Source organism: Lynx canadensis, chromosome A2 (genome assembly GCF_007474595.2).
Source record: "Lynx canadensis isolate LIC74 chromosome A2, mLynCan4.pri.v2, whole genome shotgun sequence".
In the NCBI taxonomy this organism is placed as follows: Eukaryota; Metazoa; Chordata; class Mammalia; order Carnivora; family Felidae; genus Lynx; species Lynx canadensis.
The window spans coordinates 257,101-324,209 of NC_044304.2; the positions used below are offsets into that span (position 1 = coordinate 257,101).

Below are 67,109 nucleotides of genomic sequence, written 5' to 3' on the forward strand. Positions count from 1 at the left end.
CAAGGTTGTTTCTTTCTACACGCACACACCCACCCCTTCATTGAGCCCCTGCTGAGTGGAGGGAAGAACCGACTTCCCCCCACTCCAGACCCCAGTACGTGTTCAGGGTCAGGGGCTAGTGTTCTGTGACAGCCTGGTAAGTCGGGGCCATGGTCTGCAGGTTGGTAGGCACAGGTCCTGCCTCACTCCCAGTCTGTGGGGCCCACCTGGTGACACTGGCATCGTAAAGGGTCCTGGGGCCCACCCGGTGACGTCGCGAAGGGTCCGTGGGGCCCACCTGGCATCATGAAGGACTCAAGACAAACTACGGGGGACCAAGGAGACAGCGGGGCATCTAGCTGCTTCTTTGGGCCACCTGCACCTGCTCCCCACATCCTCCTGTCCAGGCCTCCCCACCACTAGCCCAGGCCGGGCCTCACACTGAACCCCACCCGATGTCACCCTTGTCATCTCTCCAACCCTGTCTGTGTCATCGTGTCCTTCCAGGGGGTCCCCAGAAGACAGGGGGGCCCCAGTACTTGTCATCCCACGTCCCATCTGGTGGCAATCTTGTTGGCTCTCCTTTCAGAATCCGTCCAGCCTCCAAACCCCCTCTCTTTGCTGTCCTTAATCCCCTCCTGGCAGCAGGAAAGGCCTTCACAAAAATAAGTAAAACAGGCTGAATCCTCTCCTGCTCTAAACTCTGCTATGGCTCCCCAGTGCCCCCAGGACAAAGCCGCATTCTGTGTGGTCTCTGAACGGCCCCTTCCTTCACTCTGGCCGCCTGGGCCTGCAGTGTGGCTAAGGAGGGGGGGGGGGGCGGTGCGGGGCTGATTAAACGTACCGACTGTCCTCCAGCCACAGGACCAGGCCCAGCGCTGGGGAAGCGCGCAGCTGTCACCCTCCCCGGCCCGGTCTGGCCGCCTTTGCGCCAGTACTCGCGCTCTCACGGGCCCTACACCTGGCGGCTCTTCTTTAAGACGTCCCACAACCGGCCTCTCGCGGCCCTTCGGGCTGCGGCAGAGACGTCAGCTCCTCGTAGCAGCCTCCAGGACACCCCCTCCCCGGGTCCCACTCCTCCTTCTCTCGGGTTGCGTGTCCCCATCCACGTCTCCGCCCTCCAGACCGGGCTCTGGGCAGGGGCGACCCTGTCTGTGCAGGCCCGGAGAGGCGGCCGCCCGGGGACACGGAATGCAGGGCGCGGGGTGGGGGCGGGGGGCGGCTGGGGGCCCAGGGCGCTGAGGAGGGGACGGAGACCGCGGCGGGGGGGACCGCCCCCCCCCCCCCCGTGCGCCAGGCTGGGGGCGGGGTGTGGGGGGCACGGCGGGGTCCCAGGGCGCCAGGCTGGGGGCGGGGACCGCGGCGGGGGTGGGGGGGCCGTGCGCCAGGCTGGGGGCGGGTGGGGGGTGGCACGGCGGGGTCCCAGGGCGCCAGGCTGGGGGGCGGGGACCGCGGCGGGGGGCCCAGTGCGCCGGGCTACGGGGGGCGCGGCGGCTGCGGGCGGCGGCCGGCAGGGGGCGCGGCGCCGGGAGCCGGGAGCCGGGAGGGAGCGCGCGGGGAGCGAGCGCAAGACGCGCGGCGGCGGCGGCGGCGGCGGCGACGCGCGCGCCCAGCCCACCCCCCGCGCCCGCCGCCGCCGCCGCCGCCGCCGCCGCCCGGACAATAAACAGCCGCGCGCGGGGCGATGCCCGAGCCGGTGCCGCCGCCCCCGCGCCGCGCAGCCCCGGCCGCCAGGCCTTAGCCCGCCAGGCCTCCCCCCACCGCTGCCCGGCCCGCCGCCGCCCCCCACCCCGAGCCCCCCGCCCCCGCGCCCGCCCGGCGCCCGCCCCCGCCCAGCATCGCGGACCCACCCGGACCTCGGCGTGGAGATGGAGTGAGTAGGCGCGCTCGGGCCGGGGGTGGAAGGCTCGGGGGCCCGGGGGAGGGGGGCGAGGGAGGGGCGAGGCCTCCCCCCCATCTCCCGTCCCTCCGTGGGGCGCGTCGCGGCCCCCGCGCGGAGAGGAAGGCGGCGGCGAGGGGCTCCCGGGCCTCCCGGGCCTCCCAACTCTGCCGGAGAAGCACTTGGGCCGCGTCCGCCCTGAGGCCTCCCCCATCCGCGACCCCCGGCGGCGACCCACGGGCTCATGTGGGGACTGGGGCGGCAGCGGCCGGTGGGGGCGCAGCCTGGGGCGCTGGGGAGGGGGAGGCCCGCGTCTCTTCCCGAGCCCCGCCCGCGTCCCCGGGCTAGCCTCGACCCTCGGCCACCTGTGGGCCCCAGAGCGGGAGCCGTGGGGTGATGGACGGACCCCTCCCCATTGCATCGCACTGGCCTTCAGCCTCCCACCGCACTCCCCCCCCCCCCCCCCCCCGCCTCCAACCGGAGCACTCGCTCCCTGTGCCCTGGACGCAGCAGTCCTCCCTCTGTCTGGCTGCCCTCCCCAAGGGCCACAGCACTGTCAGGAGCGCCTGCTGGGGCGGGGGTCCAGCCAGCAGATACTGTCCTGACTACCGCGGGAGGGAGGGAGGGGGCCTGTCTGCAGCCTTCCTGGTCTGGGACGTGTGTGAGCCTGGAGGTCCAGGTGCTTTCCAGCAGGCGAGCTTGGGTCTGATCCCTTCCCAGGGAAGGCGTCCCCAAGATGGGATCCCAAATGGTGTAGCCAAGGAAGAGCCTGGCCACTTCACCATAGGCTAAAGGTGCAAGCGGGACGGGCAGCCTGGGTCCCCCCCGGGGTGGGGGGGGCAGCCTCGGTCCCCGGGGCGGGGGGGGGGCAGCCTGGGTCCCCGGGGGCTGGGCGAGGAACTGCCCACAGCAGCAGAGGGTTCTCGCACAAGGTGCTGGATGAGCGTGCACAGTCGTTTCAGACAGAGTCCCCTCTCTCCTGGCGTCAGGGTAACCCCCAGGCCCCACTCCCACAGGTGGGCACTGAGGTTGTGGGGTGTGCTGACATGGTCGGGAGATGAGAAGTGGTGTCCGGGTCCTGGCAGCCCCCGCACTGTGTGCCAAGGCCAGCAGCTGTCTTGCTTGGGGCCAGGTCCCCCCCTCCCCACCCTCCGGGCGGAGGCCCGGACAGGGAGGCCCCCCCCATCGCCCAGCCGCCCCTGCCCTTCCCACTGGGTGTGTTTTCTGAGCCGACAACTCTCCTCCAGGGATTCACCCGTGACCTGCCACGCCCCCGGCTGGGTGGGGGCCGCTGCAGCCCGCCCTCCCCAGGAAGGGACACCCGATGTCCTCTGCTTTGGAAAACCCAGACAAAGGCCCGGCCTGCTCCCCGACCCGGCCCCCGGGAGCCCAGCCAGGGGCTCAGGGGAGCCAGGGCCCGGATGTGTCTGCCCGCATTAGGTTCCCCGACTTGCTTATCTGCTCTGCTCCCCAGGCCCGAGGGGAGCCTCTGGGCCTCCAGACCGCAGACCCTGAGCTGTGGGGAGGGGGTGCCTCGGGGGATGAGGGGTGAAAAGCAAGGAAAAGGCCCGCCCAGGATGGATATTCCGGTTGGACCCTGTTTCAGTTCCCCGCTGAGGTGCTACTGAGGCCCAGAGAGGGGCAGCCGCCGCCTCAGAGTCACACAGCAGGAGGAGGGCCCCTGAGCGCTTGCGGCCCTGCCCCAGTGCCTTTTGCCCACGTTGGCTAGATCGCTGGGTTTTCTGGGGGCAGACGTGGGACCGGCTTGGCGTTCACGGGCCTGAGTGGCCGTGAGAGAAAGCGCGTGTGCCCCCGGCTTGGGTGGCCGGGCGGGTGGGGAGCGGCCCCATCCTGCCCTGTCCTGCTGGAGCGCCCGGCCCTGGTGGCCCAGCTTGAGGTCCCATTCCAGGGGCCCGAGGCGGCTGCCCTTTCCCCGTCCACGGGCTTTGCCATCCGAGTCAGAGAGATGGTCGTGGCTCACGGCGCCGCTGGAGAGGTGAAATATGAATTGAAGGATTTATCACAATTTTGTTAATTTAAGGATTAAATTAAAGGTTAAGTTAGTTTGTGTCAACTTAACAACTTAAGGGTTTAACCAAAATCCTTGAGTGACTACCTCCAGGGAGGCCGGGAGCAGGATGGGGGCCCCGCTGACGGGTGGGGCACAGGAGGAGCGACGGAGCTGGGTGGGGTACCTGTCCTTGGGGGGGGGGGCGCTGGCCGCGTGGCCCCTGGCCCAGGGCACCCGGCTATGCAGCTCTGAGCAGCCTAAGTCCGGTGAATGGGCTCAGACGGGGCCGCAGCAGATTCCTTCCCCGGCCTCAGGCTCGGGCCTTTTTCCCAGGAGAAGGTCTCAACCGGGTGCAAAATGGGTCCTTAACGCCTCTCTCACACTTGCTAATCTCCCCGTTTAACGAGAGCCGAACCAGTTAAAAGGCAGCAGCGTCTAGTGATAATTGAACGTAATCACCGGCTTTTATTCTCATCCTATCTATTTTTTAGTGTTTTTACTCTGATGTTTGCGTGAGCGGTGTCTGGTTTTCGGTCTTGGCCACGGGGTGACATTTCCTTCTGAAAGCAGGGGGGTTCCTTGAAACAGTGAGTGTCCCCTTGAAGGGACGGTACCAGCGGTGGTGGCAGGAACTTGGGAAGGCGGGTAACGTTTAGTAAGTCCTTGCTGTGCACGGGGCTTTTTGTCCGTGTGAATGTGCTTGATGCTTACGAAGCCCTGCAAGGTGGGGAAACTGAGGCTCAGAGAGGTGACCTGATATATCTGAGGCCACATCGCCGGGATTTGCTCCTGGGTCCTTTCAGCTGCCAGGGTTGGGGGTGGTGGTGGTGGGGTCTTTGTACCTTCCTGTGTCCCATGGACTGGGCGGGGGGGGGGGGCTAGGTATCCTGACATTAGCTTCTCACCCCTGCGTCTAGGACCACCTGCCCTGTGCCTCCCCGCCCCCTCCCAGGAGGGGTGTGGCTAGAGGCGGGGGCGATGCTGTAAGTATTTCTGGGGGGAGTTCTGCCTCAGGTGCTGAGGTCCACCTTCAAGGGTCTCAGATTTTCATGCTGGGAAGTGGGTTGACGTTCTTTAAAAAAATCATGCCCCCTTTTTCCAAGTCTGGGAACCCGTTTCTTTCCATCCACCTATGATCTGTTGATTTAGGTAACACTCCCTGCCCACCCGCGGAGCCTTGTGTAGGGATAGGGCCCCGCTCCATCGCATCACGGACCTTCTCTAGGAGAGAGATTTAGAGGTGTACCTAGGTGGGCGGAGGGCGTGCCTGCTGGGGGGCTGGCCTGTGCAAAGGCCCGGGGGTGGGAAAAGAAAGCCTCAGCAGAAAGCAGTGCTGTTTGCTTTGTGCTCTCGGGGCTAGGTCCTGCCAGGCTTGGGGCACCCAGCAGGGGAGCCACGGGCAGCCACGGACCGACGGTGTCCAAGCAGGAGAGGAGTGAGGTTTTGACCTAGGCTAGAAAGAGGATCTGGAAGCTGAGGACCAGGTCAGGGCTCAGTGTGGACAGTCACCGTGGGGGGGGGGAGGGGGGGACCCCGGGACTGGGTGCCAGAGACCTGACTTCAGACCCCTGGATGGGCAGGGCGGGCGCCTCGGCCACACTGCACAGGGTCTCCGTGTGGCGCCGATGGCTGAGGGCGGGTCTCAGGGTCTACGGTGTGTGGAGTTGGCCTGGGGGTCTGTCTTGTTTTCAGACAACTTTTTTACACTTATTTATTTTGAGAGAGAGCGAGAGAGAGAGCGAGAGAGCGTGCGCACAAGCAGGGGAGGGGCGGAGAGAAGGAGAGACAGAATCCCAAGCAGGCTCCGCACTGTCAGCACAAGCCCGACGCGGGGCTCGTCCCGCAAACCATGAGATCATGACCTGAGCCGAGGTCAAGAGTCGGACGCTTAACCGACTGAGCCGCCCAGGCGCCCCTGGGGCGTCTGTCTGCTCTCAAGGGTGTAAAGCAGGAATTCAGGGACCTCCTGAGCCTATCACTGGGACAGTCCGGATCAGGCTGGGAATTTGGAGGGGAGCCCAGCCCAGGCCGAGTGGGAAAGACGGGTGAGAATCAGAGTAGGGGGAGTCGCTGCCAGGACAAAAGGGTGGGGGCGGGCTCGGGCCGGGCCTGGGAGCCCAGCCCGGTGAGCAGACCGTGGGTGTTGGGGGCAGCAGTGTTGGGCTCTGAAGGCCAAGTGACGGGCAGGGTCCCCTCTGGTAACTTCTGTCACGGTGAGAAGGCGCTGCCGGTCGGTCGGTTTGTAGTCAGACGCTCCTGACCCCGAGAGTCCCGGGCAGGGCCCGCGGGATCCGCCGCCGCCCATGGGGCGGGTGGGGGCGGGTGGGGCCCTCGGGTGGGGCCCTGGCACCAGCCCAGCTGTTTCCACTCCACACGTGTGTGTTTTCTACCGGCTTCCTTGAGATGCAACCCACACACCACAGAATCCACCTGTCAGGAGGATACAATTCAGTGGTTTTCAGTATGTCCACATAGTTGTTCGATCACCACCTCCTTCTAGTTCCAGAACATTCCATCAGCCCAAAAGCAACCCCTTCCCCATCCCCAGTCACACCCCAGCCCCCAGCCCCCACGAGCCCCCTTCCTGTCCCCAGATGAGCCCGTTCTGGACGTTTCACACACGCGGACTCACACCCCGCGTGGCCTCTCGTGTCGGGTTCCCTCCCCGAGCGTCGTGTGTCTGGGGTCCGTCCGCGGGGCGGCGGGGGTGGGCGCCTCGCTCCTGCTCGCGGCCGAGGGACCTTCCTGAGTGTGGTGGACGTGTTCTATCTGTTTATCCATCAATGGACACTGGGTTGTTTTCTAAATTTATTTTATTTTTTATTAAAATTTTTTGGGGGCGCCTGGGTGGCACAGTCGGTTAGGCGTCCGACTTCAGCCAGGTCACGATCTCGCGGTCCGGGAGTTCGAGCCCTGCGTCGGGCTCTGGGCTGATGGCTCGGAGCCTGGAGCCTGTTTCCGATTCTGTGTCTCCCTCTCTCTCTGCCCCTCCCCCGTTCATGCTCTGTCTCTCTCTGTCCCAAAAATAAATAAAAAAAACGCTGAAAAAAAAAAAAGAAAAAAAAATTTAAAAAAAAAATTTTTTGTCATGTTTGTTTATTATTTTTGAGAGAGAGAAAGAGACAGAGCGCGAGCCGTGGAGGGGCAGAGAGGGAGACACTGAGCTGTCAGCACAGAGCCTGACGCGGGGCTCAAACCCACAAACCATGAGATCACGACCTGAGCGGAAGTTGGATGCTCAACCGACTGAGCCCCCCGGGCGCCCGACACTGGGTTGTTTTACGCATTAATTTGTATAGTCACTTCTGAGGTGGTTGGGTGACCTTGGGCCTATTACTTGTCCTCTGTTGGAGGCGGGGAGCCTGTTTTAGATAAATGTCTGATGTGACACTGAGTTTCTTCCAAGAGAGATGGTCACAGGACAGTGGTCCTCAGGGTGGTGGGAATGTGACAGGGGAGGGACCCTTGGGTGGGGGCCACCTCTGAAAAGGTAAAGACTCTAACTGATTCGCTGGCCCGGTGAACGTTCATTGAACCCTGCCGTTCACTGGGGGCCGGGGACATGGTATGGACAGAAAGAGACCCTGTCCTTGTGGGGAAATAAACAAATGATGAGGGTGCTGCTTGGTGGCGAGCTGGTGAGGGGTTGGGGGTACAGGGGAGGCCTACGTGAGGAGGTGACGTCGAGGGAGCCAGTGAGTCCTGGGAGAGAGCTCGACAGATAGAGGACACGGCCAGTGCAAAGGTCCTGAGGTGGGAGCATGCCTGGAATGTTTGGGGGTTGTGGCTGGATCCGAGGCAGGGGTGGGGAGGGACCACAGCTCTTTGGGGCTGGTCTCTGCCTCTGGATTGAGGCCCAGCTTGCCCTAAGCTGGAGACGGCCTCTGGGTGCCATTCATGCCCCACTGCCCTTCCCCCGTGGGGGCCCAGGGCAGGGTCCACCCCCCTCCCCTCCCCCCAGGTTAATAGGCAACAACTGTGCCTCTGGATCTGTGGCCTGCTCTGATCCCAGTTTCCACTGTGGGGGTGATGCCTCTCTGCCTTGAGCTTTCCAGAAAACCCGGCCATGCCTCACGGGCTGTTCACCTCACCACAGACTGTAGTTGTCCCCTGTGCCGACGGTCTCAGAGGAAGAGAATTCCTTCCTGGCGAAGGGACAAGATCAGGAAGGCTTCCTGGAAGAGGCAGCTGCCTGTGCTCTGAGCTTGGAGCAAGGAAAGGGGGAGGCAGGGAGCTGGTGAAGGGTGGGGGCTTGAACACCAGCTAAGAGGCTGAGCCTTGTGACCAGGCTGTGCAGGGCCTCACGGGGAGGAAGGTTCTGGGGGCTGGAGGGGGACAAAGGCCCCACAAGGGAGCTGGGAACCAGCAGTGAGATTAGGACTCCCCCCATTCCAGCCACCCCAGTGGGGGGACGGGCCACAGGGCTCCCTTCCTTAGCCCCTTCCTCAGCCAGACTCTGCTCTCCTTCCCTGCACCCGTGGCCACGGCCACGACCACGGCTGTTTCCTTTTAGTTAGCACAGGAATGTTGCCGGTGTTGGGCTCCGTGCCTGCCTGGGCCAGGACCCCTCATTCCACTGGAGCTGCCTGGCGTGGGCCTGGAAGGACCGGTGTGTGACCCCCCCCACGCCCCCCTCTCCCGCCTCAGACCCAGCTCATCCTGCCCGCTGGGTGACCTTGGGCAGGTTGCGTAACCTCTCTGGTGCCTTTAAAATATAAACGCCTCCCAAAGCCGAGGCCTCTGCAGGGCCCGGCTCGTTTAGGTTTGGGCCTCATTAGCTCATCTCCTGAAGCCAGGATTATCTCATTCGCTCTCAGCCCACACCCTCTCGAGTCCTGAGCCGCCCACATCGGGGCTCGAGCCCAGAATTTGCTCCAAGCACTGTAAAAATAATCAGGCGAGGACAGGAGTCTGCCTGTGCTGAGGGTGGGCCTCCAGGAGGAGGGTCTGTCCCTCCACCAGCAGCTGCTGTGGCCCATTGCCCAGCAGAGCCAGTGGAGGCCCGGAGACGGGAGTGACCAGCCCTGGGCCACACGGCCGGCGGGGACAGCTCTCACCTGTCCAAACCCGACCGTGTGTTTTGGCCCAAGCTCGATTCTCTGCCCAGCATCTCCTGACATCTGGCCTCTGTGTCCCTCGCTGGGTCCTGAGGAGCGTCCCCGCCGTCCCATTGTCCCCCCACCCCCACCCCCACCTGTGCGGCCTGGCCAGGCCTCAGGGAGGCCCTGTGCTCGGGGAGCACTCAGGAGCCCGCCTGTCTGGATCGAGCGTCAGTTGGCCCACTGAGGAAACAGGCCGAATCGCTCCACCCGCCTCTCAGCGTCGTCAGGAGGGTGCTTCCCAAATGCCCTGTACATGCTCACCGGCTCCCGGGCCTCAGTTTCCCATCCTGGGAAATGGGGCTGAGCCCTGCGGGGGGAAGGTGGGGAGCGCTGGGGCCGGTGTCCCTACGTCGTGGCCGTTTGATCAGGATTCTGCGGTCAGACTTTGTCCTTCGGATTGCGATGCGTTGTCCGGCTTACCTCGGTCTCCCTGGCTCCAGGGGCAGGTCCAGAGCCTTCGGGGTACAATCCCCTTCCCTGGGCTGCGGCCCCTGACACCAGAGGGGGGGCACCCCCAGCAGCGGGGCAGGGCGGACCCCTCACCTCCCCGCATCGCACCCTCCCCGGCGGCCCCTGAGGCCCAGGGCGGGAAACCCCTTAGCCCCCCAGGCCCGGCTTGGGGGCGGGAGATGCTCCGCGCCGGCCCAGCCCCCCGCGTGCCGGCCTCCGCGTTGCCATGGGGACGGTGCGGTTGCCAGGGCGACCGCCTCCCGCGGGCCCCACGGGGGGGCGGCGCCCGGGGCGGGGCGGCTTTGGCGCCCTGAGGCGTGGGGAGGGGCGCCGAGGGGACACGCGAGGCTGTGCCCTCTAGGCTGCGACAGGGACGACAGGGACGTCGAAGGGAGGGATGGATATTGTCTCCCCGGGGCCTGTGTGCCTCTCCACAGTGGGCCCGCCTGACCTTCCCCTGACCTGGTTCAGCCGGCAGGGACATGCCGCCCAGCGAGGACACTGCCTGCCTTGTTGTCTCCAGCCTGGCAGGCTGGCCGCAGAGCGTCCCCGTGTCCCTGTGTCCGGCCTGAATGGCCGCCTGCCTGCTGGGGTGCGGACCCAGCATTAGGCCGCTGCTGCCTCTGCCCTGCGGGGCCCTGTGCGCGCTGGGGTCTCGGTGGCTATATGCCCCTCGCCCCGCTCCACCGTCTTCCTGGTGGGTCCCTGGAGGCCGCGTGGCAGCTGGGAAAGGGTAGGCCTGTGGGGTGGCCCGGAGCTCTGTGCTTCCCGGCTGCGTGACTGTGGACAAGTGACTTGCCCTCTCTGGGCTTCACTTGCCAGCGGTGGGAGGAGTGCACCAGGCGGAGTGAACAGCAGGCAGGATCAGGAGCTTGGGGCGCTTGAGGTGGACCCGAAGGGTCTGGGGCACGGAGTAAGCAGGAGGGAGAACCAGGGAGGTGAGGGCGGAGAGGTGGAGAGGGCTGGGCTACACTGGGACTTCCTTCACGGGGTGATGGGAGCCAGGGACATATAAGGGCAGGAGAATGAGTGGTTCTGACTTTTGTTCTGCCTCTGTTGTGGGTGGAGAGGGGACCTTCAGGGGGCAGGCAGGTGACAGGCTGTGGTCGAGGCCGGAGATGGGAAATGTGAGCTTTGCGAGAAGTGGAGGGCGGGCCTCCGTGGGGCACACAGAGCAGTGTGGCAGACCCAGAAACGTAGCTGATCAGGCCCTTCAGGGAGGGCCTCCAAGCTAGGTTGCTGGATCAAGCCTTTCCTGAACTTCACCCAGCTGAACCCAGCCTCCCTGAGGAAGGAGAGAGGGAAGCCACAGAGGGTGCGGCTGGTGTTGTCGGGTCCCTGGGAGGCACAAAGGGGCCAGGTGCCACCCGCCAGGAAGGGAAGAGCTGGGTGGGGTCACCTGGCCGGGGCGTGAGAACCAGATGACTTCACGGGTCTCAGCAAGGCCAGGAACCTGAGCCTGAGTGGGGTGTGTGGTGGGGCATTGCAGTTCAGGATGGATCTCCCCGGGAGCAGCCGCCTGGGTGTGGGTGAAGCCTCGGTCCCAGGGGTGGACCTCACCCAACACACCGTGTGACTGTGCCTCTGTCTCCTTTCTGAATGGCAGCGGGCGGGGCGGGGGGCACCCAACAGGAGCTCGGGCGTCTGTACCCACTGTTTGTGCAGGTGGGGAGCCAAGGCCCAGAGGGGTTGGAGGGTCTGTGGAGGGTCTTTGGAGGCCCCGGGGTGGCTCCTGGCCCACGGCTGAGGGCTGGTCGGGGCGAAAGCAGACCTGGAGGACGGTCTGTGACTTCGTCCCTGTGCAGATGAGGGTCTTGTAAGAGGATCCGGGTCCCACTGCCCAGAACCACCCCCCCCTCCCCGTGCCCGCCAGCCCTGCCCCCGTGAGACTGGTGAGGCCAGAGCGGCCCTGGGATCGCTGGGGATTTGGGCAGAGAACCGGGAGGCGGGGGGTCCACGCTGGAGCTCAAGACCCTGCCTCCTCTCCCTGCCTCGCCTTGTCACAGAGGCCCTGGAGGCCAGACTTTATCCTCAGGCCCCTCACGGACGACAGCTCAGGTGCAGACATTTCATTGAGCACCTGCCGTGTGCCACTACTGAGCACCTACTATGTGCGGCCATTTCACTGAGCACCTCCTGCGTGCAGGCATCTTACTGAGCACCTACTGTATACAACTACCGAGACCCTATTACGTGCAGCCATTTCACTGAGCACCTCCTGCGTGCAGGCATCTTACTGAGCACCTACTGTATACAACTACCGAGACCCTATTACGTGCAGCCATTTCACTGAGCACCTCCTGCGTGCAGGCATCTTACTGAGCACCTACTGTATACAACTACCGAGACCCTATTACGTGCAGCCATTTCACTGAGCACCTCCTGCGTGCAGGCATCTTACTGAGCACCTACTGTATACAACTACCGAGACCCTATTACGTGCAGCCATTTCACTGAGCACCTCCTGCGTGCAGGCATCTTACTGAGCACCTACTATATGCAACTACTGAGACCCTATTACGTGCAGCCATTTCACTGAGCACCTACTGCGTGCAGGCATCTTACTGAGCACCTACTGTATACAACTACCGAGACCCTATTACGTGCAGGCATCTTACTGAGCACCTACTGTATACAACTTCTGAGACCCTATTACGTGCAGACATTTCACTGAGCACCTACTGCGTGCAGGCATCTTACTGAGCACCTACTGTATACAACTACCGAGACCCTATTACGTGCAGACATTTCACTGAGCACCTCCTGCGTGCAGGCATCTTACTGAGCACCTACTGTATACAACTACTGAGACCCTATTACGTGCAGACATTTCACTGAGCACCTACTGCGTGCAGGCATCTTACTGAGCACCTACTGTATACAACTACCGAGACCCTATTACGTGCAGACATTTCACTGAGCACCTACTGCGTGCAGGCATCTTACTGAGCACCTACTGTATACAACTACCGAGACCCTACTACGTGCAGACATTTCACTGAGCACCTCCTGCGTGCAGGCATCTTACTGAGCACCTACTGTATACAACTACTGAGACCCTATTACGTGCAGACATTTCACTGAGCACCTACTGCGTGCAGCTTCCAGGGGCCCTGCGAGAGGCCATAGAAAGGAGAGGCCAGGTTCTGCTGTTTCCCACCGTGTGTGGAGGGTTTGGGGGAGCAGTGGGGAGGGAAGGGCAAGAACCAGGCCCCCATCTAGTCCTAGGCCTCTTGCCTCCCTCCACGGAAGCAGGAAGCCTGTCCCTTCAGCTGCACCTGGCCACACGGACGTTTATCCAGCGCCCGCTACGTGCCAGTTCTGGGTGGCTTCCCGAAAACATCCCGTGGATGAGAAAGGGCGTCTGGGGCTGAAATCTGGGTTTGCTGCTTCTTGGCTTCCTGTTCCCAGGGGGCTGAGAGCCCTTTCTGAGCACTGGGGCTCCCGGGAGACTCCGGGGGAAGCCCCAGGGTAGCAAGTCCAAGGGTTGGGAGGGGGGCCGGGGGTCCTTCACCCTCCGTGTGTCCCTCCCGGCGCTGGATGACAGGTGCTTGCTGGGTAGGAGGGCGAGGGGAGGGCTGTCCTGACCAGTCTCTGAGTCTGGGCGAGGGGCTGCACGCCTTTTCCTGCACATCCTTCACGACCCAGCTCCTCCCCAAACCCTTCCCCAGTCTCTAGGCAGAGCCCCGCCCTCCTGTCCCTGGGCCCTGCTCTGAGGGGGGCCGGAAGCTTTGCGGGATGAGGCTCAGGACAGGACAGAGCTGCCGCTGAGGGGGGCAGGGAAGGGTCCCATGAAGCTGGAAGGCACAGGGCTGGGTTCTGACCAGATCTGTTGAAAGCAGGCTGGGGTGGGCCCCACCTTGACCTTGTGCGTTCTCTTCCCCCAGGGTCCTGGCGGCAGAAACCACATCCCAGCAGGAGCGGCTCCAGGCCATTGCAGTGAGTCCCCTGCCCCTCAGACGGTGTGGATGGGGGTCCGGGTCTCCACACCCAGCCCGGGGCCCTTGGGACTCAGAACCAGGGCATCCCACGGGAACCCTGAGTGCCTCCCCGCGAAATGGACATGAAGGGGTCCCCTCAGTTCTCAGAACGTGGCCTCCTAGTGGAGCCTTCTGCTGGAGATGGGGGTACAGGTCGGGGGGGTCAGGCTGGGGGCTCAGACTGGGGGGGTCAGGTTGGGGGGTCAGACCGGGGCATAGGCTGGGGAGGACAGGCAGGGATCCGATCGGCCAAGTAGGTGCCATTCACAGTAAAGCAGGATCTGTGTGGGCAAAGCGTCCAGTGGGTTTGGTGGGGTCTGTGCGGCCCCCGCCTAGTCCTGACCCGTCGTGTGCATCCCCGTCAGGAGAAGCGGAGGTGGCAGGCGGAGATGGAGAGCAAGCGTCGGCAGCTGGAGGACGACCGTCGGCAGCTACAGCACCTGAAGGTCCTGAGCGGGCGGCCCGGCCAGGGACCTGGGCCTCGTCTGGGGGGAGGCAGAGCCTCTGGGACCTGGGACCCCTCGGCTGGTGGGGGGGCAGGGCCCCAGGACCCGGGCCTCGTCTGGTGGGGGGGGGCCAGGCCCCAGGACCTGGGCTTTGTCTGGTGGGGGTGGCTGGGCCCCAGGACCCGGGCCTCGGCTGGTGGGGGGGGGGGGGGGGCCCCAGGACCCGGGCCTCGGCTGGTGGAAGTGGCTGAGCCCCAGGACCCGGGCCTCGGCTGGTGGGGGGGGGGGGGGGGCCCCAGGACCTGGGCCTCGGCTGGTGGGGGTGGCTGGGCCCCAGGACCCAGGCCTCGGCTGGTGGGGGTGGCTGGGCCCAGGACCCGGGCCTCGGCTGGTGGGGGGGGGGCGGGCCCCAGGACCCAGGCCTCGGCTGGTGGGGGAGGGGCCAGGCCCCAGGACCCGGGCCTTGGCTGGTTGGGGGGGGGGGGGGCCGGGCCCCAGGACCTGGGCCTTGCCCCTGACAGGGGCTGGGGGAGTGGGAAGGCAGAGCTGACCGGACCCTGACTCTGACCCGGGTCCCTATCAACCCCAGTCCAAGGCATTGCGGGAGCGCTGGCTGCTGGGGGAGACGTCCTCAGCATCACAGGGGGACGAGGATATGCGGAGACAGATGCGGGAGGACGAGCAGAGGGCGCGGCTGCTGGAGGGGTCCATCTCCAGGTGGGTGGGGTGCGGTCCAGGCGCGGCTTTGATGGATGGCGTGCGGGCCTCTGAGCTGGGCCTGAGGGGGCAGGGGGCTGCCTGGCGCGACCCCCTGCTCCTTCCAGCGCCTGGCGGTGCAGGTGTGTGAGGGTGACCGTCGGGGCGGATCCTGGAGGATGGGAGTTGCCCGCAGCGGCCTCCCTGGGGGTTTCCTGGCGCCAGCCCCGCCGGTGAGCCTTCCCTGGCTTGGTGCTGCTGGCGGCCACAGACGCCCAGGCAGCTGGGCCCGCAGGAAGCCTGGGGAGGGGGGGGCGGGCCCAGGGAAAGTGACCCCCCCCCAGCCACCCCCCCGCCCCCCCCCTCCCGCCCCGGGCCGGGACAAAAGGCCTGGGGTTTCCGGGCAGGCAGAGGCTCAGCTCCAGGGCGGCAGGGTCACGGTGGAGGGAAGTGACGGCCAAAATTCCAAGCGTCCACTTGGCCAGAGAAGGTCCAAGAGGCGTGGGGCCTGCCCGGGCCCCACAGCTCGGCCCGCCCACCACGAAGACCTGGGATCCTGTCCTGCCGTCCGAGCCTCTTCCCCGGGGCCAGAGCAGGGGGCTCGAATGGAGGCGGGACTCAGGCGGGACAGGACTGACGGGCAGAGGGCAGAAACTTGCTGGGGATTGTTGGCCACTGGGGGCTGGACGAGGTCGGCTTCTACATCCCACCCTGCTGGGTGCAGCCCTGGGCGGGGCGGGGCACACGGGCCAGTTCAGGAGACTTCACGGGGGAGGGGGCCTCGCTTGAGCCCTGCCGTGTGTCCCGCACGAGTCAAGTGCTTTGGGGGCCCTTGGCTTTCTTCCCCCTGCTCAGGTGGCTCTGCCTGGACGCCTCCCTCAGGAAGCCCTCCAGGCTGACCCTAACTGTGGTCAGCCTGTCCACCTAGGGCTAGGCTCGCTTCATCAGGGGCCACGGCCCCAAGCCCCGGCCGGCGCTGTTTTGTTCTCACGGGGCCGTGTGCTCGTTACTCTGCAGTCTTTGGAAGGTGATGTGGGTTTCCCAGTTCCCCCAGAGAGAGAAAGCTTCCTGTAAACATAAATGGGTGTGAACGGAAAACAGGAGACTTGGTTACAAACCAACAGACAAGTACCCGGAGGCAACGAAGGTGCCAGGGACGGGCCAGCCCGGCCCGGCTGCCCGCCTCGGTTTCCCCGGTTGCGAGAGGGAAGGATGCAAATGGGTCCCAGCGGGTGGGGGGCATCGGGTCAGGGAGCCCACGGTGGCGCTGGCGCTCACCGCCCCCCCACCCGCCCTCCCCAGGCTCCAGAAGGAGATTGAGGTGCTGGAGAACGCGGGCCCGCTCACCACCGCTGCTGGAGAGGGCGCCGCAGCCCCGAGCCCGGCCAAGGACGAGAAGACGGAGGTGGCGCTCGATTCTCGGCAGGTGAGGAGGTGATGACGCGCCTGGGGCGCCCACCAGGGCCAGCCCCAGGGCGAGACACCGCCCCTTCTCAGACTTCAGAGCCACTTCCCGCTGTGCGCCTCAGTTTCCCCCACCCCCCTTAAGCGCCCCCACGTGCTGGGGTGTCAGGAGGGACCGCGGGCACTTTGCACGAGACCTGGCGCGTGGGCAGCTCTCGACGAAACCCCCACTTGTCACCCCTGCTTTTACCGAGTCTGCCACCGCCGTCGCCTGTCCGTGGGCCCACTCCGGTGGGAACAGCGCCCCCCTCGGGTGGAAGAGAAGCTCCGGGACCCGGACAGGTTGAGGCCACACTGCTAGGAGGTGGTCTTTACCGGACTTGGCCATGTTTCTGGGGTCTGACGAAACCAGACCCTGGAGCTCTGGACCCAGAGCTCATGGACGCCGTGTGTTAGCATAGATTCAAGATCTCCCAGGCACCTTTGCTGCTGTAGGATTCAGGAGCCCTGGGACACGTGTTCCCCCCTCGTGTCCTAGCTGTGACGGCACCTTGCCTTGGGGCAGGGGCCCTGGGGGCGTCTTGAAGGCCGGCATCCCTGCCGTGTGTCCGGGCCCTTCTCCACATGCTCCTCTGTCAGCTGTCCCCTGCTCTCACTGCTTTCCGGGGCCTGGCTTGGGGCAGACCAGGGGGATGTGGTCTGGGGCCTGGCCTCGCCGAATCACGCCAGGAGAGCGGGGGGGAGGGTGGTCAGGCCGCGATGGGTCAGCCCAGGGTCCTGCGGAGTCCCTGAGGAGGCATTTGATGCATGGGAGCCCTAGACAGACTTCCTGGAGGAGGTGGGTTTTGAAATGGAACGGGAGTTCTTCGGGCTTGGGCTTGAGACGAGAGGGACCTTGCACCGAGGTTGACTGTGTATAGACCTTGTCGTCGTGATGCCCGCATCCTGAAGGAGACCGAGACACTGGTTGGGTACGTGACACGGTACCTCGAGGGACAGTGACAAGATGTGGTCGGGGTGCAGAGTGAGAAACCAGCCAGGCAGAAATACAGAGTGCAGAGACGTCACATACAAAGGCCCTGGGACAGGAATGTGTTCAAGGAACAGGGAGGCTGGCCAGACATGGGGGGTGGGGGAGGAGAGGCCTGCGGGCAGGGAATCTGTGGACCCGGGACCCTGGGGGTCATCGAGAAGGGTTTCGTCTTCGTTTGGGGAGCAACAGAGAGCCACCGGTGGCTTCTGAGCAGGGCGGGACATTATCTGGCTGTCACAGGCTAGGGCAGGGGTGGGGGGGTCCCTTCCGGAGGAGACCGCACCTGTGATGGGGTCACCAGCTGCGAAGCCGAGCCCTCTGCGGGGTCCCCCCCCCCCCACTGCTCCCAGCGGGAAGGCGGGCCCCAGCCCTGACCTCTGTCCCTTCTTTCTTGCAGGCCCCGGTGGGCACGCCCAAAGGTAGGCTCCGGGGAGGGGCGGGGCCCGAGCGCCCTCTGGTGGCCGGAGGCGGGTGGTGGGCTTGGGGAGGGTGCCTGGAAAGTGACGGCTGGTGGCTGGTGTTGCCGACGGAGGCCGGAGGCCGGTTATTGTCGCTTCTGTGGAGCCCCGCCTCTGGCCACGTCCACTTGCTCCTGTGCCGGCGGGCGGGCGGGCCTCGGTTTTCACGTCTATACAATGGGATCTGTGGGGGCAAGAAATCAGCGTCTCAGCAAGTCCGGGGGACGGGGCGCTGTTTTAAAGGACGAGGTTCCCCGCCCACAGGTGAAAGTCTGCCATCCAGGAAACAAAGACAAAAAGCCAAAAGTTTGAAACGTGGGATCTCTCTTACTCCCTTCCTCAAAAAGGATCACAGATAAATAATATACATCTGCCAATATTTCACAAATATGTATGGCGCTTAAATGTAGATTTAGTTGCAAATATGATTGTTAAATATAATAAAGTATTAACCATATTAAAACTATTTGATATAAATTATATTTTTAAAGCACATATTGAACTAGTATCCGCATGTGGGAGCGTGGAAGGAGGGCCACCAGCCGGGACTGGAGGTGGTGGCCAGTGTCTTCGGCCTGATTTGTTGCATGTTAATTATTCAGGGGAGTGTCTTACTGTGGAATTGAAAATGAATAAGTAAAAAAAAAATCCACCCAGGGCTCTCAGCGATTTTGTGAAAATCATCTGAGCTGAGAGATGGAAGCACGCTGGGGGCTGGTGTGTGTTTAGGGGGTTCTGGACGTGCACACGTGTGGAGGGGAGTGTCTGGGTGTCTGGGCAGTGTCTACATGTCTCGGGGTTATCTGGCTGCCTGGGTGGGGTGCCCGGGCGTCTGGGGGTGTCCAGGGGGTGTCTGGGGGTGTCCAGATATGTCTGGGTATCTGGGGGGGTGGCCGAGTGTCTGGGGGCATCTGCGGGGGGTTGTCTGGGGGGTGTCTGGGTGTCTGAGGGTATGTGAGCATGTGGGGAGGTGTCGAGACAGCTGGAGGTGTCTGGGTGTATGTGGAGGGGGGTCCGGGGGTCTGTGCGACCGTCCCTCCTCTGACCCCCATCTCTGTCTCTACCCTTCACTCCCTGAACAGAGAAAGGAGTCTGCAACACGCCTGTGAGGACGGTCGAAGGCTCCACCATGATGAAAGCAGGTGGGTCGGCCCCCTGCCTCGCCCCCTGCACCCAGCTGTGTCCCTGGGCTGAGCGCCGGGCCCGGGGGGCCTGGAGAGGCAGGGGCCGGGGCAGACGCAGACGCGCCCTCAGCAGGAGCTGTGGTTATGGGGGTGGCAGCCGGACCGAGGCCCAGCCCTGAGCCTGGGGTGGGGCCCGGCCGCCCCCCTGCTTTGGCACCCTGGTCACGCGCTGGCCCAGCTTCCCTGAGAAGGTGGGGCCCCTCGCATGGCCGCTCTCTAACCCAGCGCTCCCCACGGCGTCCTCCCTAACCTTGCTGCCCCCTCCCTGCCTGTGGGGCGGCGCACAGCCCCCCCCCCCCCCCGCACACGCCCGCACGTGCTCACTGCAGAGCCTCCCTCCTCTGCTGTCCTCAGGCTGCCTCAGGATAGGGAGCGAGCGCACCGTTCCCGGAGGTGACCAAGCTGGGACTCGGGCATTTCTGCGCCTCTGGGAAGCCGAGAGAGACAGGGTTAGCGCTAAGCATCACACAGAGTTGGGGTTCAGGTTCTCGCTCTGCCACAAGGCGACTCCCCGTCTCCGCCTGTTGGGGCAGCGGGATTATACTGACCGCAGGCCCAGGGTCAGGGACCCAACCCGGGAGCAGTGACGGGTGGTCACAGCTGGCAAAGCCTTATTGCTGCTGCTGGTATTGGGGTGAGCTGTGGATGCAGGAAACCACAGAGGGAGGTGAAGACCGTATTGGGGGCAGGGTGGCCAGGACACCTTGGACGGTGACAGGGGAGGCCCGGGGTCTCGTGCAGGGTCAGGCAGTTTTGCCCCAGGAGGCAGGGGACGGAGGGTAGCATTTGCCAGGGAGGAGGTGTCTTCAGGACCTCTGTGCCAGTCAGACCAGCTCCACCCTGTCCCTCAACCAATGACCTTGTGTAGTGCACAACCCACGCAACTGTGTGTCTGGAGATGAGGGTGTTAGGTGGTGCAGGGGTGTGGATTAAATGGCATTCGTTCAGTCATTTGGCAAGTGCTTATTGAGCACCTGCTGTGTGCAAGGTGTGAGGGGCACAACCCGGGGCGGGGGGTGGGGCTGACATTCTCGTAAGGGCAATGTCTATGCAGTTAACTTATGGAGAAAATAAGGCAGCGGGTGGAGCTGGAGGGGGCACATTTAATCAGAGGGCTCAGGGGAGGCCAAACTTAGTAGGTGACATCTGAGCAAGGACCCAAAAGAAGTGAAGGAGCAAGGCACAGGGAGATAGGTGTCTCAGGTGGAGGTCACAGCACATGCAAAGGCCCGGGGGCTGGATTTGTACCTGTCCTGGGGAAGGAATAACCAGGAGGCCTGAGTTGATTGGAGCAGAATGAGCTAGGGGGGAGAGGGGAAGGAGGTGAGCGCAGGCCAAGTCATGCTGGGTCCCGTGGGTGTGGGAGGACTCAGGCCTTAACCCTGGGACAGCACAGGGGAGCCCTGGAGGGCTGTGGGGGGAGGAGGGACCTGTACCACCCAGTGCTCACTGGCGCCCTCTGGTGGCAGTGGGGAAAACAGACCGTGGGCGGCGCCTGGAGGCCAGCGAGGGGGCAGGAGAGGCCTTCAGTGGGTCCCAGAGCGGTGGGGGGAGATGGGGAGCTGACCTGGTCAGGGGACACGGAGAGGTTGAGATGTGGGTTGAGATTCTAACTGTTCCCAAGGCAGCACCCACTATATTTACAAATGGACAGAGGTGGGGGGTGAGAGAGGCAGAGGAGGAGGGAATTGCAGCTTATGGGGGCAGATTGGAGGGAGTCTTGGACATGGTGATTTGGGGGCTCCTCGGGGACCCTGAGGGGAAGGTGGGATACTGGGATTCAGGGCGAGGTCCTGGGGGCCGTGGTCAGCACCCGGGGGTCACTGCTAGGACCCAGGCTCCCCATGTGGTCTTTGTGGTGGTGATTTCTGTACAGTGGGGGCGGGATTTTGGCTGTTGAATTATGGCTCTAACGGGTAATGACGCTCATTTATTTCAAGAGGGAATTTCCCATTCTTCATAGTGAAAGAGCAGACGATCAGTTCAATAGCTGACCGAAGTACGGACGCACAGACATGCTGACCACCGAGGCGGGGGTGGGGGGTCCAGGACGGGGCGGAGATCCAGCTGGGAACGCAGGCCTGCCGACCCAAGTTCAGATCTCGGCTGTGACCATGGTCAAGGCATGGCCTCCCGCTGGCTCTGAGGAGACAGAAGCAGCGTAAGGCTTTCCACGTGGGGTGGGATGCGAGTGTGGGCTTCGAATGCCGAGCAGAGGACCTCAGGCTGGCGCCCGTGATGCTGTGGGCAGACGAGGAGCTGGGGGGCGCTGCGTGGAGGGCGTCCCCACTGCTTGGCTCTGCGCTGCCGGCTCCCCTCCCTGGCTTGGCTGCAGCCGGCGGGGGGCACGTGGGCAGGTGGCCTTGGGTAACCCGTGCCTCCCGTGCCAGCCATGTACTCGGTCGAGATCACGGTGGAGAAGGACAAGGTGACGGGGGAGACCCGGGTGCTGTCCAGCACCACCTTGCTCCCTCGGGAGCCGCTCCCTCAGGGCATCAAGGTGTACGAAGACGAGACCAAAGGTATGCGGCCCCCGTCCCCCACCCCAGGCCCCCACCCCACCCCCCTCCCGCAGCCCACCTGCGTCGACGTGGGTGCCGCTCGGGGAACGGTCTCACCCCCCACAGCCCACTGTTGACTTAGAGGCCGTTCAGTACTGGGCCTGCAGCCCTGTCTTTGTTCACTCCGGGAACCTGACCCGAAGCTTGGCTGAGGGCTGGGTCCTAGGCTGGGCTCTGGGAATCGAATCACAGAGGGACGCGGCTCTGTCGTAGCAGAGCCCCTCGGCCCGTGGGCGCAGCCCTTCAGTCTGGAGCTCACGAATAAATTTAGAGGATTATTGTTGAGATAAAGATGACAAGACCCCCAGAGGTGCGGCGTCTAGTGGGGGCGGGGAGGGGCCGGGGGAGGCTCCTCAGAGGAAGTGAGCAGGGCCTCACTGGACGCACAGCAGGTGCACAAGGAAACAGTGTGCCTCACGGAGGCCGCGGCATGTGCAAAGGCCCTGTGGCGGGATGGAATTTGCTGAGCTGGAGGAACTGAAAGGAGCCTGTGGGGCTGGTGCGGAGTGGGGGGAGGCGTCAGGTGAAGCCTTGGCGGGAGGGGCGAGCAGGGGCCAAGGTGCCGAGATCTGGTTTGGTTTGGGGAGTTCCCTCTGGCGGCCGGGAGGGAAACAGGGTGTGAGAGACTCCGGCAGGAAGGCTGATGAGCAGCAGCCTTGGTCAAGAGCCCCAACACGCCTGTCTGTCTCTCCCTCTCTCTCTCTGTAAGTCATAAGCCATAAAATTCACTCTTTTTGTTTTTAGGTAAAAAAAACCCACTTTATTTATTAAAATGTTTATGTTTCAGAGAGAGAGAGCGCGCGCGCGCGCACGCAGAGCGGGGCGGGGGTGGGGGTGGGGGGGGGGCAGAGAGAGAGACACAGAATCCAAAGCAGGCTCCAGGCACAGAGCCCGACGCGGGGCTCGAACTCACAAACTGTGAGATCATGACTTGAGCTGAGGTTGGCGCTCAACTGACGGAGCCGGCCAGGCGGCCCAAGAAAAAACTTTCTTTTAAACCGTGTTATCCGTCCGTGTTTAGGCAGCAATTTCATAAATATTTTGGCATTTAAACTTTTGCTCGTTTTTGGCATGGCCTGTGGGGGATAGTATATAAATAACCCCAGGGAGGGGAAATTTCGGGCAGTATTTACTACAATGGTAGGAAAAAGGAGACGGGTCACTTCAGTAAACAAAATACGCTTTGAGAAGACATTAAAAAGTGGTATTCAACATTAAGGCAAACCATTTGCTTTCCTCGTGCCGTGGAGTTCATGGAGCTGGCCGCCTGAGTCGGGGATAAAATTATACCGCCCGGCCCAGAGTCCGTCAGTAAGTCCACAGTGGGGTCTGTGCCCAGACGTGGCGTATGGAGTGGAAGGGTCCAGGACACCCACCCAATTCAGCGCACAGCTCAGTGGGTTTTGGTTCGTTCGCCATGTTATGGGCTCTAATTCCGGAACATTTTCGTTCTCCAAAGCAGAAGCCCCATCACCCCCCATGCCCACCGTGGCATCCACGTAACCCCCTTCCTGTCTGTGGGTGAGCCTGTTCTGGACGATTCACACACGTGGAATCACACACAAGTGGCCGTTTGTGTCTGGTTCCCTCCCTGAGCGCCGTGTGTTCGGGGTCCGTCCGCGTTCGTATTTTGTGGGCTGAGTAATATTCCATTGTTTGGAAGGACCACATTTTGTTTATCCAGTCATCGTTGATGGCTGTCTGGGATGTTTCCTTCTTTTGGGTTTTAGGACGCTATACAAGTTTTTGTAGGGGCACACGTTTTCATTTCTCTTGGGTGATACCAAGGCATGGAATTTCTGGGTCACATGGGGACTCTGTGTTTTACCTTTGGAGGAACTGCTGGGTGTTTTCTTTTTTTTATGTTTCTTTATTTTTGAGGGAGAGAGAGAGAGAGAGAGAGAGAGACAGAGCATGAACGGGGAAGGGTCAGAGAGAGGGAGACACAGAATCCGAAGCAGGTTCCGGGCTCTTTGAGCCGTCGGCACAGAGCCTGACGCGGGGCTCAAACCCACGAACCGTGAGATCATGACCCGAGTTGAAGTCAGACGCTCAACCGACAGAGCCCCCAGGCGCCCCATCTCCCCCTCCCACTAGCCATGCACAAGGGTCCCCAGCTCCCCACGTCTTCGGCAACACTTGTTATTGTCCCTCTTCAAGTTACTATCACTATTACTGGAGCCATCGTGTCGGTGGTGAGATGATGTCTCGCTGTGTTGATTCCCAGACCCTTGGACTTAGAGGTCTCTGTGGCTGTGAAAGGGGCCCACTCGCAGCCCAGCTCTGTCGTGGTTTGGAACGTAGACCTGGGTGGGCAGAGTCCCCGTTCCAGCCCTCCCCAGCTGTGTGGCCCTGGGCACGTCCCAGCTGCCTTGGCTCCTGGACAAGAGTGACCTCGCAGGGCTGAGGGCAGAGGCAGTGCCTGATGCCCGGGCTCCCAGAAGGTCCTCCCTGAGCACAGCCTGGCCCAGCCTGGGGGACTCTGGACCCTGGTTGCTTAGCGATGGGAAGGTGATCCATTTCCATGGCGGCCAAGGGCTCGGATTCCCGTCGCGGGGGCAGTGGCCAGTGGGAAGTACTCGGCTGGATCCCGTGCCACCAGGGCACGCCCCACCCTCCGGGCCTCCAGCCCAGAGTCGCTGCAAGGCCTTGAGGTGTGGACACCCGTCCCCCGGATTTGGAAACCGAAAGTAGAAAGCGCTTTCCTTCTGGCCAGAAACCGGGAACCGGAGCCCTGACCCTCGACCCCAGAGGAGGCAAGTCCCTCGGGTGTGTCCCCCCCCCCCCCCCCACACACACTGTCGAAGGGCAGCTGTGTTTCCAGGAGTCTGCTGGGCTGGCGCCGTGGTGTGGCGGGACCCCTCCCTGCCCTCGGGGACTGCTCCCTGACCTTGGGGACTCCAGCCCAGATCAGAGACACCAGTGTGGAGCTGGAGAGATCTGGAGAACGCCTTTAGGGAGATTGTATGCACTCAGGTGTCTTCCTTTCAGACATGGGGGGGGGGGGTGCACACGAGGCTGGGGGTATCTAGAGGGGCCAGTCTTCTTCCTCAGCGAGCGACGGAGTCCAGGGTGGTCAGGAGAGGGAGTGACCAGACTAAACTTTAACTCGGGGTCAACCACAGGGACCCAAGGAAGGAAGTCACGGTCCCCGAAACTCCTCATGGGAGGGAAACACACTCAGACCACTTAGACCGGTCGGGTCCAGCCCCGGCCGGCTGTGTGACCAAGGGCTGGCCACGTCCGTGGTCTGAAGCGGCGTGGGACCCAGTCGCCGGGAAACACTGCAGGATGCAAGCAGACAGAGGCCCCGTCCGCTGGATTCCAGTCTTTCCTGGTCTCCGACAGGTGCTTCTGTGCCTGTACATTTTCGTCTGTGCGCCAGTTTGGGGGGGCACGGACGCCCACAGGGAGCTTTCGATGCCCGTTGGTTTTAAATGCGTGGTTCGGTTTCGCATTCCTTTTTACCCTGGGGGGCGGCCCACAGCTCTGCCAGGCCTCCCCTCCTCCCAGAGAGAGCCAGCTTACTCTCCGTCTGTCTGTCTGTCTGTCTCTCCCACCCCTGCCAGTGGTCCACGCTGTGGACGGCACCGCGGAGAACGGGATCCACCCGCTGAGCTCCTCCGAGGTAGACGAGCTCATCCACAAGGCCGACGAGGTCACGCTGAGCGAGGCGGGGTCCGCGGCGGGGGCGGCGGAGGCCCGGGGGGCGCCCAAGGAGGCGGCGCAGAGCACCCCGTCCAGGCGGGAGATCACCGGCGTGCAGGCCCAGCCGGGAGAGGCCACGTCGGGCCCGCCGGGCATCCAGCCCGGCCAGGAGCCCCCGGTCACCATGATCTTCATGGGCTACCAGAACGTGGAGGACGAGGCCGAGAGCCAGAAGGTGCTGGGGCTGCAGGGCACCATCACGGCCGAGCTGGTGGTCATCGAGGACGCCGCGGAGCTCAAGGAGCCCGCCCCGCCCAACGGCAGCGCGGCCGAGCCCCCCGCGGCCGCCGCCTCCCGGGAGGAGAACCAGGTGGGGCCCGAGGCCCCCGCCAGCGACCCCCAGGACCTGGACACGAAGAAGCAGCGTTGTAAATGCTGCTCTATCATGTGAGCCCCCCGGCCCCCGCCCCCGCCCCGCCCTCCACCCACAGTCACCCACCGCCCGGCCCGGCGCCTGCCCGCCCTCCACCCACAGTCACGGGCCCCGGACACGCGGCTGTCACATGGTCCCGCCGAGGGTTCTTTCAATGGAAAGAGAGGGACGGGGGTCCCCCACCCCATCGCCACCCCCGACACCCCTGAGCCACTGAGCCCTGCACCTGCGCCTGGTAGGAGAGCGACACGGACGGACCCACGTTTCCCGACGCGAAGGGCACCCCCCTCCCCCGCCCCTCCCCCCCCCCCCCCCACGACACGGCCGGGGTTTCGGTGCAGCCGCGGCCGGCGGCCAGCCGCCCTCTGGGCCTCCTGCCTGTGCCTTCCTGCCGCCTCCAATGAGGTCCCCGAGGGGACGTCCTGCCGGGTTAGGGCCCCCGGGGGCCCGCTCTGTCCCCGCTTAGCCCCTGGAAATGGGGTTTCCCGGCCGAAGCTGTGGCGTCCGTACCCAGGCCATTGGGGTGAGGCCATGCTTCTTTGGGGAGTCTGGGTCGGAGGTCAGGTTCAGGGTCCTGGAAAGAAGCCAGGCCCCGCTCTCTGGATACCCCCAGCCTGGTGTGCCCCTCCCCCCAGGCTCTCTCTGGGGTGGCCGGGGGTGAGGGGGGCGGCATGCTGGAGCCTGGGAAGGGAGAGCCCCAGGGACACGCCCCCGTGGGGGATGGGTCCGGGACCCCTGCGCTGTCCCCCTGCCACGGGGCCCAGGGCCACGCGAGCCGCTTCTTGTCCTGAGCTCCCACTCCCACTGGGCCCTTCTTCCTCCTGGTGCTAATTGGGGGACCCTGGGGGGCTGCCCGGGACCTGCTTGGACCAGGGTGCTGGGCCCCTCCAACCGTACCCCAGAGATCAGGCCACTGCCACTCCAGCGGGCTTGGCACATTCCCGGCAGTGGTGGGGAGCACGCAGCCTGGGGCGGGGGCGGGGCTTCCTCCGCAGGAGACCCCCATCTGCCGCCCCGCCCGATGCGAGCCTGTCCCCTTCCCGCCGGGAGGGGGGCGGGGACAGGGGTTGCGCTCCTGGGGGCAGCCGACACCTGGATGTGCACACACATCTCCCCGGTTGCAGCCACGCTCGCCCCAGAGGCGCGTTCGTGCACACGCTCGCAGACCCTCCCGTGTGGGCTGTGGTCGGTGAGGCCCCGTCTCAGCCCCTCCCCTAGGGGCCTCCCACCCGGTGCCCGGGGCGGGCGCAGGGGTCGCCTCTGGTCGCAGCCCGGACCCCGACTCAGCTCTGCCCCTTGGTGGCAGGGGGAGAGGCCCCCTGCGAGGTGACCCTGGGCAGTGGCCGTGGGACCCCCTCTTCCTCCTTGAGTCCTCGAGCTGTGAGCCTCCGCTGAAGTGCCCCTCTGCTTTTGATGTGTGACAAGGCCTTGTTGTTCTTGACTTTCCCAGAGAAGCAAATAAACAGTGTGAACAGCCCCAGGCCCTGGCGTGGCGTCCTTGGCTTTCACGGGGGGGGGGGGGGGGGGGGGGTGTGGCCAGGTGGGCGTGGCCCCACCAGGGCGGCCGGGCCATAAAAGGAGGCGGGAAGGAGGGAGCAGGCTTCTGCACCGCAGCCCCGGGCTCCCTCGGGCTCACCCCGTGCCCAGTGCCCACCGCACCTGCACCCACGTGAGCGGCACCTGGGCAGGTAAGGCCTGGAGGTAAGGGGGCAGCTGGTGGTGGCAGGACTTGCTTCCTGCTAACTGTGGAGTCCTCTGGTTCCAAGGCCCGTGCTGGGCCCCCAAGCTCTGCAGAGAAACCGGTCCCCGGGAGCGGGGCGGGGGGACGGTGGGACGCGTTTACAGAGGCTGCCACCCCGCACTTCTGTCTCACTAGGCGATCTTGGAAGTTGCTGCCTCCCCTGGGCCTCAGTTTGCTTATCTATACAATGGGCTTTATGAACCCTGAGTGGGAGGCCTCCTCAGTCTGGGAGCAGGACAGTTGGGTCCTTGTCTCCAGCGTCCCAACATGCTGGGTGATCCAGTCTCTGCCCTTTTTGGGCCTCACTTGCCCAGTATGAGCAGCATACGATGGGGGGGGGGGGGACTCAGGTTCGAGTCCCACACTGACCCTCCTCCCTTAGGCAGGATCCGAAGAACCTGGTGGTCCCTACAGCCAGGCGAGAGACAGTCAGGACAGACCCCCCAGAGCAGGGGATTAAAGCCCCGTCCACTGTGTCCCCGCCCTGTAGACTGACCGCCAGGCCGATAGGTCCAGGCCCCCAGAGACGCCGGGGTCCCGCGGCCCCGGCAAGTTCCTTGCACCTTGGCCGAGAATCAGGCTGGATGGCTGAGCGCCCGGCAGGCCCCGCTGCCCATGCTGAGCCTTGGGGCCCCCATCCGTCAGGGGGGCCTGGGCCTTGCCCACCCTGCCAACGTTTTCCGGCACTCTGGGTCCTTTATGTAGAAGTGGCCGGGGCATCCTCCCTGCTCTGTGACGTGTGCCCGTTTCAGAGGAGGGGACAGGCTCAGAGAGGCTAAGTGGAATCTGAACCCCCACCCAGCGAAACCCCCCGCAGAGGCTAGCGGGCTGGGCGAGCCCCAGAAAGGGGCTCTCTGGGGTAGGAGCCCCCAAGGGTGTTCTGAGCCTGGAGCGCGGGGAGGGGGGCTGGTTCAGGACCTACTGCGTGACTCTGGGCGTGATGCCCCCTCTCTGGGGTGCCGGAGGGCCTGAGAGCAGCTGGAAGGAGCTTTCCAGGGAGTGCCTGCTCTGTGGGGCTGGAGGCCTGGGGGCCGGGGCCGGCAGGCAGTGGGCGTGGCGCCTGCCGTCCTCCCTGCCTGGGTATCACCTTTCTCCCTCCTCCTCTGGACTTTGTTTCCCGGGCCCGGGGGGGGGGGGGGGCCGGGGGGGGGGGTGCCCCTGCTTCCCCAGGCGGGGCCCTGTCCCCTGGCAACCCGTGGGCAGGGCATCGGGATTCCGGTCTCTGTCCTGTCGACGGCACCAGAGCCAGGCCCAGAGGCTGCGGGGGCCCAGGGGCAGCATGTGAGTCGGGACCCGGCATGGGGGCAGGGTGGGGGTCCCGTCTGGACTGGGCTTTGTGTCTGGGACGAGCGTTCACGCGTCAGTCGGCAGCCTGTGCTCACCTGTGGGATCCGCGGGGCGCAGGGAGAGAGGTGCCTCAGTCCCCCCCACCCCGCCCCGCCCCGGGCCCGGCTGGGGTGCAGGGTCTGGTGGGGGCATGTGGGGGTCTGGGGGTGGCCCTGTGAGGGGGCTGGCTGGGAACCCGTGCGGCTGGGGCGGAGTCTGGGAGTCTCAAGGCGTTGGGGCCTGTGCCCAGCCAGGGCCCCGGGAGGACCCTCCTTGCTGTGTGACCTTGCTCTGAGCCTTAGCCCTTCCAACGGGCCTTTGCCCGAGGGCAGGAGGCCAGTGCCGAGGAAGCAGATGTGTGGCACCAGGGGCCATAAACCCAGTTTCAGTCTGGTATCGACGTGATACGGGGTGGGGCTGGGAGGGGCAATGGGGGAGGGGGGCTTCCCGGGAGAGGAGGCGGCTGCCTGGGAATGCAGGCTCCGGCCTCGGGACCTGCTGCTCTGCGGCCGGCTGTGTGGTCTCGGGTGAACAGCCTGCCCTCTCTGGGCCTCGGTTCCCTCTGCTGTTGACTGGGGACAAGAACGGCCCCCTCGCCGCGGGCTCTTACGAGGAGCAGATGAGACGCTGCTGTGCGGCGCTGTGTGCGAGGGGCCACGGGAGACACGGGAGGCTCTGTGATCGCCACCACCCCTCATTCGTGCGGAGCCTCCGAGGCCCCGAAAAGGCTGACCCCCTGGGCTCTACCCCTTCGGGCCCCATGTGGGGGCCTCATCGGCCCGGCTTGCAGACGGGGACACTGGGGTGCCACAAGAGAGGACGCCTGCCCCGGGGTCACCCCGAGAGCAGTGGTGGGTCCAGCCAGCATGTAAAGACCATTAGCAGCCACCGTGAGAGCATGTATCTGGTGCCTACTGTATACTGGCTACATGGCAGACTTCCAGGGTGGACCCAAGTCCCGCGGACTCTACCTCCGGTCCGGGTGTGGACACTGAGGCCGGAGGTACCAGCCGGCGGGGCCCCGGGGCCTTGAGCCCAAGACCCAGCCTGAGCCCCGCCCACCGGCCTCCCTGACTCACCCAAGAGGAATGGGCCAAGGAGGAGGCAGGGCCCCCACCCAGGCCCACTGACAGCCTCTGGGCAGGTCCCCCCACCGCCTCCCCGGAGTTAATGTCCTAAGTGGCCTATAAATCCTGCTGGGCGTACGTCCACCTGCCCACTCGGCAAACACTCCTTCATCGCCGTTCGCACACCTGCCTCCCCGCCCCCCCCTTCCCGGGGAGCTCCAGGGCGTGGGGACAGGCCCGCCCAGCCCTCAGGGTCAGCACCGGGCTGGCGCCGGAGGGGAGGCCTGGAGGCACAGCCAGGTCGGTGGCAGAAATGACCCTGACCTCCAGGTCCTGGGCACCCGGAACGAGCAGCGTTTGCAGAAAACTTGCCACTCCTTATCACCTCCCTGCTGTATACTGGGTTCTGGCTGCAGGAGGGGGTGCTCATCTGGGCCCTCCGGGAAGAGAGGGTCCTGGGCTGAGGGCTTCCAGGGGCAGAAGACGAGACTCAAGGACGTAGCCACCCCGTGACTTCCGGGAGGGCATCTCCCTGGGGGCTGTGTGGTCCCGGGCAGTGGCGTGGCCCGAGGGCTGGGATTTACTACCCAGGCTTGCTTGTCTTTACCTGTTGCCTTTCTAATTATAGTCTCAGTATTGGATACATACGGACGCCTGCTTAGTACACGTTAGTTAGAACATGGTTCCCATGGTCGATTTTATGTTGCCTGACCCCACCTGTCCAGCTCAGGGCGGGGCTGCGTTTTCCTCTTTAGAACGGCAGCTTTCACAAGCAAGGTGGCCCCGACGCGGCAGGTTCTGATAGAACTGGGAGATGGGAAAAGGACAAGGGCTGCTTGAAGACCTGGGAACGGCCAGTTCCTTTCCTCAGCCGTAAAAAGGTGAAGCCTAAACTGGGTGCTGGGCCAAGCAGCGGGAGATGCCCGGACAACAGGCTCCAAGAGCAGGGGCAATGGGGGGCGGGGGGGCTCCCTGGAGGAGGTGTCTTGTGGGCTGCAGCTAGGAAGGCTGTGGAACAGCACAAATGCAGAGGAAGCCGCGGGAGGAGGAGGAAGAGGGTCGGGTTTGGGGTAGGGACCCCTGTGAAGTCTGGGTTTTGTGCTGAGGTCAGACGGAGGCCCCGGAGAGCAGGTGCGTGCCTTCACAGGAGGGGGTTCCCAGAGCTGTGCTCAGCAGAACCCCGAGGCTTGGAGAGGTGCCAGGGCCCCCTGGGGCACTGGATCAGGGTGTGGCCAGAGGCTCCGTGGCCTCACCTGGCCCCGCAGGACAAGGTCCAAGGCGTTCCCTAGCCCGTCCTGGCTTTATGGCACCGAGGCGGGGGACTGTCCGGGATGGGACCAAGTGTCCCTCTAGGCAGGTGTAGGGGAGGGAACCAGGAGACCGGAGTCTCTGCCAGCCATCCTCCCTCTCTGAGCCTTAGTTTCCCCACTGGACATCCCTTAGTGAGGGGCAGGCCCGCTGATGAAAGAAATCTTACAAGAGGAACCTCAGAATGTGTTGCACCCTGGGAGACAGGCAGGTGCGCTCGTGCACACGGGGGCCCAGGGAGGCTGCCTGGGGATGGCCTTGGGTCTGGCCACGTGAGCTGGGTGGGAGAGGGCAGTAGCAGGAGTCCGGGAGACGAACGGGCAGGGGCACCAGAACATGTCAGACGCTCACGGGGCAAGCTGTTGAGAGAGTCAGTACGGGAGTGAGCTACAGGTGCGGCTGGATCCAGGAGTTCACAGAGCATTTTTTACGGACGCCTGTTGGCGTCAGTGCTGCCCTCAAGCAGGCTGTGTCCGTGAGGGCGCACGTGCGGCCCCCAGCCGTTTGCTGGGTAACAAGCCCAGGGGGCGGAGGGCTCCGATCTGCCAGGGTAATCGCAAAGTCTCAGGACCAGAATTTCACGTCATTGGCAGGCTGGGTCACGCGTCCATCCCCGAAGTGATCATAGAGGCCCTTTGGCCAGGATTTTGGCCTTCGAGGGAAAGGAAATCGCACGTGTCCCCAAGAGAGCGGCCGGGGGCTGTGTCCCGGTCCCTGACGTGTTGGCCGTTGTTCCCTTCTCCTCCCCCAGTGAGCCCGGAGCACCCGCGCCCGGAGCCGTGGGCAGCTGAGTCCCCCAGGCCATGGACCGAGTGACCAGATACCCCATCTTCGGCATCCCTCACTCGCCCCGTGTGGGTGGCCTGGGCCTGGAGGAGGGCACCGGCCACACGTTTGAGCTGGTGGACGCGGGGCCTGCGGCCAGCGGCTGGGACCGGAACAAGCCACGGGCCCTGCCTGCCGACCGAGAGGCCGGGCCGAATGCAGCCGGGCCGAAGGCGTCCCGGAGCCCATGTGCCTTCCTGGGGCGGCCAGCCCCGTGGAGGCTCGGCCGGGAGGGTGACGAGAAAGAGGAGGCGAAGGCCCGCCGTCGGCACCCCAGGGACGCCCGGCCCACGCGGCCACGGAGCCTGGAACGGGAGCACCAGGCACTCAGGGAGGGCAGGCCTGCCCACGGGGACCCCGGGAGCCCCGGCCAGGCTCGGTCCGGGCCCCCGGAGGAGCACGTGGTCGACAGGGAGCAGATCAACTTCCCGGCGGCCAGACGGCAGTTCTTGAGTCTGGAGCAGGCCGGTGCAGCGGCCGCCCAGAACCTTCCGGCCAGGGCGGCCCCCGCGTGCGCCCCGCCTGCCGTGGGTCAGGCCTCCACGGCCTCGGGCGGGCTGCCCCCGGCCAGCGGGTGTGCCGTCCCCCCAAAGCCCCGGGGGAGGGGCGCGGTCTCGGGAGGGAAGGGGGGCGCCGGCGGCCTCCCCGCTGCCCCTGGCGCCCGGGCTGCGGGCGGCCGTGGCCCCCGGTCCCGAGCGGGGTCCCCGGGGCCCCCCGGGGAGACGCCCCTCGAGCGGGAGATCCGGCGGGCCCAGGAGCGGGAGGCGGACCTGCGAGAGCAGAGAGGGCTACGGCAGGCGGCCAGCCAGCAGGAGATGGTAGAGATGCCCGCCAGGCCACTGCTGAGCAAGGTCGGCCTGGCCTCGGCCCCGCGGCGGGACAGGGGGCGCCCGTCGCTCTACGTGCGGCGGGATTTGGTGCGGGAGACCCAGCGGGAGGAGGACCACCGGCGGGAGGGCCTGAAGCTGGGCGAGCCGTCCGCGCCGGCCAGGGCGGCCCTGGGTCCCCAGCCGGGACCCAGGAAAGCCCTCAGCTCAGACCCCGTCCTCGGCCTGGCCCGGGAAGACGGGCCGGCCCGCCCCGCTCCCGCGGGGAGGAAGGAGGACCGCGGCATCCCGGCCGACGCCCTCCAGCCGCACCTGCGCCCCGGGAGCCCCCGGCTGGCGTGCCCGGCGCTCCACGCGTCCGGCAGGCCTGGGGGTCTCTCTGCGGCCGAGGCCGAGGCCGTGGGCTCTCCACAGGCCACAGGCTCTCCGCGGCATCTCTTGGAATCCTCTGGAAAACCGGCAGGCGCAAAGCCGCAGTGCTCCAAGCCCCGCGAGGGGCCCCCGCCGGCCAAGAGAGGGGTCATCCGACAGGAGCATTTCTGCCTGCGGCCCCTGCGGTTCAGGGTCCCAGACGGGCCCCTGCAGGCCGCGGCCCCCCGCGTCCCAGGCTGGGAGGGCGGGGGGATCCTGGCGTCGACGCTGCAGAGGTCCCAGTCGTCCGAGCTGCTGGAGAAGGAGGTGGAGAGCGTCCTGCAGCGCGAGCGGGAGGTGGCCGAGGAGCGGAGGCAGGCCCTCTTTCCTGAGGTCTTCTCCCCGCCGCCCAATGGCGACGACGACGACGACGAGCCCGACGGCTCCAGGAGCTCCTCCGCGGCTTCCGGTGAGGGGTGGGGGGGAGGCGGAGGGGCTGGGAACACCTGGGGGGCTCCGGCGGCCGGTCTCTGTACCTGAGCTGCGGATTCTGGAGGCGGACGTCAACTCCGCCTTGTCAGGGGTGCGAAGGTTTGAGGGTGTCGTGCCCCCCGCCGTCCGCTGCTGCCCAGTTCGTCCCCCCGACGGCCCGGGCTTTGCCCGTCTGTCCGTCCGTTCTCCCGTTTCCTCGCGGGCAGAGACTCGGAGCCTCCCGGGCTGGGGTCTGGTCGAGGGTCCCTGGGACCCTCCTGACGCCCCCCTCTCCCCGCGCAGGCGTCACGGGCAGCTACTCCGTGTCTGAGTCCCACTTCTTCACCCCCATCCACCTGTCAGGCGTGGCGGGTGCTCCCAAGCAGACGAAAAGGAAGGAGCCGCGGGTGAGTCCGGAGCCCGTTAGGGCCACAGGAGGGCAGAGCGAGAGGCGGGTAGGACCTGGGTTGAAGCCCGACGCCCTCACTGCCTGTGGGTGGCCGTGCCTCTGCCTCTTCCCCCCGGGAGTGCACAGCGCGTGTCCCTTTGTCTGTCGGAGGCCCCCGAGCCGGGTCCCCACCGTGAGGGCGTCCCCCTGAGTCAGTCTGACGGACGGGCTCTGCTTGGAGGACGACGGTGACAGTTGATGAGCACCGTCATACCGTCACCACTGCGCAGCATGTGCGGGTGACGTGCACGGGGCTCTGCGGGCCACGCCTGTACCGTCTCAGAGCCACGTCCGTCTTGCCACACGCTCTTCAGAGAAAGCTCGAGTCGCCATGGCCAGCGTCAGGCGGTGCTGCTCCCACACGGGGACTCAGCCCAGACCCGACTCCGCCGCCCGCAGTGGTCCCCCTGAGGCCGTCTCCTCCCTGGACGGGGGGGCTCCGGGCCACCAGGGGGAACCACGCCGCGTCTAGCCTCACCGCCTGCTCTGGTGGCTCGGGGCACCGCGTGGGAGCCCAGGGACCCGGCTCAAGTCCGGTCCTGCCACTTGCTGGCCCGTCATGCTGGGCAAATCCTCTCTGACCCTCAGTCCCCTCCTCTGCAAAACGCGCGTGGTCGTAAGAACAGCCCCCTCTGAGCCCTGGGACGGGCCGGGCTGCAGGAGCTCAGTAAACGTTGGCCGTCTCCTTTGTGACGAGTTTGCAGAGAGAGCCTCGAGGCTTCACGGAGGGGGCAGCGCAGGGGAGGCAGGCTGCGCACAGCTTTGAGTCTGGGGGGCCGCGGTGGCCAAGGAGCTCCCTCCCCTCCACCCCAAGTGGGGGCCCAGGGGGCCGGGCGTGGAGTCCCGGGCCCCGGGGCTCACGAGCCTTCGTTTCCCACAGTATGCCAGCCTCAGCGCCTCCGACCACATCAACTCGGAGGTGAGTGTGCCCCTGGGCCCTCCGCCGCGGCCTCAGAGCCGTCAGGTGCCTTTCTCGTGGCGGTGCGGCCCGAGCCTGCCGGAGTGGGTTCTGCTGGGAGCCGCTCGGGGGGGCTTGCCGTGGGTGCAGACCGTGGGAGAGGTCCGCAGCCGGGGAGTGAGGGTCCGGGCCAGACCCAGAAGGAGGCTCACGGGACAGTGCGTGAGAGCGGCCGCTTTACTGCCCTTGTGGATTCGTTTATGAACTGGGTCCAAAATGCCAGAGCTGGCCATGGACCTGCCGTGGGTCTCAGGGCGACCTACCACGCTCCTTGACACTGTTACCAGGGGGAGGGGGTCTAAATCGGAGGAGGGGATGGCCTGCTTCCCTCCTGTTCTAGATCTCTCCTACGAGCTGGCGGTGGGGGACGGCGTCCAGGGGTCAGGACCCTGACGGGGACTCTGTGCCTCTCCTGCAGGTCCTTGAGGCCACACGGGTCACCCGCCACACCAATGCCAAGGCCAGGTGCTGGGAAGCCCGTATCTACGCCAACGAGGGCAAGGGCTGAGCCGGGCGCCCCGGGCCTGCCCTGGGGGGTCTGCTGGCCCATCCCGAGCCCCACTTCCCTTAGGAAACAGGTGCCTGTTTAAACTCCCCACCCACCCCCCTCCCCCCCCAGAACCACAGATCAGGGCCGACAGCCCCGAGGCCGGATGCGTTTTCAGCCCTGATGGTTCTCTTTCCTGTTCTTACCTTCCTGGAGACGTTGTTGTGTTTTCTGTGTGTCATGCTGGGGATGGAACGGGAGGCCTCTGGATTCTGCTTCTAAGACTTTGCCAAACACTTTGGGCCCCAAATGGGAGGAGACCAGCCGCCCCCCACCCCCAGGTCCAGATGTGACTGTCCCTGCTAGTCTGAGGGCGGTGGGGCTGGTCCCTGGGGGAGCCGCAGGTCTGAGGGAGGAGCACCCAGTCTGAGGGCCTCTGTGTTGTCCCCCAACCCCACCCCCGCGTGGCACACCCAGCAAATCTCTGAATTACAGCCCTGTGGGGTTAGCCCCCCCGCCCCCGGCAGAGAAGAGGGCTGAAGGGGACCCACGTGCTCTGTGCCCCCCCCCCCACCCCGCCGCGGCCCAGCAGTGACAGCGTCAGTGCCTGTCCAGGGGGCGAGGCCAGTGGGTCCCCCGTGTGGCCCTCCAACAGCGTCCCTGGTGTCCGGGGAGGTTGGAGGGGTCACTGGTTGGGCCCTGTGTGCATTCGATCCTCCCACCTGAGAGACGAGATCATTCTGGGCAAGGTGTGGACGCTGGACCCAAACCCTAGTTCTGCAGCCATCCTCGGGGTGGCCTTGGGGGTCCCCAGAGCTCCTGTGCCTCGGTTTCCCCTCCACGCACAGGGATGGCCGGCCTCAGCCTCCAGGCCCCTCCCGCTCCCCCTCTCCTTGGCCGCTGCAGGGAAAACCGAGGCGGCCAGTTCCAGAAATCCTGCGGCCGCCCCCGCCAGCCCAGGAGGCAAAAGCCTGAAATAGCTGGGCGGGGGTGGGGCCGTGGGGGCCCGGGGCGGGCTGGGAGGGGCTCTTCAGGGTAGAGCAGAGACAGGCCGAGGGAGGAGGCAGGGCCCCAGTCCGAGGGAGGAGGCGAGGTCTGTGTCCACAAGCAGGGCCTGGGCCGGGATTCCTACAGTCTGTCCTGCGTCAGAGTGCGGGCCCCACCCACCCTTCAGGGAGGCGCCTCAGGGGCTCGCCGTCTCCTGCCGGGTCAGCCACCTGGTGCCAACGGGCCTGCCACCACCCTCCCCGAGTCGGGACCTCCAGGGTGGGGGCGCTGCCCGAATGACTGGTTCGATGGCTCTGGGCTCAGAAGTCCTAACACCTGGGAATGGGCAGGGCCGGTTCCCCCGGGACCCCGGGGACCCGTCTCCCCACTTTTCCAGCTTCCAGAGGCGCCGCATTCTGGGCCCGCGGCCCCTCCTCATCCTCGTAGCACAGGGTCGCCGGGCTCTCTGCCTCCCTCTCGTGAGGATGCTGGGTCCCCAGGGCACCCAGAGTCACCCCCTCCTCGGGGGCCTTGACAAAGGTCCCCTCTGCCACGTGAGGCGACAGGTCTGCAGGTCTGAGGACCAGGAATGGGGACGTCTTTGGGGACCTTATGCTGCCCACCACACGGAGTCTCCTTGTCCCCTGTCCCGGTTAACCTTCCCTGGCCTCTGCTCAGGGCCTCCTGGGACTGTTGCACAGGCTGTGCACAAGGCACCCAGCTGAGGTGGGGAGGGCTGGGCTCCCCTATGGCCTGGGCCCTTCTGTAACCCCCCTGGCCCGGCCGCGCTTCTCTGCACACAGGTCATGTCACAGAGGGGTACATTCATGAGTCCTCTAGGTCAGAGGGCCCCCGCCCATGGTGGGACCAGCTCTCTGGTCTCAGTAGACTGTCCTTTGACCCCCATAATGCCCCCAGCACCATGGCCTGTGAAGGTTCCCCCAAAACACAGAGAGAGCCACTGCAGGGAGTGATGTCCTCCCCCAACGCGGTCTGTCTGTCCCCCCACATACTTGCTCTGCCCTTGAATCCTGCTCTGTCCGGTGGGTGCCACGAGGAAGGTTCAGAAACGGCTTCCCCAGCGTGGGTCTGCCTGTGGCCCCGCTGCCTGGGGGTGGGGAGGCGGGGCCACTGGTCACGTCCGTGGGGCCCCCCCACCCTGCCATCCAGACCAGGGTCTGGGCACAGCGGGAGATTCCTCTGCAACCTGCCGGCTCCCTTGGGCCACGTTTGTCCCCACGGGGGCTCAGTTGGGGACAGGGGACCCTCCAGGACACAGTGTCTGCAGCCCCTGGGGCCACTCCATTCGAGAGGCGATATCCGCCCTCGATGCCGACCCTGGGACGGTGCCCACGCAGGAGACCCGCGTCCCGCTCCCCCAGCCAAGGGCCACCAGGTGGAGCAGAGACTTGAACGTTCCACGGGTGCATGATGGCCGTGTCCCCACCCACCCGCCCCCTGCCTGGGTGACCAGGGCCACCTGGGGGGCCCGCAATGTGGGCGGGGAAGCAGACCTTGTGTGTTCAGCCTGATCGACAAAATGAACACGAGTTCCTCAAGAAGTTAAACACACAACAGCCATGTGACCCGGAGGTTCCACGTCTGGGCCTGTCCCCAAGAGAACGGGAACCAGGGACTTGAAGACATACTGGCACCACCGAGGTCACGGAGGCACGAGTCACAACAGCGAAAGGGGAGCAGCCCAGGGTCCCTCCGTGGATGAAGGACAAACACAATGTGTCCATCCCCACGCTGGAATGTGACCCAGCCCCAGGAAGGAAGGACGTCCTCCCACCTGCCACCGCGTGGAGGGACCCGGAGGTCACTGTGCGCAGTGACAGGAGCCAGACACAGAAGGACACGTCCTGCGTGACCCCCCTCACGGGGGTCCCCAGAGGAGTCCCGTCACAGAGACAGAGTAGATGGTGGGAGCCGGGTGGGGGAGGGGGCAGGGAGTCCGTTGCTTCATGGAGACAGTCTCAGTCTGGGGAGATGGAAAGTTCTGGAGGCGGGTGGGGGGGCGGGTGCAGGACAGCGTGAGTGTGCTTGATGCCACTGAGCTGTGTGCTCGGAAAGGGTTAGAGTGATACATTTTGTGTGCATTTTGCCAAGATCTTTAAAAAGCTAAAGGAAAAGTGTTCAGTCTCTTGAAAGCACACGGAGGCCCTTGGGAACCACCCAGAGGAGCCCACAACTTGCCAGCTTAAAATAACTAGAAATACCGGACGGCGAGCCGCGTCCTCCGAGACTCTGGGTGGCGCGGGTGTGGGCGGGACGTCCTGCGTCTGTGACTCCCTGTGTTTCATTCTTCATCCACGGCCGACCCCTCAGGAGGCGGGGAGGGAATTCGGTCCCCTGCCGGGTCTCCTGAGTCTCGGTGGGACCCCAAAGCGGGAGGGTCTGTCTGGGAGGCGACCTCACCGCAGGCGTCCCTGGCGGCCCCTCATTCTCTCGTGCAAGGGGACAGACGTTCTCCCACGTGTATTATGATCCCGGAAGGGGGGGCCCTTAGAAAGGCTGGAATACAAACCACGTTTCCAACTAAAACGTGCTCCTCCCTCCAGCCGGCTTCTGAGCTGCCTCGGGGTGGGGGGGGAGTCGGGAGCCGCTCTTACATAATCCACTCCAGCTTGCCCGCGGTGAGGACGCGGATCCCCCAGGTTTGCTCTGCAACAACCGTCCCAGCAGGTGGTGGCTCAGACTCCAGCTGCTCCCAGCGCTGGCGATTCCGTGGGGGGGGGGGGGGGGGGGGGGAGGGGACGGGCTCCAGCAGCTGTGGGGGGGGGGAGTGGCAGGGGGCGGGCTCATCCATGGGGGGAGGACGGGGGGGGGGGCTCAACCGGGAAGGGGGGGCAGGGGGCGGGCTCATCCATGGGGGGAGGACGGGGGGGGGCTCAACCGGGAAGGGGGGGCAGGGGGCGGGCTCATCCAGGAGGTAGGGGGGCAGGGGAACGGGCTCATCCAGGAGTGGGGGCAGGGGGGCGGGCTCATCCAGGAGGTGGGGGGGCAGCGGGGCGGACTCCTGCAGCCGTGACCAGCCCGGTGTGGGGGGTGGGGTGCAGGGGCCCCTCGCTCACGCAAGTGAAGCCAGGGCTCTGTTGGCGGGGGTGGCCGCCCGGCTGCGCTAAAATTCGGGACGCTCGGCTAAATTTGCATTTCAGGCCAACGGCGAATGGCATACTTGAAGGGTGCCCCGTGCCGTATTGGGGACATACTTGTGCTTCGGAAAATCGCTCATCGTTTACCCGAAGTTAAAACTTACTGGATGCCCTGTCCTTTTGTTTGCTAACTCTGGCCACCTCCTGGTTCCCCCGCGAGACCTCGGAGAGGGCACCCCGGGTGCAGGCGCTTCAAACGCCCCTGCCCCGAGGCGGCACAGGGGACTGCGGAGCCGCCAGGCCCCAGCCGCGGGGCACGTGGGGCCGCCACGTCGTCCAGCCCTTGGGCGCGAAGGCACCCGCGGTTTGCGCGAGCAGGAGAAAAGGGGCGGAGCTCCCTGCTCGCCCAGGACCCGAGAAAGCACTGTCGCCAGAGCGGAGGGCACCGGCGTCTTGAAGACGGGCCTGGGGCCGCACGCACGAGTGAGCACAGCAGGGAGCGGGGGCAGGAGGGACGAACGGGGCTCATCGGGAAATTTCACCGCCGACCCTCAGGATGCGTCAGTGCAAAACGTAAAAACTAGACACTGGTTATCGAGTTGACTGTGTTAGTTGGTAACGAATCAGCACACACTTAGCCGCTTACAACAACGCCCATTTCTCAGGGTCTGCGGGGGTCGGAAGTCCAGCACCGGGTGTCGGGGCCTCGGCTCAGGGCCCCACGGGGCTGCCTGCGCAAAGGCTCCACTGGGGAAGGACCCGCTTCCCAGCTCCTTTGACTGTTGCTGGAACTATCTCCTTACTCTCGTAGGGCCGAGGTCCCGGTTTTCTTGCTGGCCACCCCACGCACGTGCTTGTCCCAAGGCCCCTTCACAGACAGTTCACAACCTGACTGGTTGCTTCACTCTGGCCTTTCTAGGGCTCTCCCGATTAGGTCAGGCCCACCTGGCAGGATCTCCCTTTCGGTGAACTCAAAAGTCAATTGATTCGGGGACCTTAATTACATGTGAAAAAGCCGCCCACTTTTACCAAATCCCACCCACACTCACGGAGTTACACAGGGTGTGTCACGGGGGGCAGGGGTCTTGGGCCACCTCAGAATTCTGGTCATCCTGAGAAGACCTAAGGTGGGGTTTAGGGCGTGGGCTCTGTTGGCAGAGATTGGGCTCGAACCTCACCCCCTGCTGCTACTCACTGGGCTGCCATAAGTTAACCAGGCATTTTGTCTGTCCAAACCTCAGTTTCCCTGTCAGAAAAGGGGGGTAACTCTTCGCTCACAGGATTTATGGGCAGATGAAATGAAGTGAGCAGGAATGCCTCACCCCTGGGGTCCCACACTGGTGGCCGGAGGGCTGGATTGAGAACACAGGCTTCTCTTACGCGGCCATCAGTGTTTTACAATTTTAAGAGTCTTTCGGGGCGCCTGGGTGGCTCAGTTCAGCGTCCGACTTCAGCTCAGGTCATGATCTCACGGTTCGTGGGTTCGAGCCCCCGCGTCGGGCTCTGTGCGGACAGCTCGGAGCCCGGAGCCTGCTTCGGATTCTGTGTCTCCCGCTCTCTCTGCCCCTCCCCCCGCTTACGTTCTCTCTCTCTCTCTTTCTCTCTCTCTCAAAAATAATTAAAATCATTAAAAAAAACAAGAATTTCAAAGAATTTGCCAAATTTAAACATCAGGGCATTTTCACTAAAATCTGGTGTTCTCACGTGCCTGGAGAATTCCCTGTTCTCCCGCCAGGGTGGACTGGGTTTTATGGAGCCACACCTGCCTCGGTCCCCGCGGCTCGCGGGGGGCGCGCTGCAGGCCGCGGGGGCGTCACACCCCCTGAGCCTGTGCCCGGGCCGAGTCTCTCCAGCAGGACTCAATTCACAGTGAAAAGCAGGCCTCCCGTCTGAGGGTGTCCGCTCCCCACTCTGCGAAGGCGGCTGCTGTCACGGGTTAAACAGGGCCCCCCAAATTCGCGTCCCCCCAAACCGCGGAACGTGACCTTCCACGGAAGCAGGGCGTTCTCGGTGCGACTGGCTGCGCTAAGCGAGGTCACGCTGAGCGGGCGGCCACCCGGGTCTCCGCTCCCTCGGCGTGCCGGTCTGCGACGTGGGCGGGTCCGGGGGGGTTTGCGGCGCCTGCCACACGTCCCGCCGTGGAGCTGGCGTGGCCCGTGGCCGGGCGCGTGGCCGGTGGGTGCCGCTCCCCGGCGTCTCTCTGCTGCCTGGAGCGCTGCTGTGTGTGTCTCGGGGCCACCATGCGCGGGGCATCAGGACCCGTCCCCGTAGCCCTGGAGGCCGGACGCCATCACCGGGCTGGGGGCGCCAGCCCTCCCTGTACCGCCAGTCAGCGCCCGCCTGGGTCCTCCAGGAAAACGTGCCCACCTCAAGGCCCCCGGTCACGTCCGCAAAGACGTGTCTTCTTTTTTTTTTTTTAATTTTTTTTTTTAACGTTTATTTATTTTTGAGACAGAGAGAGAGACAGAGCATGAACGGGGGAGGGTCAGAGAGAGAGAGGGAGACACAGAATTGGAAGCAGGCTCCAGGCTCTGAGGGGTCAGCCCAGAGCCTGAGGCGGGGCTCGAACTCACGGACCTCGAGATCATGACCTGAGCCGAAGTCGGACACTTAACCGACCGAGCCACCCAGGCGCCCCAAGACATGTCTTCTAAATAAAGTAACATTTGCAGTTTCCTGCGATTGGGATCTGGTATCGTTGGGGGCCGATCTCTGGCCCGTGACACTTGTGCGTGTGGAAAGGCCCCCAGACCACGCTGTGTGAGAACCCTCTCCACCCACACCACCACGGGAACGCTCTTCCAACACTCACGAGATGGGCCTTCCAAGTGATGGGAAAGCCCTGAGTCTCTAGAGCCTAAAATGTCGGTGGGCCCTACAATCGGTGACACTGCGGCTTTGGTGAAGGCCCACAGCTCATTTAATCCCACCTACACCCCCTGAGGCCACGAGAGATCAGAGGTCAAATAACTCCCAGAGGTCACACGACGGCCCAGCAGTGGCTGGGGTTGGTACTGAAACTGGTTTTGGCAGAGGCCCTGGGGGCTTTGGGTCACAAGAGAAAATGAAGCCAACTCAGGTCACAGGCTTTGACGAAACAAGAATTTAGCGGGTTGTATAACTGGAAAGTCAAAGTAGCACCGGCTTCAGGCTCAGCTGGTTCCAGGACCCAAACTGCGACTTCAGTTTCCCTTCACTGTTGAGAGCCCGCAGGTTCAAGTCCCAGCTCTGCCAGGAAACCTTCAGTGATCCTGTGCGCCCTCATGGGGGGGGGGGGGAGTGGTACATCTTGAGGGTTACCAGGCACCTGGCATACCGTCAATGCTGGAAAAATGTTGGCTCTTCACTCCTGTCGCTATTGACAAAGTAAATAAATGAATCCTCACCAGACAACCAGGGACTTAACGACCAGTTATCCTGGGTTGAGGCTGAGAGCAAATGCACACTGCCACCAGGGGGCGGCACAACATAAACATTGCTGCACCAGCTCTCCCCTCTCCCCAGGGAAACCCGCCTACTGCCTCCTTCAGGTTCCCGCTGCTCTAACTGGCAGGCATTTTCAGAGCCCCTTTAGGGCCCAGGTAGGGGTCAGGGTGGTCCCGGTCCCACAAAATGCCCCTAGGCTGGTGGAGATATCAAAGAGGGGAGTGGTGGTGGACAGAGACTTACCAAGCCATATTAGAGAAAAACATGCCCTTTATACATGTTTCTCTGTATTTGAAATCCCCTCAATTAATTTTTTCTAGAACACTGAAGTAGTTGGAAAAAATATCGCAAAATTGAAAAGTCGGTGTATTAAAACACACCATCGTTTTAGTTACACACACACACACAGCCACACACACGCGCGCACACGCATTCTTTTGTCTAAATTTAAACGACAAAGAGAATGTATCATTCTGTCCCCAGTCCTGACTCTGCGAACTGTATTTCCTGCATTGGTTTCCTGCTGGGGATTTGCTGAGCTCTCCCCGGAGAGTTCATGTGGCAAAGAGCCTCTGGCAACATCGGAGAATTCTAGGGGCTCACTGCACGGAGTTCCGTGGGGTTAAGAGGGAGGCAGAGTGGAGCAGGGCCTGGGGGCCCCCCAGCCAGCCCACCCCCCCCCCCCGCCACTGTACCCCCACGGCCCCACTGGACCCCACACGGGTCCGGGACCAGCCCCCTCCCCTGAGCCCCGCTCACGGTCTGTTTCCCCGCGGCCGCCAGAGGGCGCCGGTGAGCACCGGCTCGAGCAGGTGCCAGCCCTGCCCGCGGCCGTCGGGGGCTCCGCGGTGCCTCCCCCGGGACCCTGCAGGCCCGCTCCCTCTCTCCCCATCGCTCGTTCGGTTCCACTCCACACGGGCCTCCTCGCTGCTCCTGCCGGACGCCCGGTGCACTCGAGGCTCAGGCCCTTTGTACCCGCGGTGCCCTCCGTCTAGTACACTTCCCCAAATGCCCCTTCAACTTGATCCCGCACCCCCTTCGAGGCTCCGCCCAACTCCCCCCTTATCACGTAGTAGCTGCTCAGTAACTTCTGGCTGAGTAAGTGCGACAGGCTCTCAGGTCACAGACCAAGACCCGCAGCCCCAGAGAGAGGCCACCTGCAGGACCCAGGCCACGCAGCTGCGCGGAGTGCCAGCAGGGGGAGGGGCCGGGGGAGGGGCCGCTGGGTTCAGGTCTCAGGCTGCCGCCAGGGGTGAGACCCTCAGGATCGGGCCTCCCTCTGCACTGACCTAACGCGAGGTCACCCAATGGAGCACCAGCCCAGGCCCGCACACAGTAGGTGCTAAATAAGTGTTTACTGGATGACACAATGGAGGTGGGGAAGGGGTGGAGGGTGGGGGGTGCTGCAGTCTGCCTGACTTCTGTCCCTCCCTCCTGTCTGGGGGTGGGGGAGCCATCGCGCTGTGACACGGTGACACTGACGACACCGACGATGCCTCTCCACCGAGGCTCCCCCCTGCTTTCTGGAGCGGCCACAATGACAATGGAGAGCATGGCCAGCCCCTGAGAAGGGCCCGCCTGGCCCCGTGCGTGACCGCGGGCAGCGCCCACCCTCGCACTCTGACAGCCGCTGGCAGCCACCTTCATTGTCCCACTTTTAAACATCGTGGCAAAATTCACATAACATAAAACTGACCGCTGGGCTTCTTAAAGTGTACGATTCAGGGGTTTCTCGTACATTCACAAGGTTGTGCAACCATCACCTCTATCAACTTCCAGAACATTCTGACTCCAAAAAGAAATCCGCCCCCATTAGCAGTCACCCCCCTCCTCAGCCCCAGGTAACCTGTATTTACTTGCTGTCTCTATGGATTTGCTCATTTTAGGGACCTCAGATAAATGGGATCACTCACATGTGGCCTCTCGTGTCTGGCTCCCTCCCTGAGCGTCGTGTGTTCAGGGTCCGTCCGCGGGGCGGTGGGTGTGGGCGTCTTGTTCCTGCTGGCGGCCGAGGGCCGTGCGCGTGCGCGGTGGACACGGTCATCTGTTGACGTGCGCGTGCGCAGCGGACCCGTCGTGTGTCCTTCCTTAACCTGATGGACGTCAGCATTATTCCCACGTTCTGGCTGCCGTGAACGCTATGTCCAGTGTTTACCGGGATGTGTGTGCACTTTCCTGGGGGTGGACACTCAGGAGTGGAGTCACTGGGTCATATGATGAGTCCATGTTGAGCTTTTTGAGGACCCGCTGACCGTTGTCCACAGCAGCCCCCCATCTCACCTCCGTCCAGCTGTGGACGAGGGTCTGTCTCCCCACCGGGAGCTCTTTGCAGGAGGAAGGACCCGGCTGGGAGCGGAGTGGCTCGGGGGTGTCCTTGAGCTCCACAGGCTGACCAGGGGTCCTGGGGACTTTTCTCCCATACTTAGGTTCCTCGATGGGACCACATAATCAGCCTGCAGGCCAAGTCCCCCGTGGACGAGGAATGCGTCACCAAGATGACGGAGGGGATCCTGAGGTCCCAGGTCTGGACTCAGCTGCGTGGCTCCTGGCTCCCGTGAGCTGCGGTCCCTCGTCTGTGAAGTGGAGACAACGGGAAATAGTCTGGAGTTTCCTCAAAAGTTATGAGTTGTCACGTGACCCAACACTTCCACTCGGAGGCCCCGAAGCATTGAACACATACCTTGAGACAAACCCTTGTGCGCCTGTGTTTGCTGCAGCAGGTGTCCAGGAGAACCCGGGCGTCCATCAGTACGGACCATCAAGTACGTGCTCATTGTCATTTGGGTGTCTGTCTTCAGGAACTTCCAGTTCAAATTTTTGGCCCGTTTTCTTAAATTAGGTTGTTTGAGTTTTGTCATTGATTTGTGAGCGTTCTTTACATATTCTAGACCGGAGTCCTTTTTTGGGTTACGTGTGCTGCAAGTATTTTCTCCCAGTCTGTGCTTTGCCTTCTGACTCCCCTACTGGTTTCTTTGAACAAACCAAGTCGTTTCAAATAAAATACTACACGTTTAATTAGAAATAAATTTTACAGGCCAGAAGGTTAACATGAATCGTTGAGGAGACAGTCCGCCAAAGTTGCTCCCGGTTTTCCACGGGAAGGCAGGGGGAATGAGCCTGGCTTCACTCACAGATAAAGTGATGAATGTTGCCCAAAGCACCCTGACGTGTTCAGGGTCACCTGGTGCGGCAGCCCCAGCTCTGCGCTCCTGACCCTGGTTTGGGGAGATGTCTGCCAGGGATGTTTCTGGAAGACGCATCCCTTGGCACTCGTTAGGGTATTTCTGAGCAGATCTGCAGGGTTGGCATATGCAGCTCTCCATTTGAAGTTACAAAACCTCATTTCCTGCCGAGGCGGATGGAAAAGACTGGGGACGGGGAGGTCTCTGTTTATGTCTTGTCCACTCCGGCTGGTCAGTCATTTGTGTGACCACATGGTGTGGAATGCGAGCTTGGCCACCCACAGGGCTCTCAGAGGACGTGTGTCCCCTGCCCAGGGCCCCCGGGTCCACCTCCGGGTCTTCTCAGATTTTCCCACGGGGACAGCGGGTGCTGGCAGGGGCCGGGCGAGCACAGCGGGCAATCACGGCCCAGGCTTTCTGGGCACAAATATTTGGAGCCTCAGAACCCTACTTGTAGGTACGAACCCCAAAGAACTAGAAATAGGTGTCAACACAAAAAAATGGGTGTAAATGGGTGTTCACAGCAGGGAAGGGGCTGGAAGCAAACTGTCCATCAGCGGACAGACGTGTCCACCGCGCATGCACACGTTGGCAGGAACAGCAGCGAGGCGCCCACCCCCGCCACCCTGGGGACGGACCCTGAACACATGACACTCAGGGAGGGAACCAGACATGAGAGGCCACACGGGGTGTGAGTCCACGTGTGTGAAACGTCCAGATCATCCACGGAAGGGAAGGGGGCTCGTGGTGCTGGGGGAGGGGAGAGGGGGTGATGGGGACGGGGTCTCCTTTGGAGATGGAATGTTCTGGAACTAGAGACAGGACGGCTGCACAGCCTTGTGGATGCCACTTTAAAATGGTTAATTCGGGGCGCCTGGGTGGCGCAGTCGGTTAAGCGTCCGACTTCAGCCAGGTCACGATCTCGCGGTCCGTGAGTTCGAGCCCCGCGTCAGGCTCCGGGCTGATGGCTCGGAGCCTGGAGCCTGTTTCCGATTCTGTGTCTCCCTCTCACTCTGCCCCTCCCCCGTTCATGCTCTGTCTCTCTCTGTCCCAAAAATAAATAAACACTGAAAAAAAAAATTTTAAAATGGTTAATTCTATGTTACGTGGATTTTACCTCAATTAAAAGATAGGTTTAACATTTGCAGCTTCTCTCTGCAGACGCAGAGGCCCACGGACGGGCCTGGTCTCCATCCGACGGGTCCCTGGGCGCACAGAGCTGCTGCTCTCCCCTTCGTTTCTTTCCTCTTTGTCTGTTCTTGGACCCTGTCTTGAATCGGTGTGGCTGAGCCCCGGGCAGTTTTCCATGTGCGTGTGTCCCTGGGATACCGTGACCACAGCCGACAGACTGTGAAATGTGTCTTAGAATAAAAGCGCTCACAGTGTGCAGAAAGGTGCCAGACGCAGAGTGGCCCGCCGGCCCAGGGTCCTCTGTCCAGAACCGGCATCTGACTTGACACAGAACCTTCCAGAGAAGATGGTAGATCACGAGCTCGGGCCCCCGCCCCAGAGCCCCGCTCCGACCAGGCCACCGCCTGCCCTTCCCCGCGGACACCTGCCCATGAGCCCTCGCGTGACCACCTGCGTATGGTGGCAGGCGATGCCCTGACCCGGGCTGGCGGATGGGGGAAACCGAGGCTCAGGAGCTCACAGAGCCAGCCGGCTGCCGGGTCCCAGGCCGCCTTATTAGGGTGAAACCAAGGCCTTGGTTGCTTTGTTTTTAGGGACAGAAGGTATGTGTACGTTCTGTAAGAACCTTCAAGTAGGAGTCGGCAAACAGAATGTGTGGCTGGAGCTTGTCTGGGGTTCCTGACCCCCGCCTGGGCTCTCCGAGGGGCGGTGCCGGCCGCGGGACACGCCCCAGGGCTTCAAGGAACAAGCAGGGGCTGGCAGGGCCGCGTCCAGGGTCACCCAACAGCCATGGTCGGGCAGCAGAGGCCTGGGTGCCCCTGGTTCCAGAAACACCCCTTGGCAGCCTGCCCCTGGCCCGGGGACCCCAACAACCGTGTGGCTGTCACCTAGAGTCTGGGGGAAGGTGGGGACCCCAATCTGCCTGTACTCCTTTCCCCTAGATGAGGCCTCTTGTCCCTCTGCTGCCCAGGGGAAGAAGGGAAAGGGCGGTCTCTCCGGGCCTCAGTTTACCTGCCTGTAAAATGCGCCTGAGCAGTGGTCCCTGACTCAGGGAGCAAGAGGGAACTTGGGGAGGGAGGGGCCAGTGCGGCTGGAGAAACGGAGTCCCCACGGGCTCCCACCGACAGAGGCCAGAGTGTCGGGCCCAAGAGAACGGCCTCTCTGGTTATTACCACTACTTTGTCAGGGGACAGCCTGCGCTTTTACAAACCTTTTAAGGAGGCAGAGAGCATACATCTAGCGACTGAGGAGGTACCCGGTGGGACACAGGGCCCCCATCCCTGGCCCCGTGAGGGTGGGGGTCTGAGGTCAGCCACACCTTCCCAGGAATGAAGACGCCCCCCCCCCCGCGTTGGGGGCCGAGACTGCAGGGCACCCCCCCCCCGGAAGAAAGGGTGGGGTGGTGGGGGTCACAGACGCGAAGGCAGCCGGAAGCCGCCGCATTTGCCCCGAGAGCGGTAGCGGCCATCCCAGCCCCTCAAAGGGTCGTGAGCCAGGCGTGGCTGGCCGCTGGGGAGCAAGGTGGTCCTGACCACACTCGGGGACTGCAGATGCCACAGGAGGCAGCCGGCGTGGGGCGGCCTTGTCCCGGGCCCGGAGACCCCCCCCCCCCGGGACCCCCCCCGCCGGCCCTGCAGCCCATCCTCTCACGCCAGCCCCATTTATAACGGGAACCGCGAACCGTGGAAAATTCTCCCGGCTCCACCGAGCTGCGCTCATCAATAAGTCACGGGCAGGACACGTCAGTCCCCCCCCCCCCCCCCCGGGGAGCAGCCGAGAGGCACCGCGCCACGAGGGGCCTCGCTGGGCTGTTAACCGGTCGGCCCTTCCTCGGAAGGTCAAACGTGGACTCCCCGTGGGACCCAGCAACGCCCCCCTTCCGGCTGAAAGCGAATCAGAGCCCCGAACACCGAGCTCCGCACAAACCTGCACACGCGGGCTTGCGGTACGCAGGAGGTGGCCACACCCAGGCGCCCCCTGTGCACGCTCACGCCCCTCCGGCGTGTCCGCCGCGCACGCGCACGCCCACAGAGGAATGTGCCCACCGCGCACGCGCACGTCCACAGACGTCCGTGTCCCCCCGCGCACGCGCACATCCCTCGGCCGCGCGCAGGAGCGAGGCGCCCGCCCACGCCGCCCCGCGGATGGACCCTGAACGCGCGACGCTCACGGAGACAACCGGACACGAGAGGCCACGCGAGGGTGTGAGTCCACGTGTGTGAAACGTCCGGAGCAGGCTCATCCACGGACAGGAAGGGGGCTCGTGGCGGCCGGGGGAGGCGCTGGGACGCGTTGCTTTTTGGGCGACACGATGCTCTGAAAGTTATCAATAGTGATGGATGCCCAGCAATGAATGGGACCCTCTCTCAGCGACCGCCACGTGTGCCAGGCTGTGCGCTAGATCCTCAGAACCTTCTCACCTCGTAACTGGAAGTTTGTGCTTTGATGAATCTCCCTGTCCCCCTCGAGTCCCTGGAGGCCACATTTGCCGTCTCCGCTCCTGTGAGCTTGAGGTGGCAGTAAGATCTTACGGTGCTCGTGTTTTCGGTCCGGCTGGGCCCCTCAGCACAAGGCCCTCCGTGCCCCGCCACTCGTCACAAATGGCCCGATCGCCTTTTCTGAGGCTGGATGGGACTCCGTCGGGCGGACAGACAAGATGTGAGGTGCGGATACGTCTTCACGCGCTCATCCGCCGCGGGGCACGGGCCGCTGGTGTCTGGGCCGCTATGAGAAGCCCCCCGTGAGCGCAGAAGAGCAGAGATGCTTTCGCGCCAGAGCTTCCACTCCCTCTGGGAAAGTACCTAGTGGTGCATTTGCTGGACCCAAGGGTAGTATTTGTGCTCTCAGGACCCTCCACACTGTTCTCCAGAGCGGCTGCACTGGTTTGCACTCCCACCAGCAGTGTAAGAGGGTTCCCGTTTCTCGGCGTCCTCGCCAACACGTGTTTCCTGAGCTGTGGATTTCAGCCGCTCCCAACTGCGGGAGGTGGGGACTCACTGTGGTTCTGGCGTGCGTTTCCCTGATGCTGAGCGACGCTGAGCATCTTTTCATGTGTCTGGTAGCCATCCGGATGGCTTCTTCGGAGAAACAGCTGTTCAGATCCTCTGCTCGTTTTGTCATCGGTGTCACATCCAGACCTTGCTTTACAAGGACCCACGCCCTGCTTCTCAGTATCCTTGTTTAAAAAAAAAAAAAAATAGGCTTTTTAAAAAATCAGTTTGAGGGTTACAAAAAACTGAGCAGGACCTGCACAGAGTTCCCTCCGTCTCCCTCACCGTGGTGTCTTTTCATCATTAGCAATGTGCATTGGTCTGGTACGTTAGTCACACGGGTGAGCCAGCTCTGAACGTTACGAACCACGGTCCACAGCGGACACGAGGTCACTCCTGGTGCGGCACACCCCGTGGGTTCGGACGAATGTCACGGACACCTGCCCACCACCACGGTGTCGTCCGGAGTAGACCCACGGCCCTGAAATTCCTGTGCTCCTCCCATTCACCCTCCCCCACCCCGGCAGCCGTGCCTCCGTGGTCCTGCCTTGTCCAGAACATCCTGGACTTGGAACCACCCCGTGTGTCGCCTCCTCAGCCTGGCTTCTGTCACCGAGTGCTGTGCGTCTGAGGCTCCTCTGTGGCTCTGCGTGGCTCGATGGCTTGTTCTTAGTGCCGGATGGACCACAGTCTATCTGTCACCTGTTGAAGGAAGGGCAGCACACTTGCTCCCAAGTTTGGCCAATTATGAATGAAGCTGCTGTAAACACCGTGGGCTGTGTGTGGACATCATTTGCCTCCGCAGAGCTCAGGCCACTGTCTGTGAGACCATCACAGGAATCCACGGGACCAAGGCGGGTTGCCAGTGCCCGGACGGACCCTGAAGGTGGCTGGAAACCAGGATCAGGCAGATGATGCTTCATATCCCCCACCTCTGGGAGGAGTGACCGACTGGGACTGCCTGAGCCTCAGTTTCCCGAGTTGCGATGAGGCCTGGAGGGGAGGGTAAAAGGCTGCCTGGGCTCCTGCAGGCTGGGGGGGGGGAGGGGGAATCCCTGCTCTGCCCTCCCCGTCCCCCCACTCCCCATGCCCCCACTTCAGGAAGAAAACGCTGGAAAGAAGCCACCAGGTGCAACTACAGACGAGCAAGCAGTCATGGCCCCTGGCGCCTCGCCTTGCCTCGCAGGGACACGAACCTCACGCTCAAGAAAGTGGTGCGGCAAACACTCGGGGCAGGTTTTACCAGCCCACGGAGTCCAAGGCGGCAGCGCAGCTTGGGGCTGCCCAAACTTGTCCAGCTTCCCAGCCCTCTCCGTGCACCCGGCTCTCAGATGATGAAAACACACCACGTGGTCCGCGGTGCCTGGCGACAGCCTGAGTCCACCAGGCACCAAGGCCAGGGTCCGACCCCAGGATCCGCGCCGCGTCCACGCAGCGATGGGAAGACGGTAAAACGGGGCGGCCGCCGTGGAAGACAGCCAGGCAGAGACTCGCTGCCCGTGTGTGCACGTCGCAAACTGCACACGCGAGTGTGCCCACGATGCCCGCTCACAACTGTTCCCAGCAGCCAAAGATGCCCGCCCACTTGTGGAGGGACACACACGACGTGTCCACGGTGCACACGCACGTCCACAGACCAACGCGTCCCCCGTGCATGCGCACATCACTGAGCCGCGAGCAGGAGTGACGGACCCGAACACACGACGCTCAGGGAGGGACCCGGACACGAGAGGCCACACGGGGTGTGAGTCCGCGTGTGTGAAACGTCCAGAACAGGCTCGTCCACGGATGAGAAGGGGGCTCGTGGGGGCGGGGGGAGATGATGGCTGATGAGACGGGGGCTTCTTTTGGGGTGATGGAATGTGCTGGAACTAGATAGGGGTGATGGTGGCACAATATAACCAATGTACCAAATGCCCCTGAATTGTTCACTTAGAACTGGATAATTCTACATTATGTGAACTTACCCTCAATTTAGGAAAACAGGAATTCTGCTCCGAGCAACTCTCCATCCCCCCCACCCCAGGCGCTGGTGGCTCACTGGCCGGAACCCCTGCATGCAGCTCTGTGCTGGGCGGGCTGCCGCCGCGGGACCCCCAGCACCTACTTCGCGCCTGAGCCTGGCCCCGCATCTCCAGTTTCCCGAGAACAATCTCATCGCAAAAACCGTCCGGCTCACACGGGGGCCTGAGATGTTACCTCGTTTCTCCCCACTTTTCCTTCCAGAAGGAGGCCTGGTCGCACAGGGGGGCTCTGGGGCCTTCCCCGCCCCACACCAGCGCCCCTGAGGTCGCGGGCTCCCAGCTGACCTGACCTCTGAGCTCTGCAAGGCGTGCCCCCCGTGCCCCTAGCATAGACACCCTGTCAGGGTCCGGGCAGTGAACCAGCCCGCTGTCCCCCCCACCCCGAGGAGGTCACTCACTGCACACTGGGACACAGACACGGGGCTGCGGGCTCGGTGGAATCCCGCCAGGAACCCGAGGGCCTGCGTGGAGATCAAGATGGGGTGGCACACGTCAGGCAGGGACGTCAGCAGCCGAGGCCTAAGTCTGATTAAATCCCCTTAAAGGGGAGGATTCGCACAAACGTCAGACTCTCCAGACTGACCTCTGAACAAAACAGACTTTCTGCCGCTCGAACCCAGTAAGCAGCCTGTGCCCAAGCTGACCCAGCTCGACCTGACCCAGGCCGCCCGGCCTCGTGTGCCCGTGCACGAGGAAGCCAAGTTCAACGCGTCGTGAAATGTCACTGAGTTCCGATCCCGAACCCGTCTCGCGATGACACTGACCTTGCTTTATGACCGAATAAAGCTGACTTCGTGGAAAGACAGGCCTGGCGTGTGCACCTCACAGCGAGCTGGGATTCCTCACCAGGGAGGCCGGCCGCTGTCCACCGGCGTCCACGGTCGCGCCCCCTCCCCTGGACCCGGGCTCGGCGTCCACCGCAGCTCAGCCTGGCCAAGCGGCAGAAATCTGCTCTTTGCTGCCCTCGGCGGGGCCGTCCCCACCCCCCACCTCCCCGCAGGGTGGCGGTTCCGGTTCCGACGGGGGAGGCCCAGAGACACTGGGCGTGGGCTCCGCGTGGCCAGGGTGCACGTGCAGCCTAGATGCACACACTCCAAGGAAAAATAACCCTCGGTGTGGGTGTCTGGGTGGGGAGAGGGGGGTGTAGCCCGGAGGGTGCTGGAACGTTCCCTGCCTGGGCCAGGGGGTGGTTCTAGAACTTGCTAGAAGTCCCGGCAGAATCTGAAAGGAGAGAGGAACTCCTGCCGGCTGTAATTGAAAACAAACAAACAAACAATGTGGAAGCAGAGCAGGAATGCCAGGCACGTGGGCCGGTTTCCCCTCCCGGGGCCTCCAGGGCCCACCCAGGCTCCCTGCAGCCTCTCGGTGTCCTGGGGGAGGAACAAGGAAAATTATTAACGAAAAAGCAATCAAAGCTGCCCCAAACCCTCCCTCTGGCCCCCTTCCACTCCTGCTGGAAGTCCTTGATAGGAAAGCATCGGGGGCACTGCTGAGGTCCAGGCACGGTGGTGCTGCCTTGTGGGGGACTCGGGGTCTGGGTGGGAGGCCCTCACGGTTTGAACTCTGCGCGGTCTGGGGTGTAAATGCACCGCCACGGAAGGTTCCAGAGACCAAGGTTTCCCAGGAAGAAATAACCACAAACTGCCTCTAAAGCCTTGGCCCTGTTCTCTGTCGGCTGTGTCCACGCTGTCTGCCGGAACCCCACACAATATCTGGAAATGACACAAGAACATTCCGGAGGCCAGAGGCTGTGCTTTGGAGATAAACACGAGTATCTCAGTATGTTCGTTTTTATTCTTGGGACCGATTTTATCTTCAGCAAAAAGGAAGTCGCCAAGAAAACAAGAAGCCAACCAGGCCTGTTCTTCCCACCTGAGTTTAGAATTTTCCGCCAGGAGAATGTCTGGGAATGTTAAGCCCTGGTGGTCAGAGAAGCTTGGGGGGAGGGGCAAGACAAAACGTAGCTTGCTTTTGAAAAAAACAAGGACATCGGGGGCACCTGGGTGGCTCGGTCAGTTATGCGTCCACCTTCAGCTCAGGTTAATAGATCAGGGTTCGTGAGTCCGAGCCCCACGTCGGGCTCAGTGCTGACAGTGTGGAGCCTGCTTGGGATTCCCTCTCTCCCTCTCTCTCTCTCTCTCTCTCTCTCCCTCTCTCTCTCTCAAAAATAAATAAACATTAAAGAAAAAAAAGGATATTGGACTTTAGGGAAAGAAAGACGGTCACCTCAGTCCCTCTGGGCTTTTCTTCTTCTTGTTTGCTGAGCTTTGTGGTTCAGACGGGAAGGCTCTTGGCCATTGGGCTGGTTGAAGGGAGGGGCCGGTGGTCCCAGAACCAGACAGGACAGGCGGCAGGTCCCAGGCCAGCTGTGCTTGGGGAGGGTAACGGCCCCTGTCGAATGTGGGGCCCGGGCCAGCCAGAAACGTGTGTGTGCTGAGCAGCGCCTGGGTTCAGGGCTGACCGCGGCCTGTGGCCGCTAGTAAGTCGTCGGCGAGTGACGAGAAGCCAGGCCAGCCGGTGAGTGTGAGGGGCCAGGGCAAGAGGCGCCCCGCCAGCGGGACGAGGGCGGTGGCGGGCTCCCGTGCGGCAGGTAGACCAGGAGGAAGAGGTGCGACCATCAGAAGCCATGACCGGTGCGAGTTAAAGATGGTGTTTCCCCGGGGCGCCTGGCAGGCTCAGCTTAAACTGAGTCGGTTAAGCATCCGACTTCGGCTCAGGTCATGATCTCGTGGTTCGTGGGTTCGAGCCCCATGTCGGGCTCTGTGCTGACAGCTCAGAGCCTGGACCCTGCTTCGGATTCTGTGTCTTCCCCTCTCTCTGCTCCCTCCCCCACTCGTTCTGTCTCTCTCTCTCTCTCTCTCTTCTCTCTTCTCTTCTCTCTGAAAATGAATAAACATTGGGGCGCCTGGGTGGCTCAGTCGGCTAAGCATTCAACTTCGGCTCAGGTCCCGATCACACGGTTTGTGGGTTCAAGCCCCATGTCAGGCTCTGTGCTGACAGCTCAGAGCCTGGAGCCTGTTTCGGATTCTGTGTTTCCCTCTCTCTCTGCCCCTCCCCTGCTCATGCTCTCTCTCTCTTTCAAAAATAAACATTAAAAATAATTTTTTTTAATGAATAAACATTAAAAAATAATTTTAAAAAAAGATGGTGTTTTTTCCAGAGCCCCAGTTTGGGGACATGGAAAGTTCTGGAGACAGATGGTGGGGATGGTTGCGGGACCGTGAGTGTGCTCAGTGCCGCTGAGCTGTGCACTTGGAAATTGTAAAAAGGATACATGTTATGATATGTGCATTTTGCCATAATACCCTTTAAAAAAGTGGTTTCAGGAGGAATTTTAGGATCATCCAGAAACCAAATGAAGGGAAGGGAGAAACGGGTTTCACTTTGGCCAAGACAGAATAAAGCTACACAATACAATTTTTAAAACCTGCTCCATGTGATAACATCCAAACACCAGCAGCGGTCACCTCCAGGCTGACTGCCAGGATGCGCACCCCCTGCTCTGCGGCAGGTCGATGTTTGAGCATTTTCTACCTGAGCCTGGGGGCTGAGGTCGGTTTTATTTTATTTTGTTTTATTTATTTATTTAAAAAAATTGTTTAATGTTTATTCATTTTTGAGAGAGAGAGAGAGAGAGTGCAAGTAGACGAGTGGCAGAGAGAGAGGGAGACACCGAATCCGAAGCAGGCTCCAGGCTCCGAGCTGTCAGCACGGAGCCCGACGCGGGGCTTGAGCCCCGGAACCGTGAGATCATGACGTGAGCCAACGTTGGACGCTAACCCCCCCCCCCCGGGTGGGCTTTAATGTGTCCAGGTAACATGGGCACAGAAGGCTGGAGGGCCACTTGAAACCCACGGGCCTGTAACGCTTGGGGGTGATGATGGGCCACCCTCAACCGTATGCAGTCATTTTTGGCCAGCGCTCTGCACACACGGAGTGGGATCCCAATTACGCGTGTGAATCGACACGCACGCGGTACACGGGACAGGCGGGTGAGGCGCACGCCTGCGTCTGCGTGTGCGCGCATCCCCCATTCGAGACGAGCAGATACAGGACTCGTTCTGGCCGGAAGGCCTCTGAGGCTAAAGGCAGGTCTCACTGGCTTGGGGGCTGTCACGGCTGGTTTCTCGTTTTCTTCTAGGCGGCTAACTGTGTACAGTGAGAATTTGACATGCATAAATTTTAAGCTCAGTAAGAAAAAACATGGACAAAAAGTCTCAGGAACGAGAAGAAGCCGCCGTCCCCAGCAGCCCCCTGCCCATCTGTGGATGAGCCTGTTCTGGAAGCTTCACACACGTGGACGCTCACGCCCTTTGTGTCTGGGGCGTTTGGTGACTCCAGGTTTACCTCTGGAGGAACAGCCACTGTTTTCCACGGTGGCCGCAGCGCTTCACTTCCCGCCAGGAGGGCTCCGGCCTCCACAGCCTGGCCCACACTCGTCCTCTGCCCTCGTGGGTCTGAGGGTCTGAGGCGCCAGCTCACTGTGGGTTCAGTTAGCATTTCCCTGACGGCTGAGCGCGTCTTCGTGTGCTTGTTGGTCATTCATCCAACTGCTGTGCAGAAACACGCATCAAAGCCGCTGAGGAATTTGGAGCCAGCGGCTGCCCCCACCCCCACCCCCCCCCCCACCCCCCCCCCCCCCGGCCACCAGGCAGCCAGGAGCAGAAGCCCCTGCAGGTGCGTGACAGGCCTTCGCCCAAACCCCTCTGGTTGAGCACCCACGCAGCCCCCACACCTTGGCCCACCCAAACGGCAATAACAGGGGACACGGTGTCTCGAGGCCCAGAAGGGGTGGCCTCTGCATTGGCCACCTTCTAGTGCGTTCAGCCCAACGCGCGGACGGGCCTTGCCCTGGGCCCAGGGTGGGTTGTCGGGGGCCTCGCCCGGGCAGGTGGCCCTCAGGCCGCTGGAGCCGGTGCTGCCCACAGGGATCATGTATCTGTTTCCCACCATAAACTATTAATGCCGCGGTGCCTCCAGCAAGAGGCTCCCAGTCTGGGTTTCACATGGTGCCTGTTATGAAACCTGAGGCTAGTCTGCCTTCTGTCCTGGAGTCCCAGCGTCCTCTGTGCCTGGATCCTTCCAGAACTGGCTTCCCATGTCTCCCAAAATGTGGAGGCCCAACCTCTGGGGAGCATGACTGCAGAGGACGCTGGGGGCAGGTCGTTCTCAGGGCGGGGGGGGGGGGGCGTCTTGGGCACTGTGGGGCTGAGCGGTATCCACCCCTCCCCGCCAGGAGCTCCCAGGGTGACACCCACAGGCGTCCCCAACACCGGCCAGCTGACATCAGTTGGGCTCTTCTGGGTCTGCCACACGGCTGAGTCTGGGGGCTCCTCACTGGGGAGGGGGCGGTGGGGGCTGCGGTCCCCTCGTGCCCGTGACCCTGTGGACAGGCAGGTGGCAGGTGAACAGGTGGCCACGGGATCGCTTACAGCCCGGCTCACGTTCCCTCCTCATAATCGAGACATCTTCCTGTTCATGAATTTTGCAGGACCGCGGAAGCGAGCTGCCCCATCACTTCACAGCCGTCACTCCGCCCGCCCAGCCCCCCAGGATCGCAGGCAAGACAGGTTTCCTGTGGCCGTGTCACCAAGGACCACAGTCGGTCCGGGTTTCCAGAGAACGACACTCAAGTATTCCCCCTGCGTGGGGCCTGGCGGGGTGGCTCCTTCTGGAGGCCGTGGGGGAGTCTGCCTGGTGTTGCCGGAGACCTTGGTGCCCCGGGGTTCGTGGCCACGTTCCCCCCATCCCCCACCCGTCATCAGTCGTCACACAGCTTCTCCCTGCGTCCCTGCCCGCATTTCCCTCTTACAAGGACGTGAGCCATTGCATCAGGGCCGCCCTGCTCCACCATGACCTCATTTCAACGTATCACGTCCGTGGAGACCCTACTTGCAAATACGGCTGCGTTCCTGGCTGCCAGAGGTCAGGATGTGGGCACGCTGCTTGGGGACCACGATCTAACCCAACGCAGGCCTTTGGGGTTCCCTCCTGTGCACTCGTGGCCTGAGCCCCCAGACTAGATGTGGCCTCCCCTTCCTGCCTTTCTGTCTCCGGCAGCCACTTCCTGTGGGGGCCTGTCACACAGGCTGCCCTGTGTGATGTGTGCTGCCCTCGGTCTGTGTCTGTTGTCCACCTTCCTGAGGCCCAGTGCCCGGCAGAGGCCTGTGTCCCCACCGCCAGCACCTTGACAGAAAGGCCCCTGGCCTACCCTTCTGCGTGGGCTGCACACGGCGACCCCTGCCCACCAGGACCTCCTACGGACTCTGTCCCATCCCGGGGCAGCTGGGGTCAGAGGTGACCGAGCCCGAGTCTGGCAGATAACGCCAGGAGAGGCTGGGCCACAGAAGCTGGCCGCCCGCTCCCTATGAAACAGCATGGAGCACGGACCCCTGCAGGCTGCCTGGGGTGGGGGCTGGGTAGGGGTGGGGGTTGCTGTGTGTCCTGGCTAAAACCTCTCTGGGACCGCATCTGAGGGTGGCCTTCCCAGAGGGCGCCAACCAAGCCTGGTCAGAGTGACAACAGCCCCTGAGCCCATGAAGCTGGCAGCCCCAAGGGGCCCTGAGGGGTGGCCCTGCTTCCTAAAGGGAAAACGGTCACCAGCAGTAGGATGGGCAGGTGGGGAGGAGCCCCGATGAGGTGGGTGCTCAGGGGGACCATAGCCCTGCGTGGGCTGCACACGGCGACCCCTGCCCACCAGGACCGTGTGGAGCCCGACCGGCACACCCGGCCGGAGACCAAGGTCAACGTCAGCGGTGAGGAACCTCGTGGGCAGCGGGGGCCCCAGGTGTGACGGCCTGAGCCAGACACTTCGCTCAGAGCCATCGTGGGACGAACCCGGGGGGGGAGGGGAGGGGAGGGGACATCCTGCAGGAAGCCTGTCCAGTCCTCCTGCTGACCGCCTGCCCGGAGAAGAGGTGGAGAAAGCGTCTCAGCCCAGCGGGGGCTAAGGAGAGGGAGAACCCGATTCACGCGCGCGGTGTCCCGGTGGGGTCGGGGACAGAACGAGGACACGGGAGGCCGAGGGATCGCAACAGTAAAGACGGTGTGGAGCATCTGTGGACGGACAGTGGCCTTTGACTGCAGTGGCGGGAATGCAGACGGGGCGGCCGAGCAGAAAGTCACCCCCAAAACAGGAATGCTGGGGGGACCAGATGGGACACAGGGTCTTTACACAGGTGATCAAGTTATGACAAGGTCACGAGGGTCACCCTGACCCTGCCAGTGCTGTGATCTCATACCTGACGCCTCTAAAGCCGGGACAGAAACAGCTTGTTTATGCTGCAGCCCCCCCGGGGAACGTGCAGAGCCCACGCGGGAGAGACGGGGGCGCACGTCCATGGCAGCCAAGGGTGGAAACTTCAGTGGGTGAGCGGACACACACGACATGTCCACACCCCTCGGCCACGAGCAGGAGCGAGGCGCTCACACCCGCCGCCCCGTGGACGCACCCTGAACACACGACACTGAGGGAGGGAACCAGACACGAGAGGGCACACGGCGTGTGAGTCCGCCTGCGTGAAACGTCCAGAACGGGCTCACCCACGGACGGGAAGGGGGCTCGTGGGGGCCAAGGGAGGGGCTGGGGGGTGGAGGTGATGGCTGATGGGGATGGGGATGGGGTTGCTTTTGGGGAGATGGAATGTTCTGGAATTGTAGGACCCTGTGAATGTACTAAAAACCACTGAGTGGTACAACATATGTCGGTGAATCATGGCGTATAAATTACGTCACCAAAGCCACTACCGAGAAAACCGCCCGGAATGAGGAATCACAGGTCAGCGGCCCCTGGCAGCTTGCTGCACTTTCTCCACACACACCCCCCCTCCCACCGATTCCCCGTGCTGCTGTGCGTTTTCCGGGCTCACCCTGCACATGACCTCCGGCGGCCGCCCGCCCCCAGCCAGGGGCGCGCTGCCTGCACCCCAGAGTCTTGCTGGCTAGGGTCTGCGTGCTTCCCTCCTTGTTGTGCGGCCGCCCACCCCGAACCCTGTCCAGCCCAGACCGCGCTTACCCTGTCCCTCAGACTGTCAGCCCAAGGTTGCTGTTCCCTCTGCCCCTGATGCTGTTCCTTGTAGTCACCCCTTTGGAACGACACCTAACACACTCCCAGCAGCGCTGCTCCTCAGCCCCGTCCACCCGCAGGGCCCGCTCTTCCCCTCCACGGGTCCCGACACACACACACACGCACGCACGCACACCCATCTACCAGCAGCGGGATGACCCCCCTGTACCCAGCGCAGCCACACGCGCGGAGGCCCGAGAACACGCAGCCGGCAGGTGATGCAGGCAGGTGGGCCCCTGGTCCCGCAAATGGCCACAAACAGCTGTCCCTCAGCTGCCTGCGCGGGCACTTCCCACCACGGCGGACACGGCCTCCTCACCTTGCGACTGTGGAGCCGCCAGGTGCGCAGGGAGCGTGGTGGACTCGAAACCGTTCGTTTCACGTCTTCGTGATTAACGTAAACTTAGCCACGTGGGACCAGCGGCCACGTTATCGGGGGGGGGGGCGTAGATTCAAATTTTGCTGGATCCTTGCTATAAGAGTCTGGATTTACCAATTCACCTACTCGCTAACGTTTATTTGTCTTTGTTTGTAAACCTATGTGTAAAATCTCCCCGTGGATTTGTCAAATGTATCCTGAACTGACCCTCCCGGCGCTGTCGTGGCCCCTCGCGGGCACACCCAGGCCGGCAAAACCGCGGGTCTCGGACGGCAACACCCGGCCCTCCCGTTTCAGCTCTGCTCGGAGAGAAGCGCCCTTTCGGAGGCTTCTTTAGTGCGTGTGTTTTGCATGTTGGTGCTTTTTCTGGGTGATTCAGCTTTAAACGGGCCCCCCGAGCGTTCCCGACCACCGGAAGGCTGTGACGTGCCTTTGGGAGAAGACGCGTGTGTCGAATGTGCTTTGTTCCAAGGCGCTGTCGCCCGGGACGTGGATGTTAACGAATCGATGATATGGGCCAGGTAAGGGGTGTCTGAACCGGAACGCAGGAGACCGGGTGAGGTGCGGACGCGGCGAGGTGAGCGAGGCTCGGCCGCTTCAGAGCTCCGCACGCCAGGCCTTGTGAGCACGCTGCACGCCACTAGCGCGCCAATAATGACAACCAATAGCCTTCCCAAGTCGGATGTCCACGGAGCTGTAACTTACAGACAGCGGCGTCCCCATCGCAAAGCCTTTTATGCCCTGCTCAGCCTGTGAGCCCCCCGAGGGCCCCAGCGCCCCCCCCCCCCGCTCAGCCCGGGAGCCCCCAGAGCGCCCCAGTCGCCAGGGAGTGACACCCCGGCCTGAACTTCACCCGCCTGCGATCACAGGCCCGCTCCCCAAAATGCCTGGGACAGCCTGGCGGCTCCGCGTCCCGGGGCGGTTCTGTAACACACCAGGAGGTCAAGCAGCGCCACCGCCCGCCGCGGGCCCGGCCCGTCCCAGGCCTGGCGAGCAGCCTGCGTCCCTCCGGCGTCCCGGCGCCATTTCCGAAGAGCCGCTATGGAGACTCTCGTCAACGCTTCTGGGAACGACCTCTACGCCGCTCTCCTGGGTGAGCACGCGGGAGCACCTGCCCTTCCGGGAAGGCCCACAGGCAACTTTGTAAGAAGCCGCAGGCCGTTTCCCAAAGTGGCCGCACCGCACCCCTCCGCCGGCGGCCGTTCGCGCGCTCCCCACCCTGCCCTCGCCGGCGGATGGCGCTGCCAGCTTCGTGGGAGTGAGTTCTTACAAGTGGCTTTATCTTTATTGGACGCGACTCACGCCCTTGCCGCTCAGCCCTTACGAGCTGTGCAGCCAGCACCACAGCCAGTCTGAGAATATTTATTTCATCACCAGGACACAGGCCCCCTGCCCCTCATCCCCTTGCCTCCCCCCGCCCCCTTCGCGTCCGTGGATGGGCCTGTTCTGGACGTTTCACGCCGGCGGACTCACACCCCGCGTGGCCTCTCGTGTCGGGTTCCCTCCCTGGGCGTCGTGCGTTCGGGGTCCGTCCGCGGGGCGGCGGGGGCGGGCGCCTCGCTCCTGCTGGCGGCCGAGGGACGTGCGCGTGCGCGGCGGACACACCTGGGTAACGGGTGCGTGCGCCACGGACACGGTCATCTGCGGATGTGCGCGTGCACGGTGGACACACGTTGCGTTAACCACTCCCGGCCGACGCTGGGTCCTTCCGCTTTGGGGCTGCTGTTGAGTCGTGGGGCCGAGGGCGAGTGGCGGGCGCGCGCGCGGCGACTGAGTCCGGGGCTAACTGCTCCCTGAGCCTCTGGAGGACTGGCTTCACCGTCCACCCCTCTGCAGCAAGGTGGAGCGGCCTGGGTCAGGCGGGGTGGGTCCTCCTACGGGCCGAGAGGCTCAGGCAGCTCACTCCACCTCTATTTGGGAAAAGGAAATGAAAGTATTTCCTAGCGGACGATTAAAAAGTTACAACAGGGAAGTGTGCAGGGAGGTGGCCAATGCATGGTCAGGCTGCCTGGGGTGAAGAGACAGCTCCGGCTCAGGGCAGGCCCTGGGGAGACGCAGGGTTTCTCTGGCGGCTGCATCTGGGAAGGGGGGGAGGGGTCCGGGATGAGACGACCCTTGAGAGGTGACCGCGACAATTCAGGGGAAGGACCTTGCAGGGACAGGGTTTCCCCTAGGGGCTGGAGGCTGGGCAGGGCCTGGCAGGGGAAGGGGAGGAAGAGGCCTGCGGTTCCTCCCCTAACTAAAGAGGACGGTGGGCAAGAAGCCTTGGGGCTGGGGAGCGTGACCCCACCACAGGGCAGGAGGCACGCTCTGATGCGAGTATCATCAGGCCAGAGTAAGCCGTTTCAGTCCTGCCTCCGAGCTCCCTGTGGTCCGACCTCCCTGTGGGCCAGGCCAGGCTCCAGGCCACCCAGCTGGGGCAGGGGCGGGGCTCCAGCTTGGAGGGGCAGGGGGCGGCCTGTTGGATCGGTCCTCCGGTCCCAGCTCTAACAGACGTCTAGAGAATGGGTCAGAGAAGCTGGGAGGCCTATGCGGGATGGAGACAGGGTGAATCCTGCAAGCCCACTCCCTCGACCCCTGCCCTGCCCCCCAGCCTACTGTTTTTGTAATCCAGGCATGAATAAACACACACATGAACAAATATTCCAAAACTATTAACCATTTCCGTTTGAAACACAGGGGAAAGCCCACAGGGAGGCAAGGGGGGACTGGCCTGGTCCTGTGTTTTCATTTTGACAAAAGAGTAAACAGGCACCGTATCAACAGCCCTCCCCCCCCCCCTCGCAAGCTGATCTGAAATGAGGAAGGGGGCCCCAGCAGGCCAGTCCCCTCCACCCGTCTGGCTTCTCCCTCCCTTGCTCCTGCCACTGAGAAGATCATGTTTTCAAAACTCTCAAACAGATACAAGGTGATCACACACCCACTCTCACCCTAAATCATTAATGAGGAGGCAGCTGGCAGGCAAGGCTGGGATGGGATAAAGGGCAGCAAATGTAAAAGAAAAAGGAGACCGACCTGCTCCCACGTACATACGTGCTGGGGCACCCCAGAGCCTCCCCTGAGGCCCTGGCCCAGTCACGAAACATCTAATTCATACACGCTGGGGCCTCTGGAGTCGGGAATGCACGTGTGTTGTAGGCCTCCCCGCTTGTGGATTGTCCAAGTGTGGTGATCAGTGTGGGTTCTCATCGGAGCCCCTGCCCCCATCCCCTTCACGCGTGCCCTCTCCCCTTCCAGCAATCAGCAGGACTCAGGGGCTGGCCTGAGACACTGGGGGCCTCATCTCAGCCACGGACACCTCCCTCGGTGGCCTCTTGGCCACCTTGCCAGTGTTTTCTATCTAACACTGGATTTTCTACCTAATATGAATTCTAATTTACTTCAAGGAGCTCCAATGCACTGTGGAAATGAGGGATGTTACCCTCAACCTTCCCAGAAGAAGACATTGGGGAAGCTGTTCTAATGAGGGGCCTTGGCAAAGGCCCTGGGGCAGGGGTGTGAAGGAGAGAGTAGTGTCGTTTGGGGAGGAGTCTCCAGAAGGGACGAGCCAAATACTGGAGGCCTGTGTAAATTAGGCCAGAACCAGACAGGTGGCCGGCCGTGTGGGGCCCGCTGGACTGGGCTGGGGCTTTCACCCTGAGCAAGGCAGGACCCCTGGGAGGGCTGTGATTGGAAGTGGGTTTTAACACAATTCTGACAGTGTAGACACTCCAGCAGCGTCAGCTGCCCTCTTCTCCCCCTGGGCTGTGACACTCCGGCGTCTCCCTCCCTCCCCGCTGCCGTCAAGGAGGGGCCACCCTTGGCACCCCTCCCGAGAGAAGGAAGATGAGCAGCTAGCTCTGCGGTACCCAGAGCACAGCTCAAATGGCAGCTCCGGACGAGCAAATCCACGGGAATGTGTCAGAGATTCTCCTAAATCCACCGGGACATTCCTGATGAGCGATTCTGGGGCTACAGATGGCCTTGCGTGCGGGAGGACGGAGGCCCCCGTGGAAATGCGCGGCAGCTCTCTGGCACTGGCGTCGGGTGGGCTGCGGCCCTGGAGCTGGCGCTGTCCCCCGACTCCCAGCACTGCTGCTTGCTGGCCAGACCCAACGAATGTCATTCTCATTCTCTCTCTCTCTCTCTCTCTCTCTCTCTCTCTCTCTCTCTCTCTCGTCACCCGCCACTCCGAAGGCGCCTTTCTCAGCATACACAGATAGCAGTCACACCGGTGTCCTTCACCTACTGAGCATCAACTCAGCGGCGAGTACTGCGCCAAGCCCACCATGCGCAGGGTCTCCTGAGTGCTTCCCTCTCTGGTCCCGTGCGCCCCCCACCCCGCTGACCTAAGGGTTACCCCTGTCACGCACAACCATGTACAACTCTTGCCATCATCTCTCAGAAAAATGTTTAGGATGTTCTTTGGCTGCTGAGATGGAGATGCGTCCCTGCCTGGATGCCCCATGACAGCGAGACTGTGCTGTGTGCGTCCGGGGCTCAGTTCCCCGGTGGGCAGGGGCCGCCTTGCTCCACGGACCTCAGTTTCCCCATCCCTGCAGCCGGGGCACAGGGCTGCGGTCGGGCTTGGCTGCTCTGGGGGTGAACAAAGGACGCCCGCACGCTCGGAGGTCAGCAGTGGACACGGAGTCCTAGCTAGTCTGGGACGCGTTAAGCGGCCTCTAGTTCCCCGCGTGCTAACCTAAAAATGAGGTCTCCTTTTGAATCAGGCTTTTCGGCCACGTGCCCAAAAGCAAGATGGAGCCCCGTAGGTTCTCTGCCCGACCCAAAGATGGCGACACAGCTCCCTCTACCCTCAGGCCCAGGGACGGCCGCTGCCCGTTTGCAAGATGGCGGCAGCCTGGTAGAAAGCACGCTTCCCGCGGCCGGACTCGCCACGTACCCACTCTCAAGATGGCTTCTCCCGCAAAGCCCCACGCAGGAGCGCAGCTAGCTTACTGGCTCAAGCTCCGTGACGTGATCCCGCCTTTTCTCCCCTCCCCCCGTCTCCACGGGTCGTTTCCGTCTCGAGCCCCGACGGACGGCCGCCTTCTCCAATGGTCGCCTGCCATCCCTCTTGGCTCCACCCCTCGAGCGACCTCCTAGCCATTGGGAGGCGCTGGCAGGGCCCCGCGGCGCCCGCCCCGCCCCCTCTCCGTGGCGGGAGCCAATGGGCAGAGCGCGCGGGGGACGTGTTCGGGCGTCTCCGCCATTTTGTGAGTCTATAACTCGGAGCCGTTGGGTCGGTTCCTGCTATTCCGGCGCCTCCACTCCGTCCCCTGCGGGTCTCCTCTGTGTGCAATGGACGGGTAAGTATTGCTTCTCCGCGGTTTCCGACGACCTCCCGGCGATCCTGCTTTCCCCTCGCCGCCGCCCGGGTCTCCTCGGGGCCGTGGCCCGCGCGTCGCTCCTCCTCCGCCCGAGTTCGCGGGCGCCTCCGGGGTCCCTCCCTTCCCTGAGCCTGGGGTGCGTGCGCGGGGCAGGCTGCCGGAGGCGGCGGGGGGGGGGGGGGGGGGGAAGCGCCAGGCGGGCAGTGCCCCCTGGGCTTAGAAGAGTGGTGCAGGCCGAGCCCTCGAGCCCTGCTCGTTTCCGGCCTCCGCGCGCCTCAACCCGAACGCACGCGGCAGTCGTGAGGCCCTTCCCGCTTCCCGTCCATGTCCCGCGCGCACGCGCCAGTGTTCGCGCGCCCCGTGTGAGCCTTCCAGCTCCCCGTACCCCCCCGCTGCGCGTGCCCCGTGTGGCCCTTCCCGTTCCCCGTCGAGCCCCCGCGCTTGCGTGCGCAGCTCTTCGCGCCCCTGTCGGGCTTTGCGCGTGCGCGGTCTTTCCCGCCGCGCGGACTCTGCCCTCGCCCCCCTTCAGCTCCCCCCCCCCCCCCAGCCCGCCGCGGGCCCAGGCGCGGCCCGGAGACGCCGCCCTCCTGCCCGGAAGGGCGCGGGCCCTCCTCCGCCCCCGCCGGCCGCCCGGCCCCTCCCCGGCTACCCACAAAGGATGGCCGCGCGCCCGAGCCGGGGGCCGGGGAGGGGCCCGTCCGCCCCCCTTTGTTCCCGCCTGCGGGGCGCCCCGGGCCGGCGGTTCCCCGAGCCGGAGCCGACCGCGGAGACCGGGCCTGCCCGCGGCGCCGAGAACGGTTCTCAGATGTTAGGTTTCTGGTCTTGGGGGAGAAATGCCAGGACCTGCGGAAAATGAAGTTCGCTTCAAAGTGTGACTTCCATCCCGCGTGTCCGGGGGACCGTTTGTCGTATCCCCGTGGGCGAGGGGGAGGTGCAAGTTTGAGGCTTCCCAAGAGTTCTGCTTAACTTTGTTTGATAGCGGGCTTCGAGCCCTCCTTCCTCCCCGTCTGGCCCTCGGGGCGGGGCGAGCTGGTTAAAATGCCTGGAGGGTCACGTGCCTGGTGTGCCTCGGGCCTGAAATGATAGGTTTCGGGCGGAATCTAATCCGGCCCCTTAGGAAGATTGCTGCGGCGTGGTGGGCATGATCTCGCGGTCCGTCCTCCATGTTGCCTGGGATGGACCTCCCCCTGGGACCCCCTCCCCAGCGAGCCAGCTGGGGGGGACGTGTTCCCCGGGCGGGGTCGCGGTCTGGAGTCTCGGAAACGGCGCTCCGAGGCCGCGTGCCGGTTCGGCGGGCCGCCAGGGCTCGGATCCCGCGTGAGGAAAGGCCGGCCTCCGTGAAACACTTCCTGTGGGAGCGTCCCCCCCCCCCCCCCCCCGGGGGACTAGGAGGCCGCGAGTCGCCCTGGGTTAGTGGCCGGGAAGCTGCATGCTTTTCATTCTTT

General features: G+C 63.4%; 3 protein-coding genes and 2 long non-coding RNA genes across 10 annotated transcripts in view; 4 read left to right on the top strand and 1 right to left on the bottom strand.

The window, feature by feature from the left end:
- Positions 1-1,800: 1,800 nt before the first annotated feature.
- On the top strand, positions 1,801-26,744 carry PALM (paralemmin). Of its 2 annotated transcripts, XM_030297772.1 has the most exons (9): positions 1,801-1,852; positions 13,309-13,360; positions 13,767-13,847; positions 14,437-14,564; positions 15,846-15,969; positions 17,378-17,399; positions 18,521-18,580; positions 21,013-21,144; positions 24,753-26,744. In XM_030297772.1, the coding sequence occupies exons 1-9, from the start codon at positions 1,848-1,850 to the stop codon at positions 25,280-25,282; spliced, it is 1,134 nt and encodes a 377-aa protein (XP_030153632.1). In that variant the 5' UTR covers positions 1,801-1,847; the 3' UTR covers positions 25,283-26,744. The 2 variants fall into 2 exon arrangements, with proteins under 2 accessions (XP_030153632.1, XP_030153639.1); XM_030297779.1 differs by lacking the exon at positions 21,013-21,144.
- Positions 26,745-31,064: 4,320 nt separating this feature from the next.
- On the top strand, positions 31,065-36,013 carry LOC115502346 (mitotic spindle positioning). The gene is made up of 4 exons (XM_030297622.1): positions 31,065-33,178; positions 33,484-33,587; positions 34,509-34,547; positions 35,005-36,013. Exons 1-4 carry the CDS (start codon positions 31,510-31,512, stop codon positions 35,092-35,094), a joined length of 1,902 nt encoding a protein of 633 aa, XP_030153482.1. The 5' UTR covers positions 31,065-31,509; the 3' UTR covers positions 35,095-36,013.
- Positions 36,014-43,400: 7,387 nt separating this feature from the next.
- LOC115502486 lies at positions 43,401-47,909 on the top strand. 2 transcript variants are annotated; one of them, XR_003965109.1, is made up of 4 exons: positions 43,401-43,919; positions 44,093-44,425; positions 45,011-45,346; positions 46,928-47,909. It is a non-coding gene; the product is annotated as an uncharacterized LOC115502486 (long non-coding RNA). The 2 variants fall into 2 exon arrangements; XR_003965107.1 differs by lacking the exon at positions 44,093-44,425 and having other exon boundaries at positions 43,406-43,919.
- Positions 47,910-50,078: 2,169 nt separating this feature from the next.
- LOC115502472 lies at positions 50,079-53,749 on the bottom strand. Of its 3 annotated transcripts, XR_003965100.1 has the most exons (4): positions 52,676-53,749; positions 52,310-52,372; positions 51,084-51,758; positions 50,079-50,880 (listed from the first exon to the last, which is right to left on the bottom strand). It is a non-coding gene; the product is annotated as an uncharacterized LOC115502472 (long non-coding RNA). The 3 variants fall into 3 exon arrangements; XR_003965105.1 differs by lacking the exon at positions 51,084-51,758; XR_003965097.1 differs by having other exon boundaries at positions 50,079-51,758.
- An 11,789-nt stretch (positions 53,750-65,538) lies between these two features.
- The window catches only part of PTBP1 (polypyrimidine tract binding protein 1), a 12,373-nt gene continuing 10,802 nt past the window's right edge, over positions 65,539-67,109 (top strand). Inside the window, exon 1 of one of the 2 annotated variants that reach the window (XM_030297702.1) lies at positions 65,539-65,643. In XM_030297702.1, the coding sequence (XP_030153562.1) occupies positions 65,636-65,643 (8 nt within the window). In that variant the 5' untranslated portion in view covers positions 65,539-65,635. The remainder of the gene's footprint in view (positions 65,644-67,109) is intronic. The other variant, XM_030297694.1, reaches the window with a different exon arrangement.

Bases quoted from the DNA above. Each gene is read 5' to 3' on its own strand.
- PALM (XM_030297772.1), top strand. The intron at 14,565-15,845 runs GTGGGTGGGGTG...CGCCCTCCCCAG, and splicing joins CTGGAGGGGTCCATCTCCAG to GCTCCAGAAGGAGATTGAGG. The intron at 18,581-21,012 runs GTGGGTCGGCCC...CTCCCGTGCCAG, and splicing joins CTCCACCATGATGAAAGCAG to CCATGTACTCGGTCGAGATC.
- LOC115502346 (XM_030297622.1), top strand. From the start codon at position 31,510: ATGGACCGAGTGACCAGATACCCCATCTTCGGCATCCCTCACTCGCCC. The intron at 33,179-33,483 runs GTGAGGGGTGGG...CTCCCCGCGCAG, and splicing joins GAGCTCCTCCGCGGCTTCCG to GCGTCACGGGCAGCTACTCC. The intron at 34,548-35,004 runs GTGAGTGTGCCC...CCTCTCCTGCAG, and splicing joins CCGACCACATCAACTCGGAG to GTCCTTGAGGCCACACGGGT.